Here is a 72,089-nt window from a genome sequence, read left to right on the forward strand (position 1 = left end):
ACCATTTGTTTGCTGAGGTCCCCTTGCTTGTTTTCTCCCTGCAGGACATTAATTATATTATATAAAAAAATTAGGCAAACAGACCCATGTGTGAAGACATAATGTTACAGCTGCTTTGTGAGTGGTAGAATGCATTAATGGAAATCCCGGTTCTGTCAGATTTTTGCCATGTGCTGATTCACCTATCACACTCTGTACCATTTCTCTGGCAGAAAACGTTTTAAGAAAAGGAACAATAAATAAAAAAAAACCCACACAACAGACATCCCATCTGTAAACTCGTGAGAGCTGAGCTCTAAAGAGAACTCCAAGTTCAGCTCTGTATATGCAAAACACATTTACTGAACATCTTCTAATGTGGGCGTCACTGGGAGTTTTGTTATATTTTTTGAAACAAGGATTTTGATTGTATTTCGTTGAATGGATCACAGCTGTGGAGAAAAGGATGTGGTGCTGAATGATCAATTTTCTATTACCATCATTTGTTAAACTGTTTCCAAATGTTATGGATCTCTAAAGTACTGTTCATTAGAAAGGTAAGTGCACGCTTATGTATCTAAAGATGGTGTGATTATCAATGTTTCTGTTAGCTTTGTATTTATATATTTTAGTATTTCACCCTGTCTTCATTCAAGATCACTGTTTAAGAATAAGCTGAACTGAATATAGCTAATGTTTGTAGAGTAATGGAAACTTCTATCTTCTTTTTTCACTTTTCACCACACTTACTCTTGTACTGCTAATGTACCTGCTCTGTGTTCCTTTTTAAAGCCATCCATTTCCATTTAAACAAATTAAGCCTTGCAGATAAAAACAACAGATGCTCTCACAAGATGAATCCAGGTTGATTCTCTCTCTCTCTCTCTTTCTCTCTGTCTCTCTCTCTCTTTCTCCGCATGAGAAATCATAGACATGGAGGAGAACGTGGGGGCGTGCTGTATGGTGGCACCCTAGGGAGCAAGGATAGTTCTCTCCACACCTCGACTCTGCTGCTTAAATAGCAGTCTCTCTCTTCAGTCACCATGTCAAGCACTGCAAAAAATGAAGGAAGCACAGAGTACAGTATACTCACACACATGAAATATACATGTTCAGAAGTAACTATATCAGGTCACAGACTAAGGAAGACTTCTATTTATTGATGGGAAACTTCTGGGCAGGTACCCATGTTTGAGATTTAAGGACATTCATGACTGAAAATGGCTTTGAGGCAGTTAAAGCACAGCAGTCCAAGACTGGAAATTTGATACCACAGAGTTGATTTCTTGGGTGCCCAGGAAGCACTCAAGTGTTTGCCCAGAACTCCAATCCTGGAGGGCTACAGTGACTACAGCATTCATTGTACAGTAATCCCTCCTCAATCGTGAGGGATGCTTTCCAGAACCCCCCGTGATAGGTGAAAATCCGCGAAGTAGAAATCATATGTTTGTATGGTTATTTTTATATATTTTAAGCCCTTATAAACTCTCCCACACTGTTTATAAATATTCCCCGCACAGTTATACAGCATGATCCCGTTGTATTCTCTTAGATATTAGGTGAGATTCATTGAAATTATGTATGTAAACACAGTTTATATACAGTAAAACCTAAATATTATTTTAAAGATATCAAGCGTCTCCGATATTACATATGTTATAGGCATTACGATAGACAGGCCACCAGCAATAAATACGTACAATGCAAGAAAAATTGTATACACTAAATGTGTGTGCAGTGACACTAAACATATGTACATGTACTAAGTACTATAAGTAGAAAATTAATTATGGTTACTCACCAACAATGACACGATGACTTGTCTGATAACGATGAGTTTAATTTTACTGCACAACAAAGAAGAGTGTTACAGCCCTTCTAAAGGAGCCTCTTCAGGCGACCGCCTTCTAACAGTAGTCTTCAAACCAAATCCCTAAAGCAGATTCCATTCGGACTACTGCTTTATTACGTCCACTTACAACTCGTTTTGCGCCCTAGTTAAAAGGACACTGCAGCTGTAGATCTTATACTATTTTCCTCATTTTTAAATAAAAAGAATCATGGACTCATTGATGCCGTAATGGCGTCCTACAGCAGTGTAGCTTTTCCCTTCCTTCAACATATCCAAAACGTTTACCTTTTCGACAATCGCTAGCATCTTCCATTGGCGCTTGGGCACGGCCCCTGAAGCAGTAGCAGTAGCAGATCCTTTTGGAGCCATAACGAAGGGCTTGACTATGCACAAAGATAAACACAAAAGAGCACAAAAGTTAACTCTTTACACAGCGAAACACGTTGATGCTGAATGAGCGAGACGAGACTTCCTGGTTAATGCCGCGGAATCGAATTCGGCGCTCCGTCACTGAGCCAGTCAGCACGCAGGAACTTAACTGCGTGCTCTGAGTGGTTAGCTTCTCAGCCATCCACCAATAGCGTCCCTTGTATGAAATCAACTGGGCAAACCAACTGAGGAAGCATATACCGGAAGTAAAAAGACCCATTGTCCGCAGAACCCGCGAAGCAGCGAAAAATCCAATTTATATATTTGGATATACTTATGTATAAAATCCGCGATAGAGTGAAGCCGCCAAAGTCGAAGTGCGATACAGCGAGGGATTACTGTAATCCTTTTCTTAATTAATGACCAGTTTTTGCTGCTATTTAACTTCCTTGGCTTTAATTTTAATTGACTTGCTATTTAAGACTCGGACCACTTACATTTTTTTTTTTTCATAATTATCAGCTAAACAATAATGAGATACAAAATAAGCCAACCTGTGTCCATCATACAATATCTGAAAATAAAGACAGGTGAAAGTCTCAGTAATATTGATCTGCTCAGGTCCCCAAAACATTGTTACAGTGCTCTTAGGAAAAATAGTTTTGGAAATGTCTGCTGTGGCAGAATGAGAGCAACAACAGGCCATGGAATGAAATAATGGGTTTAAATCGACTTCTAATAAGGAAACTGGTTGGAGTGAAATTGGTTGTAGTCTGAGGTCCCGCTTAGCTGGTCATCTGTTGGCTCAACTCACAACTCATTTCTGTTTAGGTGCCAGTTACAAGGCAAGTAAAATAAGGGAAATAGTCAAGTAACAGCAAAAAATGGTCACTAATTAAGAAAAGGGTTAGAATGCAAATCTGTATCCACAGTAGCACTCCAGGACTCGAGTTGGAGACCCCTGGTGTAGAGGGTACACCTGCATCTCACTCCCCAAACAAATCTACAACTTCAAAAAGTTGCCAAAAGGAAGCTCTAAAAATTGGTGAATTGTGTGATTTCTGTTTTATCAGCTTTCTTATCCAGAGTAGTGGGGCTTGATGAGACTGTTGCATATCTTATAATAATAATAATAATAATAATAATTCTTTATTTATTGTCACATACATAGTTATACAGGACAACACACAGTGAAATGCATCTTTTCGCATACCCCTTGGGGTCAGAGCACAGGGTCAGCCATTGTGCAGCTCCCCTGGAGCAATTGAAGGTTAAGGGCCTTACTCAAGGGTCCAACAGAGTAGCATCTCTTTCGGCAGATAAAAGATACAAACTTTGCCATCAAAACAGGGATCAGTTATTGTACTGACCCTTTTAGTCTTATATGTGCATGTTATTCTGCTTCTGACCTCTAAACTCCATTGAGGCATTGAGACTGAATACTAGTTTGATGGGGAGCTCTTCAGTGTACACTGAATTGCATTAAAGTTAAGCCAATAGTCATTGAATTCATGTCTGTGCAATTCTGCCTAACCTGTGTAATATTGTGATGTCATGATTTGGCTACCTATTTTTTGGTCTTTTATAGCTTTTTGAATATAATTGTCGTGTAGGTTGCTATGAAGTTACGACTCAAGACAATCAGAAGTATGTGCTGCATAAGATTTCGGACTCCTCTTATGAAAAACCTTTACTAATTTTAGTTACAGGTTTATATTGTGTTCCTTGACTTCATTTAACATATGCTCGTAACATCTGGTTACATGTCCGCGTTTTGGTTATGAAATCCCTCACTATATCCTGACATGTATCTTTGATTCACATTCTGAAGTTTATTTATTTATTTCACACCATCATGGTTTTAACCTTTGGCTGGTTATTTTTGATTTTGTGACTTTTCCTGATTGTTTTTCATTCAATATTGCTATTACCCAGGGCAGACACTACATGTGAGAATACTCTAAATCTCTTTGCGAAGGCCTCCAAATTGCTTAGGGCTCTCCCTCAATATCAGAAAAGCAAAGGTTCTCAAACAATTTGTCCCTGGCTTGGTAACTGGGTGTCCAGAAATCACCGTCTCAGAAGCACACTGAAGGTTGTCAGCCGTTATTGATATCTCAGAAGTCAATTATTCTAAAGGCAAGCTTTGGGGAGGAAGTTCAACACTACATTATCTGTACTATGGCCTTCTGCAGGAAATTGTGCCACTGTGACTAGAAACTGTCAGGATTTAATTAAAGAATACTTTGTTTCTTTTACAACTCTGAAACAGAAAAAGATGGGATTGCATAGAAAATACAAAAAAAAAAATTAAAAATGCAGTGCTTCTTAAATTAACTTTGACTTTAATTTCATAGCAGATAGTATGAACCCAAGATATGTTATGTTTTGTCTGGTCAACTTCATTTCATTTGTAATTATACATCCATTTGAACAGTAAAGCATTCACCATTTTGTTATTTCACCATTACTTCTCACAACACTTAAGAGACATTTTGGCACTGAGGATACGAAATGATGAAATGCTTCAGGTGTTATTTTGTCCCATTCTTATGGCAAACACATCTTAAAGTGTGCAACAGTACGGGGTCATCGTTTTCACATTTTTAATTTCAAAATGTTCCCCACATTCTCATTGGGGACAGGTGAGGACTGCAGTCAAGGCAAGTCCAGTACCTGTACCCTCTTCTTCCACAGCCATGCCATTGTAAAGTGTGCAGAATGTGATTTTGCATTGCATTGTTGAAAAATGCATTGACGTCCCTGGAAAAGATATCATCTTGAAGGCAGCATACGTTGGTCTAAAATCTCAATGTACTTTTCTGCATTAACGTGCCTTCACAGAAGTATATAATAAAATAACTTTGCCAAGTGCACTGACACAACCCCATACTATGACATACCAAGGCTTTTGGACAGTCTATATGGTCCTTTTCATCTTTGCACATGGCATCCATTTCTTCCAAAAAGATCTGGAATACTGATTTGTCTGATCACAATACACATTTACACTGTATTATGGTACAGGGAAGTTGACACTGCTTCTGGACATGTTTAACACAGGACTTCTTTTTTCACAGTAAAGTTGTAAGTGGCATTTGTGAATGTAGCTCCATATTGTGGTGTTTGAAAAAGGTTTGTCAAAGCAATCCCTTGCTCATGTGGTTACATCAGATATCGATCAGTGATGGTTCTTGATGCAGGGCTGTCTGAGGGATCGGAGATTCATTTTAAGATCAATTTAAATCCATTTTAATTTAACGATATTATGTACTGTAGAACCCGGCCACAGGGGAAGCACACACCAGTGTGTTTCTGCGTGCCTGTCCCAAGCCCTGATAAATGGGTAGGGTTACATCAGGAAGGGCATCCAGTGTAAAATTTTGCCAGATCAACATGCAGACAACAATAGAGATTTTAATTTTGGATTGGTCAAGTCCCGGATTAACAATGGCCACCACTAGATCTATTAGCCAACAGGGTACTGTCGGAAATTGGGCTACTGTTGGACCAAGAAGGAGAAGAAATAGGGAGAGACATGTCCAGAGGAAAGAGGAGAGGAAGAAGGTAAAGAGAGTGGAACTGTGGGTAGGAATTTTGAATGTTTGCAGTATGACTAGTAAGGGGACAGAGTTAGCCAATATGATGGAAGACTGATATACTGTATTCTGCATGCAAGGGACTAAATGGAAGGGGAGTAAGGTCAGGTGGATCGTAGGTGGATTCAAATTGTTCTATCATGGTGTAGATAAAAAATGATAAAAATGGAGGAAAAATGGGGTAGGGGTTATTCTGAAGAAACAGTATGTCAAGAGTGTTTTGGAAGTGAAAAGTGTGTCAGACAGAGCAAAGATTATGAAGCTGGAAATTGGAATTGTGATGTTGAATGTTGTTAGTGCATATAGTGCAAACTGGGAGTGCGAAAGATTTCTGGAGTGGGCTGGATGAAGACAGTGTACCCAAGGGACAGAAAGTGGTGATTGGAGCGGATTTCAATGGACATGTTGGTGAAGGGAACAGAAGAGATGAGGAGGTAATGGGTAGGTATGGTGTCAAGGATAGGAATGATGAAGGTCAGATGACAGTGGATTTTGTGAAAAGGAAGGGGATTGCTCTGGTGAATATATATTGTGGGAGGAACATAGGGTGATGTACAAGAGTGCTGGAAGATGCACACAGGTAAATTACAGTTGTGCTTGAAAGTTTGTGAACCCTTTAGAATTTTCTATATTTCGGCATAAATTTGACCTAAAACATCATCAGATTTTCACTCATGTCCTAAAAGTAGATAAAGAGAAACCAGTTAAACAAACGAGACACAAATATTATACTTGGTCATTTATTTATTGAGGAAAATGATTGAATATTACATATTTGTGAGTGGCAAAACTATGTGAACCTCTGGGATTAGCAGTTTGAAGGTGAAATTAGAGTCAGGTGTTTTCAATCAATGGGATGACAATCAGGTGTCAGTGGGCACCCTGTGTTATTTAAAGAACAAGGTTCTATCAAAGTCTGCTCTTCACAACACATGTTTGTGGAAGTGTATCATGGCACGACACAAAGGAAATTTCTGAGGACCTCAGAAAAAGAGTTGTTGATGCTCTTTAGGCAGGAAAAGGTTACAAAACCATCTCTAAAGAGTTTGGACTCCACCAATCCACAGTCAGACAGATTGTGTACAAATGGAGGAAATTCAAGACCATTGTTAGCCTCCCCAGGAGTGGTCAACCAACAAAGATCACTCCAAGAGCAAGGCGTGTAATAGTCAGTGAGGTCACAAAGGACCCCAGGATAACTTCTAAGCAACTGAAGGCCTCTCTCACATTGGCTAATGTTCATGTTCATGAGTCCACCATCAGGAGAACACTGAACAACAATGGTGTGCATGGCAAGGTTGCAAGGAGAAAGCCACTGCTCTCCAAAAAAACATTGCTGAAGGCTATTGGAAGAATGTTTTGTGGACAGATGGAAGGACCTGAAGCGAGCAGTTAATGTGAGGAAACCTACCAACATTCCAGAGTTGAAGCTGTTCTGTACGGAGGAATGGGCTAAAATTCCTCCAAACCGGTGTGCAGGAATGATTAAAAGTTTCTGGAAATGTTTAGTTGCAGTTATTGCTGCAAAGGGGGGATCACACAAGATTCTGAAAGCAAAGGTTCACATACTTTTGCCACTCACAAATATATAATATTCAATCATTTTCCTTAATAAATAAATGACCAAGTATAATATTTTTGTCTCATTTGTTTAACTGGTTTGTCTTTATCTACTTTAAGGACTTGAGTTAAATTTCATGATGTTTTAGGTCATATTTATGCAGAAATATAGAAAATTCTAAAGGGTTCACAAACTTTCAAGCACAACTGTATATCCTATATACACCTTCCCTTTTATCATCGCAGATCACTTTAAATATCCAGGGGTAAACATTACAAGTAAATTTAAAGCTCTTTATCAACTAAATTTTGCCAGCTGTACGGAAAAAATTAAGCAAGACTTGCTTAGATGTTCTACCCTTCATCTCACTTTAGCTGGAAGAATTAACATTGTTAAGAAGAAAATCCATCCTAAGCTTCTTCTTTTATTTCAGAACATTCCAATATACATCAATAAATCATTTTATAAGAAATTAGATTCAACCATAACCTCATTTATTTGGAATTCAAAACATCCATGTATCCAAAGGGTGACCCAACAAAGAACTAAGGCGGAAGGTGGCATTGCTTTACCTAACTTTCAATTTTATTACTGGTCAGCAAATTTACAAACTATAAAAACCTGAACATGGACACAAACAGATGAACATGCACAGGCTTGGTCCGCAATAGAAATAAAATCCTGCAGCACTTTTTTATATTCCTTGCTTTGTACCCCAATAAGTTATCGCCAATATACTAACAACCCAATTGTGCTTCACTCACTCAGAATATGGAACCAATGTAGGAAGCATGTTAAGATAGAGAAGCTTTTATCTGTGGCACATCTGCATGAGATCCACCTTTTTCCACCCTCTCAAACGTACACAGTTTTTAATGTCAGGAAAACATTAGGGATTAAATCACTTAGATATCTGTACATATACAACATCTTTGCATCCTATGAACAATTACATTCCAAATTTAACTTTCCAGCAACACATTTCTTTCACTACCTTCAAATTAGAAACTTTCCTCACCTCCCACCTATCCCTGTGCTGGAAAAATTTCCATTTTACAGTCTCTCCCTTTCAAAGATCCAAGAGGACAGTGGGATAAGGATCTTTCACTCAACATATCAGAAAAGGAGTGGAAGGCAGCAATGCACAAGAATTCAGTCGCGCTCCATATGCGCAAAGCATAGAATTATTCAGCTTAAAATTATATATCATTTAACATCATTCTGGACCAAAATCTTTAAATGCCTTTCAGACAGCCTCAGAGTCACAATCTGACTTAACTCATTAACAGCTGTGTTTTTGTTATACTCACAGATGGGCTTAAAGTGGAGAAGGACAAACAAACTGCAATTGCCTTTACCTCACTACTAGCATGTAGACTTATCCTGCTCAACTGAGAGAATCCTAAGTCTCCTATTTTAAGTCAGTAGATAACTGAAGTTATATACTATTTGAAAGCCTGAAAAGGTACTCTTGTTATATAAAACACTATTGAAATTGAAACTGTCTGTAGTTGAGTTGTGTTTGGTGTTGGGGTACTGAGGCACCCCCTGGTGGTCAGAATGGGAAAATGATATAAAGCAACTTGCACTAGGCCTAGGGTGTCTTTTGTTTTTGTTTCTGCAAATATATACGGTAGTTAATAATGATCTTAGTGGCAAATGGGCAACTTACAGAGACTCCATGAGATAGGCCAATGCTGGTTCAGTTTTGACCATAAACCAACTTGTGTGTTAGAATTACTGACCACCATTCACACTTAAAATGCTTTGGAAGTGAATTTTCAGATTCTCTGAGTTCAAATCCCAGTCCAGGACCCCTTGAATATGCATTAAAGATTATAATTGTCCTTCTGTGATTGTGTGTGTTTGAATGAGTGTGCTCTGTGATGGTGGTAGCTATGTTTCATTGATGCTTGGTAAACGCAAGTTCAGAAAATGTCCCAATGTCTCTTGGAGTGAAGATGTGTTCATGTGACTTTGTACACTTTACCATTTTCAGCTCACATTGCATTGGGTGATCCCTATGTATATACTGTATACACTTCATTGTTGGGTCCTCTGAATTAATACTTGAATTTTTGCATGCTTGGTATTATCCATTGTTTGTCTTCAGCATTCAAAAGTTTTGCATTCTGCTGTATGTTAATATTCTGCTTTGCTTTCTGCTATATTGATGGAAATCACTGTGAAAGGTCTTTTGAAGTATAATCATTGGATTAACTGATTAAAGAAGAAAACAAATCCCTCTGGAATTCCAAAACCATTTCAAGATTTTCTTCAGAATGTCACAATTGTTATTTAGGCCTTTAAGTGCACATAATGACTATTTACACCTTCCAGAGTCTTTAAACACAAAGAAATGACCCAGAATGAGATCTCTGATATGGTTTGCCATTTCAGCATCAACTCTTCTGAAGTGGGCTCTTGACTGACAGCATCAAATGCTGTCTAAAGAAATTAAGACATTGCCAAAAGTGTAGTCAGATTCTCATGTTGTCAGTGGCGGAGGAATCATTTCCACTGTTTTTGCGGTCTCCTATAAACAATTTAATTGCATAGCTGAGTGGTAGTATTTGTAAAAATAAATCATTTTATTTGTAAAATTAATTAAATAATCCTTAATACATGCTTTGAGAATTCTCACCGTCAATGGCCATTTTACCCAGGTTAGCTGGCTTCCCTCCAGACCTTTTTCCTCCACGTTCAATTGTTCTGGGCATCTTTTGGGGTGAGATGTATCCTTTTAATATTATCTGACATGAACCTCAATCATACCTTCTTCTTCAACCTCCTTGTGGACCTCATCGCCTCCACTTCTATTTCGGTGCACCTCTTCACTCAATCATCCACTGCCTCAAGCTCCACATACCAAAACACTTTAGACAGTTTCTCTACACACCACCTATCACCTTAACACCAAGCTTTTCTTTTAACTCAGGATTCATCTTCTTCTCAGTCTATGACACTCTACATATCCATCTGATCATTCTCTGTTCTTTCCAGCTTTGATTTACAGTTTGCCTTCATTGCCCATGTCTTACTACCACAGAACATACTACTACTTATAAAACTGTCATAAACTTTCCCTTCTATATTAGAGAAGCTTTATTAACCCAAAACATATGGGACCCAGAATTTCTTGACACAGCTGGTGTCTGTGTAATTGGCAATAGGTATGGTGAATTCAGCCTTAGTCTTAGCCCTTATTTTCTTTTTTTCCATTCTATTATGGTATGTAAAACAAGTAACATCAAACAGATTTGCGTTTTTTGCATTGTACCTCCTGTTTTTCAACTACTATATACACAGAACCCAAAACTAACACTTCAGACAGGTCAGTGGTGAACTGTTTGGGATGAGTTGCTGGGGATGTCATACAATACATGCAGTAACATGCCCAACTACCTGCAGATTACTAAGAGTATGTAAATGAAGTCTGAAACTGAAAATTGCTTAAAAAGTTGTGTAATGTGTCGTAGCGAAAAATTAATCATCAGAAAGCTTTTTACCTAAAAATAAAGGCTATTAGGACTCAGGATAGAGTTTTAAGGCTTTATTGCAATGAATCAACACAAAAAATAACAAGGACTCAACCCAATACGGCCAAATTGAGCTGAGCCGTGAACATTGCCATAATCGAAGTTTTATAACAATTTCTTATACTTCAATTTGACCTTGTTTAATTAGCTCATTCTGCACCTGGCTATACTGTCTATTGTTCAGTCCAGTTTCTGTTTATCTTATTCCTGATTGGTTCTTCAACTGGGCAGATGTCCTTTATTCCATATTTGGTCTTTCATGGTGTCACTTCCTCCTCTAGCCTGTCAAGCTATACTATAACAGTGGTCTAAAGCTAAACTTTTATTAAAAAGAAATATTGTATATGCTCTTCATTTAATCATTGCTTGGAATACTTGATTTGTCTTAATTTCTACACTAAAGCTAATTTCTAATATATTCTTCTAATATTTTTGCTAAGCCTGAATTTATTAAGATTTCCTTTTCATGCATTACAGTGTGACCTTGCTTATAGCAAAAGAGCCTTTTGTTGACTTTCTGCTGTTTCATCAACCCAGCTGGTTTCGCTACGTGCCTTCCAGAGCCATCTTCTCTGTGTTACTGCTTCCTAGCTCCCTAGCCTTGAACACAGGTGTTCTCAACCTCTTATCCTGTTCTAAGCTGGTTTCTGTGCATCAATTTTCTGTTCTTTTCTTACTCTGGAAATTTTACTGTAAGCTTAAAAAATAATGCAATATAACTGATTTTTAGTTAACTATTTGTTTGACCTATCTTATTTGCTTAACATTCTAATTTATGCTTAATCTAATGTTTTAGAAGCTTTTAATTACTTTTTATGGCTCTTTATGTTAATTTGCTATTCTTTATGCTAATATAAAAAACTTTCCTTCTACAAATGTAATATGGCCTTGAGTAGCAGATCTTCCAACTTTCTCCAAAGCAACTTTATTACTGAGATCTAAATTTACACTTACTACATTGGCTTACTGAACCCCCTCACACACTTCCTACAAATAAAGGTTGCACTTGTTGTCTGCAGTCTGCCATTCATACAACTACATCTTTCATACATATACCCACTTTGAGTAATTTATGCATTGGGATAATCTCTTCCATACCTCCTGCCCAGCCATGCATCTATTTCTTCCATTCCTCCTTCCTGACTTGCACCCATTTCTCCTCTCCCCTCTCACTTCTCCTTCAATTCTGCTTCATATTTTTCAATTAGTACAATATAGTTCAGATACAACAACTGCCATGGGAAATCCTTGGACATTTCCCAAGTCACCACCTCCATCTCCAACATGAAAAGCAGCAAACCCAGAACTCAGCACCACCTTTACCTTCAAACTATCACAATACCCTTCTGCTGCCCTGAAAACCATTCATGCTTCCTCACACATTGATGTTACTGCAGGCACTAACCATTGTACCACACATAATTTTCTCCATGCCATCTGCATAATGTCACCATGTCTCTTGCATTTTGTAAAAGATAACAAGAGGAGGTTTGGGGTTTTAAAGATTTCTGCTCCAGTACAGAGCCATTTGAATTCCATACTAAGCTTTATATGTGTGATACCCATAATACTGCAAAGGAGGCAAAATGTAAAAACTAGCAAAAACAATCAATGGAGGGAGTAAGAAAAGAGAATTCCCAATTATAACTAAACAAAGCATTGCTTGGCACTGATGCCTCATGGTCCCAGTGTCCAGAGCTCAAATCCTGCTCTCAGTGGATGCCTGTGTGCAGTGTCTGTTTTTTATGTCTGCCTTGTTTTTTTTTTTCTGATTACTTTGTTTTTTCCAAAGATGTGCCCTTTAGTTTAACTGCCATTTCTAACTTGACCATTCATGAGTGTGAGCTGGGCCCTACAATCCAAAGGTTTGTGTCTGCTGATGCTAGGCGGACTCTGGCTTCACATGCTGCTGAACTAGGATAAGTAAATTTAAAGATGTGTATATGTATTGTCACACATGTGCGCATGGGAAGCATCTGAAGGGCCTGAACAAGAGCCAGACCAGAGAGTGGCAGAGTGCGCTGACTCTTTTTCTCACATTCCTGCAGACGTTTCACGGGAAATTCCACCTGGCCCCCATGACGTCATTTTTGTTTCCAGCCCTTTTGATAACGTCACGTACGGGTCCTAGCCTATGGAGGAAGGACCCTTCCAGTTCTGCCCTAAATGACATCATTTCCTTTGTTGGCCTTTAAAACTGCTATCTTTCATCTATAGGATCAGTTCTGTTTTGAACTCTGATCTGTGCATATCTGTGCCATACTTCATAACCTTTTCCAGCTGGGGAACAAAATATGGGTGGCTGCCCCAAACCTCTTTATGACACTTTGGTCTTCTTTCTGTGACAGTATGTATAAACAGAATTGAGCTGCCTCTATGGACAAATGGGTTTTGAGGGAGCCAATTTCTTTGCCCTTGTCACCCATATAATGAACACCATGGTGAGAGCTCCCTAATCTAAAATCAATTAAACAAACAGAAAGTTTGTTAAAGAAGACCAGTATCAATGAACCTAATGAAAAATTGACCTCTTAGCAACCACAACAGCTTATCAAAAAAATATAAAATAAACTTTTGTGGAGACTGGCCCAGACACAGACAGGCAGACATGTTCATGTCACCCACAAACACGTTTATTTACAATATTTACAGTCTTAAAGTGCACCACAAAACCCCCAAAGTTCCCAATGTCCTGGCCACACAATGTCTTTCCCTTCAGACCGGCTCCTTCTCTCTTCTCCAGCTCAGTCCACTCCACTCCCGACTCTTGCCTCGAATGAAGGGAGGCGGCCCCTTTTATTATCACCCAGATGTGCTCCATTTGGGTTCCGGCAATCCATTTGGGTTCCCCTGTGTGGCGGAAGTGCCGGCTGCATCCCCAGAAGCACTCCGGTGTCCCTGCTCTTCTTCCCTCCAGCACTTCCTGGTGTGGCGGAAGTGCTGAGGTCCAGGGCTCCAAAGGCATGGGGGCGTCCCCTGGCGGTGACCCCCAAAGCAACCAGGGTGGCAGCCCCTACGTGATCCAAGGCGGGCGCACGCCCTCTTCCGGTCCTTCATGGCGTCCCAGCCGGTGCGTTACCCCTGGCACCTCTGACACTTCATTTTACATCATGTTCACAATGTTCATCATTACAAAGTGGTATACAGAGCAGACATATACTACAGTAAAGAAACATAAAATGACAAGGTAGGTAACAAAATCATTTAGCACCTATAAAAAAGTAAAGGGACATATTGAAATTCTGTGTGCACCCTACAAACATCCAGGTATCAAAGCAGAATGAAACGATAACTTGAATTAACATGCACAGATATGACAGGCAGCATGGTGAGAGTCAGTATCAAAACATCAAGTAAAAATCTGGAGTCGTCTCCCTTAGACTTTCTCATATTCTCAGATATTGGAATGGATATTTAAGGAGTAAACCCCATGACAATGATTATATTTTTATATGATGTATATTAAAGAACCATCAACAACAAATCAAATTAAATTAATAATATATTGAACAATTATTATAAAAGTAAAGTTGAATGAATCAGTCTCTGCAGCTGCATGAATAAAAGATAAAGAAGCACTTCTGGCTAATGGAAATAACTCAAATGTTGATAGAAATCTATGTTTTCTACCTAATAGTTGTATGCAAAATTTAGTTGACCTAAGTGAAAACGTACTCAGGTTATCGTATTTACATACACACACAGACAGACACACAGACATAATTCCAAAAATGGTATTTTCAGCCTCAGGGAGGTCTAAAATGTCGAGATTCATCAAAATCACAACATAGAATTTTTGGTCAATTACAATACTTTCCCTATACTTTGTAAATGAGAAAGTAAAAAGCAATCAGTTATAAAAAAGTGAAATGAAAAACAGCAGAGGAAAATTCCACCAGAGAGTTTTACATTGGACTATTACTAATACAAGAAGACAACTGACAGAAAATCTTAGGCATTCTGGGTAAACAGCATCAAGTAGGACATTGGGATGCAAAATTTGACAGTTTTTTAAGTCAGCTGCCTAATCATGATTTAATATTCCATGGGAAACCAGTGCATCTGAGACAGTTAAGGAGTGATGCCTGATCTCTCAGTTCTCTGGCAGCAGCATTTGAAACTGTCCTGATATGATAACACTTTAAAAAATATCACAGTGATATATCTAAGAGGTAATAATAGTGTGATATGTGAGGTGGAGGGATACAATTATATCATAGTAAGATTTCAAAGATAAAACACTGTATCATTAATTGTCACAGTACTAGCATAACAAAATGCACAGAATAGTACAATGATAAATCCCTGTTGCTCAATTGTGCTTTTAGGAACCTCTGCTCATCATTCTAGCCTTTAAGTCCCTCTTTCTTTGTGAGTCTTGTTGTCTTTGTTCATCAGACAATGTCATTTTTACTTCCCTGTTTCTTTGTACTTCAAGTTGCTATTGTTCATTGGACATTCTGTCCCTCTTGGGGACACTGGTCAACATTATGCTTGGACATGAATGCCAATACGCCATTTGTTGGAATGACAGAGACACAGCAACTGGATGAACATACAGATATACAGGCACCTGTCCTTTTATTAAGGTGAAAGATATGGCCAAATACTTGTAGAAACCTCACCATCACACCTATATATTCTTGTTAGACATTCCATTCCAAAAACAATGAGCATTAATGTAGAAATTAACTAACCCCTACACACAGCTTTGCATATATATCAGTCTTCACTCTTCTGGGAAGTCTTCCACAAGATTTTGGAGTGTGCTAATTAAGCCAAAACAGCATTTGTGAGGTTTGAAAGTGATTTTGGTCAAGCAGACCCGGCTCATAGCTGGTTGTCTAATTTACCCCAAAGATGTTCTATGGGGCTGAAGTCAGGGCTCTGTGCAGGTCACTTCAGTCAGTTCCACCATACCAAAGTCTTTGATGGACCTGGGTTTGTACACAGGGGCACAGTCACTCTGTATATGAAAGGAGCCTTTCTCAAACTGTTGTCTCAAAGTCAGAAGTGCACAATTGTATAAAATGTCATTGTATGTTGTAGCATTAACAGTACCCTTAATTGGAATCAAGTGGCCTAAACCAAACTCTGATAACCAGCCCCTGATCATTGTACTTCTTCAATCAAAGTTTGTATTCTGGAAGGTTCTTGGGGCATCCACTAAACCCAGACTAATTCATCAGACTGACAGATAGTGACTTGTGAGTCATCATTCCAAAAAGTACATTTTCACTGCTCATAGTCCAATGGCCATGTGCTTTAAGCCACTCCAGCCAAAGGTTAGCATTGTGCCTAGTGATCTTAGGCTTGTGTGCAACTGCTTGGTCATGGAAACCCATTTCATGATGCCTCCATTTCACAATAATAGTACTTACAGTTGATCTATTGCAGCATTTCCCCTGCTTGTGTCAAAGGCGGCATCCTATGATAGCGCCACATGTAGTTATAGTTGCTGAGTTCTTCAGTTTGACTCATTCGACTGCCAATGTTTGTCAATGGAGATTGTATAGCTATGTGCCTGATTGTATCCACTTGTAACAATGGGTGCAGCTGAAATACCTAAATTCAGTAGTTTGTAGGGGTATCCACATACCTTTCAACATACTGTGTATAACTTTGAAAATTCACAATGCTTTTGAGTAGGACTCTGGTGACCAAGGACGATGCACCAGTTGACAGGATTCACAATTCAATGAGAACAAATTCAGCTTGTCAAATAGAGCAGAAGGCCCCAGAAGAACTCATTGTTTTGCTTTCATCTTTAGGAGGTTTTCGTAACATTAATTTATGGAACGTTATCAGACGTACATGTACTGATGTCACTGAGTAAGGACATGAGCTTATGTTAATGCCAGTGAGCATTCATTCAGAGCGGAGTGTCATTAGAATGCCAATGTAAAATGAGGTCATGCTAATATTCTGTTTTTTCAGTGGCAGAATGCTGAATCTGAGAAGAAGATGGACAAATGGAAGACACTGAAGGATAACATCAGGAAAGAGGATGAAGGAAACTGACAGCAAGCAGGTGGAGAAGTAGAAGTCCTTCCAAGTGCATCAGCTTCCAGCATACTTTTTCAGGTACCTTTCAGAGGGTGTTATGATCAACCCAATAAGAGCATAGAGGGAGCTCCAGCTGGCCCCCCTATTGTGAGTATCTTCCAAGTGTAAGCAATGCATGTCAAATATTTTTGAAAAGGGCAAAAATGATATTGGAGGAGCAGATAACCAGAAAACTAAATATTATTGTTACGTGTGTGAATATCAGCTTCTGAGAATAGTCAAGAATATGAGGATCTTCAGCTTTTTTGGTTTGAACAAAGGATAAACAAATGGGCCTCCTAGTAAGAAAGATTAACAGGACACGTTTTAGATAATAAAATATAGAGAAGCTCCTGATCTTGATTGACCATTTGGGAAATTCATTTTAGCAGAGCTGTTCCTTCATTTATGAACTCTTTACAAGATGGAGAAATATTGACAGGATGTGAGAGGTAATGCAGCAATTGTAAAAGACCTCTAAAAATGCAAGAGCAGTTCCCGACTGATTAATGGCTTGTTTGTCAGAGGCAAAAGGACTGCGCTGGTCTTAAAACAAAATCCTGTGTGTGTCGTAGCTGAGGTAGGAAAGGAATGTTGGGGAAGGGGGGGTAGGTGATTCAAGTGGGGGGGGCTGGGCTGAGCAAGCTCTCTGGTTCATTAAACGTCTATCTCAACAAATAGGGTGACTCATGCTGTGTTTAAAGGCAAAGGGATGCTTTCCATTCCTTCTGGCTTGAAAAGCTGGCTTATATCTCGGCAGAATTTCATTTGATGAAAGGTCACCGGCCTCAAGTAATCATGAAAGTAAATGTCTTGCCGCATTAACAGCCACAAGTTTGGAGGTTGAATTCTTCCTGATTTGACAGGCTGACTCACAAACATGGATGTCTGTGTTCTTTGCATCATTTTTTTCCGTTTATTTCTATATTATCAGAAAGAGACTCTTATACTTTATCATTTGAATATATCTTCAGTCTTAACTCAACATTATGCTGACAGGGCCTCAATGCTTTAGGACTCATTACGAAAAGGCTCCTCTCATTCATTATCCGTGCCCTAAAGAAGAAAGCTTATGCAACAAGTCAGTGTGACTGTTTTTCTGACAGACACAAATGGAACCACTGGTTCAAATGTTAGAAGCCTCATTTGCTGCAGTTTCATCACGGGCAACACTCCTTCCAAGATGATATTGCCTGCTAAAAGAACAGCTCTTTCAAGAGGCAAGCATTATGCTCTGTGTGAACTGAAACACTGTCAATTTATATTTTTAAGTGTTTTGAGATAGTGCTCACTCTGAAAGAAAATTGATTTATTTACTTTAAATCAATCTTATATACTGAATTGCTTTTCTATGGCAGGATCACCTTGCCAGGGGCCAGCTTAGCTTGATTTGGTCTGAAATCCTTAAATAAGGAAAAACGCTTCAGAGAAGAAGCTGTGAAAAATATAAAAATGATAACTCCTATATTATTAGGCCCAGCACTGGGAAATTATTTGTTACTGTGTTTTGTATTTGCACATTTTCCTGTTTCTCTAGTTTTCAAAATTGGATGACTCATATATTTAAATAATAAACAGAACACTTTTGCATTAAGCTTCTCTGGCCGAATAATGTATCAGGTTTGTCTCATACCGATCATTTATGAAGTGGGTCCTGATTTGCTCGGCTAGAGACAGAAAACATAATGGCCTAGTCAGCACATTGTCATGCATGAGTATCAATTGATCACTTTCTAGGCTCATATGTAGTATGTACTTCCACCTCTGGTTGAATGGGGGCACTGGCACTAACTATGTCTTCTTTTATTCCATCTGCAGTACTGACAAGATTTCCAGTGTTGGCAATCTACCCTTTGGGTCCCCCACCTATAAATCCCACAGGGTTGGCACCCTAACATTTCTTGGTAGGACTTGCTATTCTTCCCTCAACCACAACACATACAGGAATAGATGCTATAGTTCAGAAAGCTGCAACCACGCTTTGTCATTGCAAGATGGTTATATCACTACACTGTCTAAAACATAAAGATCAACTCTCATCCCTGTGACAATCTTCTCTATTTAAATTCTCTTTGGTCAAATGTTTCTCACCACTAAAACCAATGTGAGAAATTTAAAACCAACATGTCTGCCACATGGCTACCCTTTCTTAGACTTGAGCCAAGACTGCACAGTGATAGAATGAATATGGGCCAGGATAAATTGTGTCTCATTTCTGGATTACAGACAAGTATTGGGTTACAAATAAGTTCAGACCCTGATTTCATATGTAAGTTTGAACTTGCAATGAAAAATGCATATTAATGGAAAATTGACAGAAATGCATAAATCTCTATTACTTATTTTGCAGAAAAACAATTTAAACTTACTAATAAAATGACAGTGAAACATGGTCTGCTAGCCCCCCTCCCCCATCCACTCGCTGCATCATTTGTTATAAAAATACATTTATATTTGTTTTTTGCAAGAAATGTAAAATATTAATATTTCCTGGAAAGCATTTCACTGATATATTGGTCAGATGATTGCTACAGAGATTCAGTTCCCATACTCTACTAACTCAACTCTTCTAATGGTGAGCTCACTGGTTTAACATTTTCCTTTCTACAAGTGGGTTTTAAGTTATCAACAGTATGCATCAGTCTTGGATCAGCTTTACTTTGTCAATGTTTTGATAGTTAAATATTAAACTGACAGTATATTAACAACATTTTTGGATATTAAGCTACAGAAGAAGAAGTGTTCATGTCTACATGTATTTTCTTAATGTTCATTTAGTTTTAGTTAATAATCTTCTGTGGCATTGAATAGTATTTAGTGCTTCATATTAGGTTTATGTATGCTTAGTGGGTTTCATATGTACCCTTAAGCATTGCAAGCTGAAAATACTGTGGGTTTTATTTGTTGTAAGCCCACCTTACCCCCCCAAATAATTTTCCCACCTACTGATATATTTGTTCTGGCTCAGACTCTGCAGTAAAAAATACTCTACTTTAAATCACAAAACATATACTGATGAAATGGTTATTTATTATAAACTGATGCATGAGAGTTACAAGTGAATGAAAGTAGAAATGTATTGAATACGGTGACTAAATATATACTGTGCTGTACTGATTATGGCTCAGTGTTAATGATAGCTGTTACTCTAGTTTGCTTTTTTGACAAGTAAAAAATGGAAGTCGTATTATTTATTTATTTATTTATTTATGTATTTATGTATGTATTTATTTATTTAGCAGTTGTCTTTTTCCAAGATGACTTACAAAACAAATTAAATGCATACAAGAACGGAGGTGCAAGCATCAAAAGCAACAGAGAGAAAGACAAAAAATGAGCACAAGGAAGTTAGAATAACTAAAGTACGTAACCATACCTGAAGCTAGAATGCTACAAAAATCAGTATCCCAAACTCTTTGTCATTTCACCAGCAGCTGCTTTACAAGAGAGAAACTAAGCAGTTCCAAAGTATTTAATAAAAAGATGTTTTTTCAAAAGACACCTAAACAAGAAATAAGAAACAAAAGTAAATTGTGTACCGTTAGAATAAATAAAGGAAGATCATTCCACTGTTTTGGAGCAAGAACTGAGAAATATTGACCAGTCATGGAGAGTCAGATCAATGACTTCTTGAAGGCACATAAAGAGAGACTAGGATTGGAGATATTGAGCATCATTCAAAACTATTCAGAGAACTGTGTAGCAGATGCCACATGTGCTATTATTCTGTGGGCAGTTTGCTGCCTCTTTGGGTGCATTGCAGGGAAAAAGGATACTGTAAATACACCTTTAAGGGGGAGATCATAACTCGGTCAGGGCGGTTGGTGTTGAAAACTTAAAAACAGTAAAACAAGGGGAGAAAGGGAGACATCTTGTGGTGGAGCAAAGAGAGGAGACAAGGTAGCGCCAAGTAAAGTATCTACTGGAACAAGTTCTTTTTTTGACGACTCAGCGACACAAGGGAGACGCATCTCTGAAGATGGACTCTTTTTCTTTGATTTCGCTGACGAATATCATGGACCGGTAGGATTAAACTTTGTTGTTATCGGCTGGATGGCCGGCGTATTCCAGTAGGGTTTCTCATTGCCCTGAACAATAAGGACAGTAAACCCATTTGGACAAACTGGTTTCTCTTACTGTATTTATGAACATCGCGTGTTTAAACCAGAAAGGGGGGTTTCGATTGCTATGTATTTATTTGTTTGTTTTTCTTTATATATGTAAAATAATAATATATGTGTTATTCTTTTGCTTCTTCTTTATTTGGTGATATGGCTTGTTGTTAATGCAAAGCTGGGACTGGTGGTGGGGGTCAATAAAAGGACGAGCGTTGGTCACGTTGACCGAAAGATTTTAGATATTGAACTGCTTCATACTAGCAGTTTTCTAATCGTGCTGTAACTCGGAGTTTAGTGTTCGCCCGGGGTTAGTGGTGGCCCGTACGGGGAACTGACTAGTATACATCCGCTATCTCCTTTCATGCATTTTCCACCACCATAGTTCAGATGTCTTCTGTGGGTTTGGCGCAGGAGGCTACCGGCCCGAGCGAGGAGCCGGAGATAGGGGTAGAGCTGGGCGAACATGTTACAATCAGGGTGCACGGAGAGGTCGATGAAGCAACCAGTCTGTTGGATTCGCTATACGTTTCTACTCCTAAGGTGCAAAGAGATGAAAACATACTGCCGTCGTTGTGGGGTGAGATGCAAGAACGGATAGAAGAGATCCCGAATTTCGCTTGGCCCTAAACTCTGCCTTTCATGAGGGTACCGGTGACTCTCCTGCGCAATTATCTCTTGGAAGACAAATTCTTGGGCAGTTAGAATGACATATCATTCCCCCCTGTCCTGATACTACTTCATACCAGCAATTACATTTGTTAGAACTTTTAAAGAAACCGGTTAGGGAACGGGTGGTGAAATCCTAGGCCAAACAGGCCAGATATTACAATAAACGGAGAAGAGTAGTTCTCTATTCTGTAGGTGACCAGGTTTGGTTGAAGGCGCATCCCCTTTCTAAGGCTTCAACTAAATTTGCTGCAAAGCTAGCTCTGAAGTGGTTCGGCCCAGCCACAGTACTTAGCAAATTAGGTCCTGTTAATTACCGTGTTCTAAGAGCAATTGAATCTGGGGAAAAAATAGATACAGTGCATGTGACCAACATGAAGCCCTATTTTGGCCCTTCTTTTGGTCTGGAATATGTAGCGGATGCCACATGTGCTATTATTCTGTGGGCTAAATCTTTATTTTGCCTAGGAAAAATGGTAATTAATGCTTGGCAAAAAGTTTGAGGTAGAATTGTCTCTAGCTTATGTAAATGTTGCTAATAAAAGGGGAGCTAGCTTAATTGAGCCATCAGGGCCTGCTGTTTTCCCACTCTGAAGTGAGTTTATAGCATTTAGTAATTCTGATATTGCCAGAGGTTTATCCAATTCCTCTGCACTGAGTGTATCTAGTTGTGGTATCTGTAATGCATCCAAAAACGCATTAGGTTGTGTCTTGTCATCTTTAAACTGAGTAGAATATAAGAACTTATAGTAGTCTCTAAATATGTGCATTGTATTTTTATGGTCATTGATTTTGTCTCTGTTCGTGTTGGTGATTGCTGGGATTACATTGCAAACTTCTGCTTGTGGATTATTTGATCTTATTAGCCTTCTCTCCATGTATATAGTATAGCGTTCTGTTCTTTATTGTAGAGTTCTGTTCTGCAATTTGTGTTCTGTGATTTACATCCCTCTCAGTTATTTATTCTGTTGTCCCTGTTATTTCTGATGGACTGTAAAAGAGTGGAAGGTAAAGGATTTTCCGGAGGGATGGGGGGTGGAGCCGAGGCTTAAGCGCTGTGAAAAAGGAGGAGGGGTGTGGGGTGAGGGAGGAGAGGAGGACGTTCTTGTCAGCCTAACTAAGAGAGTTTTTTTTTTGGATTGCTGTCTGTTCGGCGGGGTTGTGGCCAACAGCAACCATTTTTTTGTTTGTGACTAATAAAGAGGGAACTAACCAAGTGACCGTCTCGGATCGTCATTACGTCTGGAAGACACTACAATAGTAATGATGTTTTAAATATAAAAATTAGTTCTGTTTCCTTTGTTGTCAAGAGGTTGAGCTCTCAATGCAGAGCCTGTCTTTTTCTATGAAGTGCTTCATTTGGACACCAGGTATGATCTTGATCTATCCTGGTAATTTCACTTATTAGCTTTGATATCTACATGCTTTCCAATTTATTGTGGGAATATGAAACAATCTGTCCTCTTAAGAAAGCCTTCAGAGTTTCCCAGAGTATTCCCGCAGAGGCCTCTGAGGATGTATTTATCTCTAAAAAGAATTGATTTTCTTGGATATAAATTCTACACAGTTCTTGTCTGCTAATAAAAGTGGGTTAAGACGCCAGCTGCGAGATGAGTATGTGGGGCATAGTGATTTAAGCTCCATGATGAAAGGGGTATGATCAAAGATAACAATAGTGTCATACTTACACGATTTTAATCATGCAAAAGAAATTGTTATCAATAAAGAAAACATCAATTCTTGAGTAATAGTGATGCACTGGTTAGTAGAATGAATATGATCTTGAGTTTGGGTTTAGAAATCTCCAGGGGTCTGATAAGTTGCGATCAGTTAGATAGTTAGATTAAAACACAATTAAAGTCACCAGCCATTATAATTTTATGAGTGTTCACATTGGGAATGGATGCAAATACATTTAGGATGAACTAGGTATCATCCACATTGGGTGTCTATATATTTATCAAATCATTTTACAGTTAAATAAATTACCTCTGACAATCACATATCTTCCTTCAGAATCAGATACTACATCTGATATTACAAATGAGATTGTTCTATGTATAAGAATTCCCACACCTCTAGTTTTCTTTGTAAAGCTGGAATGGAATATTTGGCCAGTCCAGTCTCTGTGCAGCTGAAACTGATCCTTGCTTAATAAGTGGGTCTCCTGTAAAAATACTATTTTAGCGTTTAGACCTGTTAGGTGAAAGAATACTTTCTCTTTTAACTTTAACATTCTAGCCACAAAGTTAACTGTTTGGTCATGGAGACATTGCCTCTGAACTTTTGCTGACATTTTGTAGTCTTAAATTAAGATAGTACATTATTACTTAAGATAGCTTTGACCTTAATTTCCAATTTTTCCAGAAGTTATCGCCATAAAGCCTATTGTTACGTTGGCTTTTACAATTATAAGGATTAAAAGGATAGATTAGAAATAGCTTGCTCTCTTTCTCCCCCCCTAATCCCCCAGGCCCTCATTTTACCTCCCCATTTCATAGTCCTCTGACAACAACAACAACGTTTATTTATATAGCACATTTTCATACAAAAAATGTAGCTCAAAGTGCTTTACAAAATGAAGAATAGAAAAATAAAAGACACAGTAAGAAAATAAAATAAGTCAACATTAATTAACTTAGAATAAGAGTAAGGTCTAATGGCCAGGGAGGACAGAAAAAAAAAAAACTCCAGAAGGCTATAATCCATAAGCAGAATTTTAAAGTCGGTTCTGAATGACACAGGTAACCAGTGTAGTGACATCAAAACTGGAGAAATGTGTTTGGACTTTCTTTTCCTAGTTAGGATTCTAGCAGCTGCATTCTGCACTTGTTGCCAATGATTTATGTCTTTTTTGGGTAGTCCTGAGAGGAGTGCGTTACAGTAATCTAGACGACTGAAAACAAAAGTGTGAATTAATTTCTCAGCATCTTTCAATGATATAAGAGGTCTAACTTTTGCTATGTTTCTTAAGTGAAAAAATGCTGTCCTAGTGGTCAGATAAATATACGATTTAAAATTCAGGTTACAGTCAACAATTACCCCTAAGTTTTTTACTTCCGTCTTGACTTTTAACCCTAATGCATCAAGTTTATTTCTGATAACCTCATTGAATCCATTATTGCCAATCACTAAAATTTCAGTTTTCTCTTTATTTAGCTTGAGAAAATTACTATTCATCCATTCAGAAATACAAGTAAGACATTGTGTTAGTGAATCGAGAGAGTCGGTGTCATCAGGTGCTATTGATAAGTACAGCTGTGTGTCATCAGCATAGCGGTGTGCCCTGAAATAATCTGACCTAATGGAAGCATGTAGATTGAGAAAAGCAATGGGCCCAGGATAGAGCCTTGTGGAACACCATATAGAATATCATGCGTCCTTGAGTTATAATTACCACAACTAACAAAGAATTTTCTAACTGCCAGGTAGGATTCAAACCAATTAAGGACCCTGCCAGAGAGGCCCACCCATTGACTAAGGCGATTTCTAAGAATATTATGATCAATGGTGTCAAATGCGGCACTCAGATCTAGGAGGATGAGAACAGATAAATGGCCTCTGTCTACATTTACCCTCAAGTCATTTACTACTTTAACGAGTGCAGTTTCTGTGCTGTGATTTGTTCTAAAACCTGACTGAAATTTATCAAGAATAGCATGTTTATTGAGGTGGTCATTTAACTGCATAATGACTGCCTTCTCTAGAATTTTACTTAAGAAGGGCAGGTTAGAAATGAGTCTAAAATTTTTAAAAGCAGAGGGGTCAAGATTATTTTTCTTGAGTAGGGGTTTAACTGCAGCAGTCTTAAGACAGTCTGGAAAGACCCCCATATCTATTGAAGAGTTTACAATGTCAAGAATATTATCAATTAGCACGCCTGATACTTCCTTGAAAAAACTTGTTGGTATTGGGTCAAGGACGCAGGTGGAGGGTTTCAGTTGTGAGATTATTCTATGTAAATCAGGTAAATCTATCCTGGTGAAGGAATTTAATTTGTTTATAACGGACTACTGGGGCTTAGGAGGATCCGCAGTGTTGGGGAGATGTACTATGTTATTTCTAATATCATTCATTTTTTGATTGAAAAATACAGCAAGGGCCTCATAGTTTTCGCTGGAAGTATTTTGGAGGCATTCCTTTGTGTTACCTCAGTTTAGCAGATGATCAATCGTAGAAAATAAAACTCTGGGATTACTAGCATTGTTATTTATAATCTTAGAGAAATAGCAGCACCTCTCAAGACAGACTGTGTTATTGTATTCTGTTATTGTATTCTGACATACCTAGAGACAGAGCACGTCCAAAACAAGAAAAGCCCCCCAGCAGTGGTGTATAAGGAATAAAATAGAGATATTTATTGACAGCACAGTCCAAATACTATAAACATAAAATATAATCTTAAACAGTCCTGAGAGACTAAACCTAGAGAATGATGTTAAACAGTAGCCATAGCCCTGGATAATCAAATGTTTGGTAGTAAGCCCTACTACAATAAACCAAGGGTATGATGTTAAACAGTCCCCTATGAAAAAAATAAAATACACATACATACAAACACACATAATTGTATTTAAAATGTAAACAAAAAGTGGCAGAGAAAGAAATAGGATGTATAATTACGGTATCAGTATCATTGCGAGTGGATCAAACAGCAGGTAAGATCTTTTTTGCCATGCCAGGATCTGATGCAATTAACTATCATATTTCAAAAAGTGCCGGGATCAGTTTTCTTAGCTCTTTTTCTGCTTCCTCCATAGAAGTAAAAATGTAGAACTTGCCTTGAATTACCACTTTCAGTTTGGCAGTTTACAAGAGGCTTTATCTGATCTTTATTTGCTGCTTCGGCCACTCCAGGACAATTGCATTGGTCTTCCGGCTAACACTCTCTTTCATTCTTTCCTAGGGCACAAAGTGGAAGTAAAAAATGAACAATGGGGAGATGAACCACATTGTCGAAGAACTCCAGGATCTCGACATCCAGATCTAGAAACTCCTGTCCAGATGGATGCACCTGAGGGATTTGAAGGCTCGTCTACTGGAAAAATCCTCCCTGACATCAGAAATGGTCATAGCAAATCGCAGTTCGGTAACATCGACTCCACGCTGTGCTGCTCACTTTCAAGGCCAAGTGAGCTTCACCCCTGTGCCTTGTCGTCGAAGAAATCTGCCTGTTTCAGCTAGTGCAGGTGGGGACTTAAGTCTAGAAAACCTCCATTGGCACAGGCAAGGAACTCCACCCATAACCAGTTCGACCCTCTCCGCGTCCCCGGTTTGCCTTCAACCCTGGGTGATGTATTTTGTGATTGGTAATTCAATCGTATGAAACCTAAACATTGCATGCCCTAATCAGAAATCTTTTGGATTGTGTTTTTTGTTCGTGTCTGAGATGTTATGAGACGTGCGCCGACAGTCTTCGAGAGGCACAAGAACAGGACAGTGAGATCTATTGTGATACATGCCGCAGTTAACGATGTGAGACACCGAAAGTTGGAGATTGTCAAGGTGGACTTTGCAGAACTAATTAAAGCCATGAAGAAGAGGACCCCGGCTGCAAGAATTTTTATCTTGGGTCCCTTACCTCTTGTTAGAAGATCGAACGAGTATTACAGTTGTCTGCTGGTGTTAAACATCTGGCTGAAAGGCTTCATGCGACAGTCAAAACATCGGGTTCGCAGACAACTGGGACCTCTTCTGGGAGAGGCCATGTTTCTTCAAGCGGAATGGTCTGCATCCAAATAGTTTCGCCGCCCAGGTCCTCTCCGAATACATCGCTAAGGTAATTTGTCTCTCTTGGCTCTCTATTTTTACTTCTAACTCCTTCTGTAATGCTTGTGATAATTCAGTAAGAAAATCTTCCTCAAAAGTGCAGTGCATTAACACTCTAATAACTAACCTCAATGCATGTAAAAAATCTAGGCAGTGCGGCATAAATACAAATAATTTAATTACAATTACACCTCTAGATGAACAATGCATTAAAACTATAAAAACAGATTATAGATTAAATAAAAAATATGCACAGAGTGGCGCTAATAAAAATAACTTTAATTTCTATCTCAAATAACCATAACGCACATACAATTCAGTTCTGCTCTTCCGAAATATTAAATATGGCTCTATTAAATGTTAGGACATTAACCAACAAGACATTTTCAATCAACAATCTTATTAGTGACAGGAAAATTGATTTTATTGCACTAAGTGAAACGTGGCTTAGCTCCGATGGTGCGGCTGTTTTAATCGAATCTGCGCCTCCAAATTACAAGGTAATAAAGGCTGCGGTTTAGCAAACATTTACTTGAGCCGGTTAAAGTGTAAAGATGTCGGCTTTGGCAAATTCAAGTCCTTTGAGTATCTTGCTGTTTTCATTCATGGAGTTTCTCCGTTTCTAGTATTATCTGTGTATAGATCTCCTAAATGCAATGCGTCTTTCTTTGAGGACTTGGTGTCAATTGTAATTACGAACTATGACACACTCCTAATAGTCGGTGACTTTAACTTTCATATCAATAATCAGCGTGACCCGAAAGTAAAAGAATTCATGAACCTCCTGGACTCTTTTGATTTGAGACAGCACATTAGTCAGCCTACACATAAAACAGGTCATACGTTAGACTTAGTAATTACTAAAGGACTAAAAGTTGATGTGAAGCAGAGCATGGATATTGGTTTATCAGATCATTTTCTGTTACTATTTAATATAGAAATAATAATAGAAAATATTCACGAGAAGCATATTGTTAAAAAATGCTTCTTTGATTCATCAGCAGCTTCAAAATTTACAAACATTCTAAGCAACCAGTCCGTTTGTAATGCTTACTACAATAGTGAGAATAATGTAAATAGTAAGGTGGAAAATTTTAATATTAAGGTGAGAGCCGCCACTGACATAGTCGCATTTGAAAAGATAGTTAAAAAAATCCTCTAGTACTGTCACACCGTGGAAGACCCAAAGAGTGTCTGATCTTAAGAGACCATGCCAGGGAGCTGAGTGTAAAAGGATAAAAACTAAACTGATTGTCCATTATGAAATATTGAAGGTTAAAATGACAGAATACAACATAGTCCATCTTGAGAGGCGCTGTTATTTCTCTAGAATTATAAATAACAATGCTAGTAATCCCAGAGTCTTATTCTCTACGATTGATTTTCTGCTAAATCCAGGTCACTTAATGGAATGCCCCCAAAAAACTTCCAGTGAAACTTGTGAGGCTTTTGCTGTATTTTTTAATCAAAAAATTAATGATATTAGAAATAATATAGTGCTCCCCAATACTGAACCACTTAAACCCCGGTACTCCATTTTAAACAAAATTAATTCTAGGGGAATAGGGGAATAACGCAATAATATCGTTTTGGTTTACATCCAGGATGAGGTTATTAGATTCTCAGGACTTTTGAGCTACAGCCTTAGTCTGACTCCAGACCATTCTTTCAGTCTTTCTTTCACATCGCTAACAGCCACCACATTTTTCTGTTGCTATAAATAAATCTCAAGTCTGTTTGAATCTCCAACCAGCCAGTCAGCCAGCCATTCCCAAACAAATGAACAAGTATTTAAGGACATCACTAACAACAGTAGATAAGACTATTTGTGATGTGACCAGGATGAAAGCCACAATAAACATTTACACAAATGTCATAGCTCCTAATATAATGTTGCCATTGAAAATAGCAAAATAATCAACTTTCAGTGCTATTATTCTTAATTTTTGCTCTGTTTTTCAGCATTTACAATATAAGAAATCATGCAGTATCTATACTAATAAAAGGCATAGCCCTCTCTGACTGACTGACTCACACACTCACTGACTCATCACTAATTCTACAACTTCCAGTGTAGGTAGAAGGCTGAAATTTGGCAGCCTTCCTTTTCCTTACAGCTTACTTACAAGAGTTAAGCAGGTTTCATTTCAAACTTCTACACGTAATGGTCATAACGGTCGACAACGTCCGTTCTTGAACTTTCTTATTTATGGCCCCATCTTCACGAAATTTGGTAGGCGGCTTCCCTGTGCTTACCGAAACCGATGTACGTACTTATTTCGGTGGTATGACGCCACTGTCGGCCGCCATATTGAACTTTCCAACGTCACTAATTCTCCAACTTCCCGTGTAGGTAGAAGGCTGAAATTTGGCAGGCTCATTCCTTACAGCTTACTTACAAAAGTTAAGCAGGTTTCATTTCAAAATTTTACGCGTAACGGTCGACAACGTCCGCCATGTTAAACTTTCTTATTTATGGCCCCATCTTCACGAAATTTGGTAGGCGGCTTCCCTGCGCTAACCGAAACCGATGTACATACTTATTTCGGTGGTATGATGCCACTGTCAGCCGCCATATTGAACTTTCCAACGTCACTAATTCTCCAACTTCCCGTGTAAGTAAAAGGCTGAAATTTGGCAGGCGCAGTCCTTACCGCTTACTTACAAAAATTAAGCAGGTTTCATTTCGAAATTCTACGCGTAACGGTCATAGCAGTCGACAACATCCTCCATGTTGAACTTTCTTATTTATGGCCCCATCTTCAAGAAATTTGGTAGGCGGCTTCCCTGCGCTAACCGAAACCAATGTACGTACTTATTTCGGTGTTATGACACCACTGTCAGCCGCCATATTGAACTTTCCAATGATCTTTGTTACTTATGGGCCCATCTTCAAGAAATTTGGTATGCGAGTTCCCAACGCTAACTGAATTCTACTTACGTACATATATATGTCAATAGCCTGCAGCTCGGTCACCGTGTGAGGCGGTGTTTTACCTTGGTAGAGTGATATATGTATTGCTCTACTTTCCCCTATTGTATTATTAATATGCAGCCTTAGAATGCCAAATTTCACAGACTTACCACTGTTTATAAGATATTATTTTATATAACTTCTCCCCACCTTTCCTTCTATATCTATAACCTCAGGCAATTAGATGTAGTAAAAAGACAAGCAGGAGTTAAGTTACACATAAAATAATGTATTACTGATAATATTTATAAATAATAACACAATGCAAAGTACATTTGAATATTGGCAACCATACAACCTGATAAAATGTTGATGTGTAATTCAGGTGGCACACAGACTTGCAAATTTATAGGTTTTCTGTCCAACACCTCCAGCCAATCCAGACAGCCATATCTCAGACCAATGGGAGAAATAGTACATTTTAACACCTGCAACCCCCCAAGAAAATATGTTAAACATCCTGGCTTCCTTGCAGGGGGTTGAAAGGCTTTAGCACAGAAATACTCATCAAACTGACATCCTCCCAAATCCTGTCATAAAATTACAAAGAGACAGTCATAAAAGGGGGGGCAAACACGAATACCTTTCACCAAAGTAACACTAAATTACATTTGTTTGCCTAAATTATAAATAAAGACATACAAACCATTTATCAAGTTATATGCAAAATCTCACATCACAACAGGCGGCGTTGGGTCCCCCATCCCAACTCCTCCCACATTGCTGGCTGCCTGCCTATATAATGCCGTCCGTCACTCTGGTCTCTACATTCCCTTCCTTGCTTCGCCACGGGATTCACGTCTCCCTGCTGATAACTACAGCCTTTTTATTTAATCCATGGCTTCTCCGCTGTTTTATTGTTCGTTTATTACAATTATAGTTATTGTGTAGGTATTTTGGGCTTACTTTACATTGTTCAGGTACCCATTTCCTTTATCGTTCCAACCGTACCCCCTTTAACATGTCTATCGAGGTGATCACCATTGATCAAAGAACTGTCACTTACCGAGTGGTTTCCATGCCCGGAGATGGCACCTACCTTTTCCAATCTCTTTGTTACATATTGCACGGCCATATCAGGCTCACTCTTGATATCCGGAGGAACATTGTGTCTAATGTATTGAATGACTGGGACAGGTTCAAGGTGTGGACTGATGACGGCACAGGAGATAATTATACTACACAGGAGCACTATAAGAGTGAAATGCTTAAGCCCTTCACCTATGGTTCTGCATGTGAGTTGATGGCTGCTGCTGAATTGTTCGGTTGTCGCTTTCAAGTGTACCGAAATGGCCAAATATTTTACACCTTTTGAAAACCACCAATGCCTCTTAAACATCTTAGATTCACATGTGACAATTTCAGTATTGGACACTTTGATGTTTATGAATGTTTAAACTCTCAAAAGCTGGATGTGAAGTTATTGATGAAACCAGTTGTGTGCTTACAACGCTTGACAGATACCGAATGTCACTTCAACACAAGTCCTGCAAATACTGTCGTAATTGAAGCAAACCATGAAACGCAAACTGATTATGACAGCAGCAATCCAAGCTGTGAGATCTATGACAAGATTACTTTTCACATTGCCAACTGTATGTTGCATGCTCAGGAGTGAGCTCAGTGTACAGCTTTGTCATATTACAACCGCAGGGCTGAACTGACAATGTGGTATACAAAGAGATCCTTAACAAATAATTATTAGAATATTTTCCCTCAGTTTAAAAAGGTTTAATTTTCATGCATTTAATCACACTTTGCATTACAAGCAAAGGGGAGCTTTTGTCAATGCATGATTTCCTGGTACACCGATTACATTGATCAGTGCTTCCTGATTCATTTTAGCCTCGCACACCCTTGGTTTGAGAAGAAGTATGAAAAAATATGAGGTTAACACAGAAAAACAGATCGCCAATTGAAGCTTTATGAATAATCGATTCGCCATCAATAATTGTTTTGGTAAAGCCATACTCAGTGTAATCCTCCTTCCATTTTATAATTTTTCCACCACTAGCCATGATTAAATGAACGGTAAAAAAGTAAGAGCGAAGCGAGAGTGACTTATTCAGGCAGGCAGGCGACAGCTTAATAGCTCGAATTTGGATATAAGTGGGTTCTATTTAGTCGCCAGAAATATCTTTGTTAGGAATGGAAGTTGAATTTAGTCTTTAAATTTCTATGGTAAAGAAAAAGTTATGCAACGATGACTAAATTTAACTATATAAAGTCAAAACTTTTATATATAAAGTCATTCCCAAATATATAAAGTCAAAACTTGATTATATAAAGTCACTGTCGGAATAAATAAAGTCAAAACTTGAATATATATAGTCAGTGTTGGTATATTTCTGAATATATAAAGTAAGTGCTGGAATATATAAAGTCAAAACTTAAATATATAAAGTCAGCGTCAGAATATATAAAGTCAGCGCTGGAATATCCATCCATTTCCCATCCCGTTGAATCCGACCACAGGGTCACGGGGGTCTGCTGGAGCCAACCCCAGCCAACACTGGGCGCAAGGCAGGAACCAATCCTGGGCAGGGCACATGCATCATTTTCAAAACATTAACCAAACAGTGTTTTTTAAATGTATTTTTCTGAAGACGTTTTTGTTAACTTAGTTCAGTTCAGAGTCGTTTCAATCAATAGATTTTGACTTTCACTTTATATATTCAGGAGTGAGTTTATATACTCCGACGCTGACTTTATATATTCAGGTTTTGACTTTATATATTCGGGAATGACTTTATATATTCAAGTTTTCACTTTATATATTCCAGCGATGACTTTATATATTCAAGTTTTGACTTTATACAGTATATTCTGACAGTGACTTTATATATTCATAAAATCAATGTATTTGCTTGTTTGGCACCCCATAGTATATGTGTGTGTGTATATATGTACACATGTATTTATATATATAAAATATCAACATAAAAATCAATTTTCCTAACAAATAACACTGATAAATAAGTGTGGATACACTTTGTCTGCTGAGCGTCATGTGATCATAACTGAGCTGATGGTTCTTCTCTCTCGTGCGCGTCTCCCTCTCCTTATCTCTCTTGCTCGCTCGCGCGCCCCTCTCTCTCTCCTTATCTCCCTTGCTCGCTCGCCTCTCTCTCTCTCTTCTTGAGGGTAGAGAAAAGCCAAGCAAAATGACACCTTTTATTGGCTAACTAAAAAGATTACAATATGCAAGCTTTCGAGGCAACTCAGGCCCCTTCTTCAGGTAAGATGTAATCAAAGCTTGCATATTGTAATCTTTTTAGTTAGCCAATAAAAGGTGTCATTTTGCTTGGCTTTTCTCTACATTCATAATGGCTAATACGGTACAACACCCTAGTACTCCTCTTGATGGCAATCATCTCCTATTCTCCGTCTGCATGTCCGCAATATTTTTGGATACGCTTATACGGCGAACTGCTACAGCGAAACAATGAAATCACAAGCGCACAAACGCGTAGATCCTCACGCTACGGGAGAACAAGGAACACTGAGTGAACTGACGGGCTGTCAGCGTCACCTTGGGTGAATCTTCGAGGCGGATTGGGAAACGTGTCACGCATAACCACAGCCAGGCTCGTGGCTCGTTACTCAAGCCAATGCTCGTATTTAGATCCGAATTTTTCCCTCATACTTTCCTCTTATTTTGAATTTCTCGTATACAGAGGTGATCGTATCTAGAGGTTCCACTGTATATATATATATATATATATATATATATATATATATATATATATATATATATATATATATATATATATATATATATATATATATATATATATATATATATATATATATATATATATATATATATATATATATATATATATATATATATATATATATATATATATATATGCCAGCAACACTCATGACAATGACAAAACAATTACATTGTCAATCATGTTACGTTATTATTAAAATGTTTCCTTTTCTTTTTACTTCTCAGCTGCAAGCACGGTATTTTGCTATATATATATATATATATATATATATATATATATATATATATATATATATATATATATATATATATATATACTAGCAAAATACCAGCTTCACTAGACGGAGAAGTAGTGTGTTAAAGAAGCAATGAAAAGAAAAGGAAACATTTTGAAAATAACGTAACATGATTGTCAATGTAATTGTTTTGTCACTGTTGTGAGTGATGAGTGTTGTTGTCATATATATATATATATTTACACACACACACATAAACATATATATATATACATATCTATACATATACACATATATATATACATATATATATCTACATATATACACATACATATACACACACACATATATATATATACATACACACACACATATATAAACATATATATACATATACATACATATCTACATATATACACACACAGCTATTTCATTATCAGTGCAATACGCTGCTTGTTAAAACGGATAACTCCGCTCTTACGTGCAAGTCTGCGTGGATATTATGAACTATCGTATTTGTTCAAGTTCTATTTAAATTTTAAATAGAAGGAATTTTTATTTAGTCGACAGAAATATCTTTGGTAGGAATGGTAAAAACAGACAGGAATATTATTTGTGAATAAATCAACTCAAACCTTAAACAACTTATAATATTTTGCTCTCCATAAAAATTTATCCTGTCTAAATTATACAAGTTAGAAATAAAGTAAGCGTTAAAAGAACAAACATTCACATTTCTTTACTCTTATGTAATTTTATATAAAAATAAACTTAGATTTTAAATATCCCAAAAGATTTTGCTCTCCATAAAAATATATCCTGTCAAAATGATACAAATTCAAATATGAACATGCTGCATAACAAAACCTAGAAATATAAATAAATGTGTTCCTTTCAGCAATAACAAATCAAATCATTCAGTTTTCTTTGCTCATATGTCATTTTAGAGCTGGACGCCCGGCATCTTTTTTTGGCCACAGGTTCGTTTATGTTTGGTGTGAGGTTCTGTGTTGTGGAGATTCTCAGGATGGATTGCAGGTGCTCATCAGTGAGGCGACTCCTGTGTGCTGTTTTGTTAGTCTTTATCACTGAGAAGAGCTTCTCACACAGATATGTGCTACCAAACATGCACAAGGTTCGAGCCGCATGTAGACGGACTTTTTTTGTTCTTCAAAGTCACCAAAGCGCCGTGCAAACTCAGTGCGCTCAGTTTATCAGCAAAGTGCGTATTTGGGAACACCGTAGTGACGACTTGGTTTAACATTACTTGGCAACAGGGAAAGTGAGGCAAGGTGCACTGGTGCATTTGTGTCTCCCATAAAAGCAGCTTCACTTGAAATCACTTTGTGATTGTGCACGGGTTAAAACGTCCGCTGAAGTATCAGATTCTTATTTAATTATGCTGCTTTCTGTATCTTCTGCATTGCATTCAGGTTAACCTGATGTTTTGTCTCATAGTGCCGTCTTAGATTAAATTCTGTAATTACAGCCACATTAGCTCCACAAATGAGACACACGGGTTTAGTAAACATATACTCAGCCTCCCATCGGTTTTTAAAGGCTCTATTTTCAGAATCAACTTTTCTCTTCAGCATCGTGTGAGCTAGCTTCGCAATAACTTGATTAACTCGGTAAGTGTTGGAAGGCAGCTGAAGCGCTGCATTATGGGATCTGTAGTTTATTGTGTTACCAGCGCTTCATATACCGGGCTTTAATAACAATAATACAGTATATAAAATGATCTCGGGGCGGATATAATTACGCGGGCGGATGTGGCCCGGCCCTTGAGTTTGACACATATGGACTAAATAGAACTTGAAAAGATATATTTTTCAAATGTGATCGCAATTCAGATAGAGTTGACGCACTACAGCCTGCATGCCTCAATAAGTCATCCTCCACTCGCTCTTACTTTTTTACCGTTCATCTAATGAATACACTGAGTATGGCTTTACCAAAACAATCATTGATGGCGAATAAAGTATCCATTATTTGAGTATGTAGATCGGGTTATATATATATATATATATATATATATACCAGCGTATCGCAGCGAGAAGTAGTGTGTTAAAAAGCTATGAAAAGAAAAGGGAACATTTTAAAAATAACGTAACATGACTGTCAATATACAGTATTTGTTTTGTGAGTGTTGCTGTCATCAAGGATTTGATTATCATTATTTCTTTCAATCAGGTTCGTATTTGTAGGATGTGTTGTGTTCAAGTTACATTCCGTGTTTGTCAATCGTTGTAAAGATGACAGGTTTCATTCATCGATTCGTTTCTTACTGCATCAATAAACAGCTCGTCTTCTTCTTTATCTGAGACCTGACACACTGCATGCACGGTTTTTTACACTGTCTTCCTTTAGCGGGACATTGACTTTTCCAACGTGTGCTTTGTTTTGGATTTATGAATATGCTTGTATGTATCAAGCGCTTCATATTTTTGCTGCCTTTTCAATTGTGTAATTGGTTTTGTTCAGCTCTTTGGAACTGTTGCTTTTATCTGTGCACTCGTCAGTTCACGTGAGCGCTCGGTGTACATGCATGAAGTTTCCCAGCTGTGCTGGTGCCATCTCGTGCTATGTCCATGGCTGTATTTAATGTTACCTTAGTCCTGGCACTTAAAACTTTCTCTCGCAGTTTAGCTGAGTTTGTACCAAACACCACCCTGACCATCTCATCTTCCTCTGCATAAGCACAGTCCTTAACCCGTGAATATTTAGTGGAGTTTGCTATTGGATTGCCGCTGACGGACGGCCTTATATGGGCAGGCACTAAATTACAAACGCCAGCGGCAGCCTGTCTATGAACTTAATTTAAAGTGTAGGTTTACATCGTGCTTTGTTTCCGAAGTAGCAGAAGTCATGAATATGGTTGTATATGTCACTTTCGCTCGCTTATTGTTTAGCTGCCTTCTCAATTATATAATGCATGTTTTCTTCAGCGCTTTTTAGGTCTTCCTGGTTTTCTATGTACTGCGTGATTACGTGGGAGGCGTGATGATGTCACACGAAACTCTGCCCCCACGGCGTTGAAGCTCATCTCCATTACAGTAAATGGAGAAAACTGCTTCCAGTTATGACCATTACGCGTAGAATTTCAATATAAAACCTGCCCAACTTTTGTAAGGAAGCTGTAAGGAATGAACCTGCCAAATTTCAGCCTTCCACCCACACGGGAAATTGGAGAATTAGTGATGTGAGTGAGTGAGTGAGTGAATGAGTGAGTGAGTGAGGGCTTTGCCTTTTATTATATATATATATATATATATATATATATATATATATATATATATATATATATATATATATATATATATATATATATATATATATATATATATATATATATATATAGATATATAGATAGATATATATATATATATATATATAGATAGATAGATAGATAGATAGATAGATAGATAGATAGATAGATATAGATATGAGAACAACACTCATATCAATGACAAAACAATTACATTAACAATCATGTTACGTTATTTTTAAAAATTTTCCTTTTCTTTTTCATAACTTCTTTAACACACTACTTCTCCGCCGTGAAGCGCGGGTATTCTGCTAGGTATTAATAAAGTGGAATCCATTTTTCCTTTCATTAACTTTTGCTTTAAGTTGAGTTTCTTTATTTAAAGCCTGTTTCATTCACTAATTGTAATGATTTGTGATATATTCTATTTACATCTCATTAAATATTAAATACTGTTATTGTTTAAGTGTTGCATTGTCCTAGTTTTTTTACCATTTAATGGCAAGAGTCACAACAGGTCAGCAGTAATTCTTTAATTACCAGACATGTTTTCATTAACACAACAGATCATTATGTTTGAAGTGTCCACTCCAGGGGCAAAATGTAATTCTAGATTAATTTTGGGGTTTTAAAAAAATGTTAATCTTTCTTGTTCTTTAGAATTTACTTGTATTTATTATTTATGGCCTTTTGACAGTGTTGACAACATAATTGGGTTTGACTCATGCTTTGCATCTATGGACTTCTTCTTGTTATACTAGCTGCACAAAGTGGAAGCAGCTTTAAATGAAGATGGGACCAGGAGATGACAAAAAAAAAAAAAAAAAACAGCAAGTAGGGACCCAAAGCTAGATAGATGAACAATGAGGCAAACTAGCTCAGGTCATGAAATAAGACTCATAACCAGAAAATAGTGTTTGAGACTGAAAATCATAAAATTGAAAAAGAAACACAAACCTCTGACAAATAATTGAAAGCAGAGCAAGAATTTCAAAGCTAGGGATTAAGAAACAAAAATAAATGCAGATTAAAGCATATGGTTGAATCCAACTCTGAGAAGTATGGACTGTTCCATCCTGCAGCTCCCCTTTGAGGCCCCCATAGGACCTAGGAAGGGCATTCCCATTGAACTGCATCTCCAAGCATGCTCTGCAGCCATTAGAATAGACACATCAGCCCTGGAATACTGCCACCCAGCAAGTCAGGGGAGCATGCACTCTTGAGGTGCTGTCTCTCCATGTCCATCCATTATCCCAGCCTCCCTGCCTGGTAAGAGGGATGAAGCTCATCCCGGCCAGGTTGCTAGACTGTCATAGTTGCTTCTCACTATATATTTTATATGTACAATATCAGTTAAAAGTTTTAAAACATCTCAATTTTTTCAGTTTTCCTGCAAATTTAATCAGTTGAAATACAATAAATGACCTAAAATGATGAAAACTGTCCAAGGTTTATTTAATGTTTAGGTTTGCAAAAACTGAAAAACGTAAATTTCAGACTATTGCAAATGGGCCTTTTTCCCGAACGTATTAATAGGTTACAACCTTCAGATGTTCTGTAACAATTAAAGTAAATTAAGCCTTGCAAGTTGAAGCAACAATTTGCACAGGTGTCCCGACTTCTGTTGATTACTTAAAAACCCTCTGTCTGTCTTAAAGCAGAGTTGGAACTGTGACCGGGTTACTACACCCTCTGAAGTACTACTTGTACAATATTACAATGTAGAAAGTTGCAAGAAAACAGCAATTAACAAATGAAAGACAGAGAGATAATTATGAGACAGAGCATTATTACCCTTAGAAGTGTAGACCTTTCATTCAGAGGAATTGCAAAAAAAAAAACGTGTCTTTGAGTATGGAATTCTATACAATCCAAAAGCAATTGGAAACTGGAAGAAACTCAGATATGAAGATCCCTGTCAGATGCAAAGTCACAGCCCAATCAGAAGACAAGCTTTTGAGGGACACCATCTTGTGTGATAGGCACCTCACAGCATAGCTTAATAGTGGTCAGAAAAGCAAGTCTTAGTTTGTACTGTGAAGAGGAGACTTTGTGCTCCAGGTTTGACAGGGCGAGTTGCAGGAAGAAAGCCATTCCTTAAAGGACAAAATAGGGCCTTGAAATACCAGCTGTGGACTTATGAATCATAATTTGTAATCTTTGGCTCATTACTCTGGGAGTTTCTATGCCGTTGAGTTGGTGATAGAATAATTCCTCAATGTGTGACACCAGTTGTCAAACAAGGGGATCTTTTGCTGGAGGCAGAGTTGGTGACTGGTATTCTAAATCAAAAGGATTACCACAGTTTGGCTGTTATATTAGCAAAGCATGGCTACTTTGATGGATCAAGAAAGTTAATGCAATTTTTCACACTTAATAATTCCTTGACTTACAGTGGGAAAAATAAGTATTGAACATATCAACGTTTTTCACAGAAAATAAATTTCTAATGGGACTATTGACATGGAATTTTCACCAGATGTTGGTAACAACCCAAGTAATCCACACATACAGTAGTGTATAGTCATTAACACACAAGAAGTGTATTTATTTTCCAATAAAAATTCATTTACCAAAATCATTTAGACTTTCTATTCAGGCATTTTGATATTTAAGTGATAGAAAGGGGCCATCTTCTGTTTAGAATAACAGCAAAGAGGGTATAAATACAAAAAGGGAGCCTTTATCTACTATATAATAAAACACTAAGGTCTATGCGTCCAGTCTCTCTGAGCAATCTGATTGGTCAGTTTTTGTCTTTGGTGAGGTGATCAAAAATGCAAGTGTGAGTGTGAGACACACAAGGAGGAGTAAAGTCATACAAGGCACACTTAAAAGGCTCCACTTTCACCGACAGCAAGTATTAAACTAGACAGGAAGTGAGAAAGACGCCTCAAAAATAGTGACAGTATCTAAGAAGCAGGCTTTACGGGGATGCACTTGAGAGAATGAGTGTTGGTGAAAAGGCTTTCAGACACATGTGAAATCAGAGGAAAAATGCTTAAGATACACAAAGGGCAAGAGAAAGCAAATATTTTTAAATGATCCTATTACCTATCTTTGACAGGTACCAAGGCTAGTTAAAAATAAATCATAAGGGAAGGGAAGAACTCTGCGATAATACAAATTAAAACTCAACAGACATTACAATCCTGTCGGTGCGCTAGGCTCACCTGCACAGGTCTTGACCACTGTTTATTGGGTAGGATGGGTTGTCCACCTGCCCACAGATGTAGTACCAAGTACTCCCCTTCTTCCACCAAGTTTCTACCTGTCTCTTTCTCTGTTGCTGTTTCTTTGTTGACCATGTTTATTACTTTATTCTGTTTGCTGAGTGTTAGTTTCAAGCTCTCCTCATAAATGTAGTCTGAAACGACCTTACATTTAAGTGTGCTCTAAATCCTCTGCTGGTGTCACTTTTAAACTCTAGGGCTTTTATTATGAATAAGAAGCCTGGCCACAGCATCCCAAGATATTGGTCTCACTCCTTGCAGCCCTTGTGGCTTTCTTTCTCTTTCCTGGAAAAATCATGCAGGATTTATGGCAAAGCTGTGTCACCCTGCTGGTGCCCCTTCCTATGGCATCCTGCTACTAATCAGAAACCCATTCACACAGATTATTTATACAGGCATAACATTAATTTGCATTCTAATTATGTTCTCTCTGTGTTGACTACAATTTGTATTTATAAACAATATAAAGTCGGTACCAGAAAGGTTTCTGAGATGCAGCATAAGATGGATTTTGGGTGAAAAATCAGAAAAATACATTAAGTGGTATAGTAATAATTCTAACTAATGTGGAAATCTCTCCTATAATGCTGATACTGTTCTGATATTTTTCAGGTAAAAGAGACAGACATTTTGAGGTAAGGTTGTTCTTTCTATAAATCATACCACCAGAACAGAGACGTGTTGCAGGTTGACTAGAACACGCAAGTAAGAATTTCATTGTATTCTGCACGTGTGACAATAATGATTTTATTAACCTTGTCACATGTGTCTGCATAGGGGACAGCTTTAAGCTCTAGTGATGATAATCCACCTCTGCTCCAGGGGTTTGTGCTGTGTGGTAATACCTTCCCTCTGCAGACTGGAAGACTGACGGCTATACCACCACGGATGTCACTTGTAGTGTCCAGCCACCTGGGCTTGCCTTTTCCAGCTAGAAGGACTTAAATCTGGAAGATCTGGCATCTTGTGTCATTTCTGTTTCTGTAAGAGCTTGATTCTGTGAAGATGTCTCTACAGTTGTTGCATTCAATTGTATGGGGCTACCAGGATGATACCCCAAATTTTTATCTTTATGTTGTCTTCCTCTTACAACCTATAATGTGTTGCCTGTTATTCCAGATCACAAAACTGATTAAATGTTTTATCTTCAACATCTGTTTAGCTTTGTAAAGTGACTCATGTTAAGCAATCACACAAGCATAATATGACAACATTAGAAAAAGTCAGATGAGGACAAGCCATTCAGCTCAATAAAGCTGTCAAATCCTATCCACCTAATTTCTCCACAGTACAATCATATCAAGTTTTGAAGATCCGTAATGTTCTACCCTCTATTATATTATTTGATCATTTATTCTATGTGTCCATGGTTCTCTGCATGAATAAAACTTTCCAACATTTGTGTAAAATTTACCCTTAACAAGTTTCCAGCTATGTCCCATGTTGTAGTTTAACTTATTTTAAAGTAACAGCCTATATCCAATGTACTAATTTCTTACATTATTTAAAAATTCTAATTGTGTCACCTCTTACCCTCTCTTCACTTATACTGAAAAGCTTCTGTTTTTGCATTTAACTCATATCTCAGAATCAGCCTAGTTCCTCTTCTCTGGACCTTTTTTAGAGCTGCTATGTCCTTTTTGTAACCTGGAGACCTAAACTGCACACAGTACTCCAAATAAGGCCTCACCATTGCATTATAAAGGTTGTGCATAAACTCATTGAACTTGCACACTATATAATCTAATATTCTGTTAATCCTCTTAATGCACTGTGACTATTAGATTAACTACTGTGCCACCATACCTCCCACATCTAATATAAAAAACACTTTTGGGTCAGAAGCAGGCTAAGGAATCCTGTCAGTAAAGATTCAAAAGTAAATTAAAATCTCCTACTGCTTGATTTTTTTTCTTCTTAGTCTTTCCTATCTGTATTATTCATATTTTTCACGTAGTCCTCTAAACTTTAGAGTGGAGTATGCATGTTTATGGGATTTTCAGTTGTATACACATTTATGCAAATGCAGGAATACTTTTTAAGAGAATGTTCTAACAAAACTATTAGCTTTTAAAAGACTGGCAATGTGGGAACAAACCTTTGCATATCTTCTTGTACTTTAAAGGGGTAGCAAATTGGAGCTGTACCCAGCATTACTGTCCATTCAACCATCTGTGTTGATTGGGTTTTCGTCCAATCCTTTCCATTTCCCAAATACATGCATATTAGTATAAATGATGATGCTTTGATAAACTAACTTCCCATTCAGACTTGATGCCTGCCTTGTACCCAATGGTGCCAGGTAAGTTCTGGTTCCTCACCAACCTGTAATACAAGAAGCAGGGCCAGAAGATGAGTTAATACAGTAGATGTTACCTTTACTAAACTAAAAATGACAACAATTTTTTTTTCATGCTATTTGAGTTAGGAATAAAACAATAATCTCAGAAAAAGTGGAAAATTAAATTTGTGCATACACAAGGAAGAGGTACAACCTTTATTCACACAAAGCAGCCATGCACTCCCTATACCCCAACAGAATGCAAGAGAAAGACATTCAGGAATCTATGATGAGCAGAAATATTGACGCAGTTTGGCTGAGTGGGTGACATTTGTCGTCTCTGCCGTTCTGCATGTCAACGGCTTAAAGGCAGAATGAAGGCCGTAATTCTTTCAATCCAAGGTCATTTAGGCAGTAAGCAGTGAAGCAGGCTGTAAGCAGGGTACTTGGCCGCTCCGCTCCATTCAGCTGCACATCCAGCCCACTCTCTTTTCCTTTTGTTTGCTTCAGTGGTGTCACTGAGTTCTTGCCAGCTATGGCTAGCTGTCACTTTTGAATCTTAATGGCAGAGGGCCACCGAAAAATAAAGGACAATGTTAATCCGCTCTGCTAACTTTCTGACAGCCCTATGTGACAAAAAATTGGGGGCTGGCTTGCTGATGCATTACTCTTTTCACTGTCTTTCACGGTAGCTTTTGAAGGCTTGGGTGACCTGCAAAACGAGGTGCACAGTGTAAGGTGGCTGCTCAGGTACAGTGTCCTTGTCATTTTATCCAAGAGCATCAATGTACAGTATCTCAAAGGATATTTCTTAAATTTATACTGCAATCAATGGGATGTGTTAGGTCTTTTTGTTATTGGTAGGTGGTAGTAACATTTGTTTTTGTATTAACTATTTAAGCAATTTTGGAACTTACTCAGCCATAGAGTCCATCACTTTTTTGCATTTTTTGCTTGTGGATTATTGTTTGATTCATAGTTTTAACTGCAGTATTTAAATGAACCTGACCAAGTCTTCTTCAATACCTCAGTTACTGCTTTTATCTGACTAGTTCCTATGGTTTAACCTAGGGGTAGGCAAAGTTGTTCCTGGGGGGGCCGCAGTGGCTGCAGGTTTTTGTTCCAACCCAATCGCTTAATACGAAGCACTTATTGCTCAAGTAACACTTGTGCTTCACTTTAGTGGTCTCGCTCATTAATATTTTGAACCCTTATTGCTTATTTTAGTCTTGAACAGCTGTATTCTTGGTTTTTAATTGCAATAAGATGCGTATGACAAGGAACCAGCAGCTCTTTATTTAGCTTGTTACCATGTCCACCTGTGTGTATTTATCGTTCACTATTGGGTTTAATAAAATACCTGGAAGGAAAGTGAAGGACTGAGAATTACTTATCCATTTTAGCCTTCAAATCATTTGGAAGATAGTCTTAGAAAGGAAAATGACTTGACATAACAGAGTTAAAGCAAAGCCATGAAATTAAAGTATTGGCAACAATTGTTTTTTAATTAAGCAATTGGCTTGGAACAAAAACCTGCAATTACTGCAGCCCTCCGGGATTTACTTCACCACCCCTGGTTTAACCTATTTGTTGATAAAATGTACCCTCAGTTGTCAGTCTCAAACTGTTGAAATCAAATTTAAACAAGAGAAACAGACTGAGAGGACTTGAAAATGTTAGGTTAAAGTAATAAATTATCCCAGCTGCATTCAGAGGTAGATAAATAACATCATAAACTGACTCTGTTTCACAAGAATGTTTTAAGTCTCTGCTAATATTCTTAAGGAACATATAATGCGGACACCAAATGAATCAAAGACATGCTGCATATCCACCTATGCTTTCTGATATAATACACATATGATAAGTAAGACAGCAATGTTGAGTTCTCCTAAGCTTTTCTATATGGGTTTCCAAAACCTGATGGTCCCATTTCAAATTTTAATTGGCAAAGCATAATAAAAGATGTGAAAGAAATTTGTTTTTATTCTTCAATGTACATTAAACAGATAGGCACATCTGTTGCATAGGGCCTACAATTTAATGTACAATTCTTATATCAGTTTCGAATAGTGAAAATCGAAGTAAGGTGTATTTCAGTTGTGTGCACACTTTTTAAACACATTATGCTTATTCTACATGGACAACTTGTGACCTTGCTCACAATCATCTTATTACTTTCATTATTATTATACACTTTTTCAGTGTAAATGAATGAGCCCCGTGAAGAAGTGGCATGTCTTGTGCCTAAACTGCTATATAGGCTCTAGCTCTCAGAGGCCCTGATCTGGAAGAGTTGGGCTCTCAATGTAACTGAATGAATAAGTGTTCACAAATGCTAGGTTACATCATTTTTGTGACACTACCCACTCATGTGGAATATTGACACCTATGTCTTTGGACAATACTATGAAACACAATAAACAACACAGCTTTCTTTGCCTAGGCAGCAACCACAAGACTGTTAGAGAAGAAAGACAATTTCCCTGTTACTGCCTGCCCCAAAACGTAAGCATAGATGCAAAACATGGCTATAATTGCATCAAATTGAATAATCTCTTGCCATTATATTCCTTGTTGTCTGGAATGTACATTGTTTTCATAAATGGTACAATAAAGATCTATGTGGCCACTTTTTAGTGACAAGTTTGAAATCCATACACTTTCTAATCTTCTTATCCAATTAAGGGTTATGTGCAGCCATTGGCACAAAGGGATAACCAACCAAGGATGGGGTGCCCATCTATTGTAAAGCCTACTCAAAAACACATCTGGTCAATTTACAGTTATCAATTAATCTGACAAAAATGCTTTTGGGGCACAGATGAAGGAAAGCCAAATCAGACACAAGCTGAATGTCCAAGTCTCACACAAGCAGTGCATTTATTTGAACCCATGACTCTAAAGCAGTGACAAAACTGTGCTGACTAATGCTGTTCAATATAATTAAGCAAATATATAAAATTATGTCTGATTAATTAATAAAACTGAATAAGATACTCTGAATATAAAGGTAGTCAAGATTTCACATACATATATTTAAACAAACAGACAAGAACATTTTAGGAATTCATCACAACATCCACATTAACAGATATGTTACTGTTTTTTCGGGTCCTCTTACTACTTAAAAAAAATATAAATACAAAAAGACATAAAATGCCTTCCTTGATTTACCCCTCTGTTCCTCAGTTTAAAATTACAAATCAAACAATTCAGATGTGATTAAAGTACATATTGCAGACTTTAATTTAAGGGTATTTGCGTATATTTTTGTCACAGAATGTAGAAATGACAACACCTTTTCTACATGGACCCCCCCCCATTTCAAGGCACATCTAAGAATACTGACTGTACCCCTTCCCTTTATGTTTTCCAGAATATAATATTGACTAATACAGTTTAATAGTCCTCAATTAGTTTCTTCTTGTTTTGCATTATATAGTTATTGTTGTAGAATATCCATATTTTCCTGATTCTGTAAGATATTGTTACCTATTCTTTTCCTGGTCTATTACACTATGCTTTGCTACAAGGCAATCAGTTTCAAAGTTGAACTTGATGGCAAAATTGTCCAACACACAAGTGAAATCTTTGAATGACTTATTAGGGTCTCCGCTGATGATTCTGTGGTTTGTTAGGTAGGAGCAACCTGACATGTGTTCCCAACATGTAACTTTTTCAGCTACAAGGAATTCTGCACTCCCTCAAACTCTGTGTCTGTAGATCATTATTTAAGCATGAGATCCAATATATTAAGTGTGCTACATGCTTGGCACAAACTACAGGAAGCATAATTCAAATTAACACTTAACTCTATAGCTTATGGCTTGTAGTGATATTAATAGAATGAAAATGGGTCAGACTAAGTGTGTGCAGTAACTGAGATAAATTATCTGCATTATGAAGCATTAGGCAGGATTAGATACAGGTTATCAGTTTTATTAGATTCGCATATCTACCAATACCTATTTCCTGGATTATGGTATATGATTCTGAAAAGAAGAAATGCTTGTGTTGCTCAGTACTCAGGATTTTTGTTTTCTCATTTTCTTAGTTTAAAAACCTTCATGATGCTGAACCAGGCTGATAAAGGGTGGACTGTCATTCCACAAACTGGCCAATAGCTAATATAGCATGAAATACATTATTTAGTATTGAGTGACAAAAGGGATTTGATTATGAAAAAAAGGGATTTATTAAATATGCAGTAGCAATAGAAGTAAGGACAAAAGAAGAATATAAAGAAAGAAACAGGGAAGATAAACAAAACAGTATAGTTTCCCTTGGGTTGCCTTCCATAAATGTTTTGTCTTTAAAATGAGGTGGCATCCTTTTTTCCCAACCTTCCAAATACAGTCTCTAATTCCAAATCTCTTGCTACCATTCTCTGTACCCTCTCTCCTTCCATGCTAGATTTTACTTCTGCTGTATCTCTCTATTATAAAAGAAAATCCTGAGACAAGACGAGATAAGACTGTTTCTAAGAGATTTTATCAAGTCCTGCAAGGTGAGACTTTTGCCATGAGATTTTTTCAAGTCCTGCCCTCCTCTCAACCATATTCAACCACACACACAGTCCTCTCACCTCTTATTCGCATGAATGCTTTTGTCAGACACAGTTCCTGCTCTCTCAGCTCTTATAAATTTTTATGTTTTCCTCACCTTATGATCCCAAATAAAGAAGATAGATAGATAGATAGATAGATAGATAGATAGATAGATAGATAGATAGACAGACAGACAGACAGAGGGAAATGTATATACTCCAGCAGCAGCATACTGATAAAAAAAATATTAAATTAAAGAGTGATAAAAATGCAGGTAAAACAGAAAATAACTTTGTATAATGTTAACATTTACCACCCCCCCACAACCCGGGAGTGGAATTGAAGAGTCGCATAGTGTGGGGGAGGAACGAACAATCTCCTCAGTCTGTCTGGAGATGATACTGTTCAGTGGATGCAGTGCTCAGCACCCGTGCTCTACCATGGATGTCAAACTATCCAGCTCCATGCATATTATAAAGACTGCCTTCCTCACCAGTTTGTCCAGGTGTGAGGTGTCCTTCTTCTTTATGCTGCCTCCCAGCACACCACTGCATAGAAGAGGGCACTTGCCACAACCTTCTGATAGAACATCTGCAGTATCTTATTGCAGATGTTGAAGGATGCCAGCCTTCTAAGGAAGTATAGTCGGCTCTGATCTTTCTTACATAGAGCATCAGTATTGGCAGTCCAGTCCAATTTATCATCCAGCTGCACTCCCATGTATTTATAGGTCTGTACTCTCTGCACACAGTCACCTCTGATAATCATGGGGTCCAGGAGGGGCCTGGGCCTCCTAAAATCCATCACCAGCTCCTTAGTTTTACTGGTGTTCAGGGGTAAGTGGTTTGAGTCGCCCCATTTAATAAAGTCCTTGATTAGGTTCCTATACTCCTCCTCCTGCAGCCCACGATAGCAGTGTCGTCAGCGAACCTTTGCACGTGGCAGGACTCCAAGTTGTATTGGAAGTCCGATGTATATAGGCTGAACAGGACTGGAGAAAGAACAGTCCCCTGCGGTGCTCCTGTGCTGCTGACCACAATGTCAGACCTGCAGTTCCCGAGACGCACATACTGAGGTCTGTCTGTAAGATAGTTCACGATCCATGCCACCAGGTGTGAGTCTACTCCCATCTCAATCAGCTTGTTCCTAAGGAGCAGAGGTTGGATGGTGTTGAAGGCGCTAGAGAAGTACAGAAACATAATTCTTACTGCACCACTGCCTCTGTCCAAGTGGGAGAGGGATCATAATACAGAAGACTTATTATGTCCAAATCTTATTGAAGAATTTCATCCTGAAGGGTTATCAACCAAAGAAATGAGTACACGGGTAATCCTAGCACAGAGAAATGATGAAGTCAAATGAATTAACTCGAAAACTGTCGATTGGTTACATGGCAAACTGGTTAAATGAGTATCAATAGACTATGCTGAAACAGTTGGTGGTGATCGTGCAGAAGATGAAACCATCAACTTACAATATCCCGAAGAATATCTACAACTGTTAACACCGTCCAGTCTTCCATTGCACAAATTACTGTAGAAAGAAGGATGTATCCAATAAAGGTAATGTAGTACATCTTCCACAGATAACATTAGACACCAAAGGAGATCTTGATATGCCATTCGTATTAAAACATTAACAGTTTCCCATTGGAATATATTTTGCAAAGAAAATTAACAAATCACAGAGACAAACATTCGAAAACGTTGGTTTATTTATTAGAGAGGTAAAAAAGAAATTCACTCACGGTCAGTTATACGTTGCGTTGTCATGATGTAAGTCCAAACATAGATTCAAAATTCAATGCGATATTGACTAAAATTTAATTCAAAAATTTTTTTACTGAAGTTTTACAGTAAAAGTGTAAATTTAAAAAGAATCTGCATATTAATTTCAAAGCCAAACAAAACAAAATCGTATTACGCAACAAATATCTCTAATCCAACATGAAACATAATTTACCTTAATTTAATGGCACCCTGCCCAGTATTGGTTCCTGCCTTGTGCCCTGTGTTGGCTGGGATTGGCTCCAGCAGACCTCCATGACCCTGTGTTCGGATTCAGGGGTTGGAAAATGGATGGATGGATGGATTATTACGTTTTACTATTTTTTAATATGGTTAATTACTCGCTGTAATGTAAAATAATTAGTTCTATTATGCATATTTAACAATTCCCATGAAAATAACAATTTGGCTAAATTGTACATCCGTATCCCCATACGTGAGCGGCAGAAACGCAAAGTGGCTAGCACGTAGCACCGGCCTGGGGTTTGGCAAGCGAAGCAAGCAGGGGGCAAAGCCCCTAGTCTTTCAAATAGAGAATAAATGGAACTCTAATTACACCCCACCCTAGGGTCACATGCAAGCCATCCTTGATGTTATTTCTACTCTCAGAGAAGACCGTATGGAATTCCAGATCAGAGAATCTATTACTCACCTTCATTACAGCTGTACACGACTCTCTGGTTGAGAGCAATTTCTTGCTATCTTCTCTTTGTAGTGCCTTGCGTGTAAAACCACCTAAACACATTTTGTTGAAAAAATTAATAAAGAAATAAAATCATCTTGTACATATGCACAATCAGTATGAGTATATCTTTGTTTTTTACTGCATTCTGTTCTGTAATTGTTGTACAATGTTTGTAATCCAAGAGGGATTCTTCTGGATTTTCTGAAAGTTTGCATTACTTATCCACCCTGTTTTTGGGATTTGTTCTCCATTTACTAATATGGGATGGTCTGTCAATAGAAATTTCACATCCCAAACCTACAAATTTTAGAGAGTGTAGGGAAGTTATTTAATCTGAAATCCACACACACACCATCAGACACTTGTACTTCATACTGGGCCAATTTAAACCTATCACCTATTTAAGCAAACATGTAGGAAAATGCATGAGAGTATACACACACAGATATGGGATAATATATTATATTACAATAGATAAACTTTATATAAAAATATAATGTCATTACAAGTAACGAACTACTAAAAGGTACTTAGTGACTTGGAAATTATAAAAGGAGAATGACTGCTTTGATTAAATAGGCTGAAATCTAACAGTCCCAGAAAATATGTGCTTAAGGAGGTTAGTGAGTACATATATAAACCCTTGTCACGCATTTTAGAGAATCTCTGCACAAATGGCATATTTCTAAAAGGCAGGCTAGCAAATATTATCCCATTGCATAAAATGGGTGATTGGGCTAATTTAAGTAATTAAAGGCCAGTAAGCTTAATGTGCATCTCTGGTAAATTAATGGAAGTAATTATTAAGAAAAGGATCCAGCAGTACATGTTTAAAAAACAAGTATTAGCAAATAGTCAACATGGGTCAGACAGGGTAGAACGTGTTTCACAAATATCCTGGAATTCTAAGAAGAACCAACAAAAGCACAAGATAAGAGAATTGCATATATTATTTATGTTGATTTTCAGAAGACTTTTGATAAGGTATCATACTCTTAAAAATAAAGGTGTCAAAGTGGTTATTTAAAGTGATGCCATAGGGGAACCATCCATATGAAGGTTCCATAAAGAAAATGTATTTATTTAAATCCATTACAGGCTCCATGACTAGCCTTAGGTAGATGATAAGAGGCTTGTGAAATACTGATTGGTTCCTGACTTTGAAAGGACTCTTGCTATATAAAGTAATACAGGCTCAATGTAGGTTTTCTTGATCTTTTATGTCCTGTTAGGTAGCTAACTACCTGTTTTTTTCACTTGTTATGACTTTTATAAAGTCCAAAACAAACTATTTTAAAAGCAAAGAACCCTTCCCAAAATATAGTGGTTCTTTGTCAAACAACAATTATATAAAGAATCACACAACTCAGCAAAGTAACATTTTCTAACCATTATTTTTAAGAGTGCACATGAAAGATTAGTGATCAAATTAAAAGAAAAGTGAATTCAGGATGTAGTGTGTATTTAAGGAAAACTTTTTCAGAACTAGTTGATGTTAAAACTGGTGTCCCTCAGAGACAATGGTGTATAATGTAGAATCAGATAAATTGTTACAGAGGCTGGGGCAAATTTGTGACAGATGAAATTTGATGAAAGTAAATGTAGAGTACTACACATAGGAAGCAGAAATGTTAGATTTGATTATGGTAAGTCTGTAACATACACCTTATGAGAAGGACCAAAGAGCCACAGTTGACTCATCACTATCTACATCCAGACATTGAACAGAGGCCTTTAAGAAGACTAATAGGATGTTAGGCCTGAAAAATGTTGTGACTTTATCAGGTCTCTGACCCAGATGTCTGTATTTCTTAGTTACATCAATTAATTTTTCACCTTTTGTTTAATATCTTGGTTATTTTTCTATATTAACTTCTTCTTTTCCTTCCTTCAGCTACTTCCATTAGGGGTTGCCACAGCAGATCATCTTGTTCCATATCTTCTTGTCCTCTACATCTTATTCTGTCACACCCATCACTTACATGTCCTCTCACCACATCCATAAACCTTCTCTTAGGCCTTTCTCTTTTCCTCTTGCCTGGCAGCCATATCTTTAACATCCTTTCCCCAATATACCCATCATCTCATCTCTGGACATGTCCAAACCAACGCAATCTTGTCTCTCAACCGTCCAACCTGAGTTGGCCCTCTGATGTACTCATTTCTAATCCTGTCCATTCTCATCACATCCAATGCAAATCTAAGCATCTTAAACTCTGCCACCTCCAGCTCTGTCTCCTGCTTTCTAGTCAGTACAACCGTCTCCAATGTATATAACAAAGTTGTTCTCACTACCATCCTGTAGATCTTCCCTTTCACTCTTGCTGATAAAGTCACAAATTACTCCTGACACTATTCTCCACCCATTCCACCCTTTCTGCACTTTTTTTCAGCTCTCTTCCTTAATCCCCGTTACTCTGTACTGTTGATCCTGAGTATTTAAACTCATCCAGCTTTGCCAAATCTACTCCCCTGCATCCTTACCATTCCACTGACCTTCCTCTCATTCGCACACATGTATTCTGTCTTGTTCCTATTGACCTTCATTCCTCTCCTCTCTAGAGCATATCTCCACCTCTCCAGGGTCTCCTCAACCTGGTCACTACTCTTGCTGCAGATCACACTGTCATCAGCAAACATCATAGCCCACGGGACTCCTGTCTAATTTGGTCTGTCAAACTGTCCATCACCATTACAAATAAGAAAGGGCCCAGAGCTGATCCCTGATGTAATCCAACCTCCACGTTGAATTTATCTGTCACTCCTACTGCAGACCTCACCACCGTCACATTTTCCTAGTACATATCCTGTACAACTCTTACATCTATGCCACTCCCAACTACCTCATACAATACCACAACTCCTCTCAGGACACTATGCCATACTGTATGCTTTCTCCGGCTCTACAATGATACAATGCAACTCATTCTTTCCTTCTTTACACTTCTCCATCAACACCCTCAGAGCAAACAGTGCTCTTTCTTGGAATGAAACCATACTGCTGCTCACTAATCATCACCTATCTTCTTAATCTAGCTTCCACTACTCTTTCCCATAACTTCATGCTGTGGCTCATCAATTTATCCCCCTTTAGTTACTACAGCTCTGCACATCCTCCTTATTCTTAAAATCGGTTCCAGTACACTTCTTCTCCACTCCTCAGGCATCCTCTCACTTTCCGAATTTTCCATTGAACATTCTGGTTAAAAACTCCACTGCCATCTCTACTAAACATCTCCATGCTTCCACAGGTATATCATCTGGACCAATGGCCTTTCCATTTTTATCCTCTTCATAGCTGTCCTTACTTCCTTCTTAATATTGCAATTCCTGATTCACTATCGCCACATCATCAATCCTTCTCTCTATCTCTCATTCTCTTCATTCATCAGCCTCTCAAAGTACTTTTTCCATCTTCTCAACACATCCTCCTCGCTCGTTAGTATGTCTGTGTTGTGACGGATGGTCAGGGCCCATGCTTGGCCAGGACACCCCTACACCATATATACCAGGGTGACAACTTGGGAAATCCAGCATCTCCTCCTGGATGCTAGATGGCAGTCTCCCTGGGGTGCAGCGGTGCCTCAGACTCCCCCAGGGCTTCATGAGGGTTGGAGTTCTGTGTATCCCTGTTGGGTTCTGCAGGTGCCGCCAAGGGGTGCTGCAGTAGGAACTGCTGGCCCCTTTTGGGCACCGGTTTCACCTCACCCGGAATCAGGAGGAAGAGGATGAAGTTGCCAAGGAGGAATGGTGGTGGAAGAAAAGTGAGTTTATTTGTGGGTTTTGGATTGCTGTGCTTTGGGACTGTGTTGTGGCTGGGAATTACGGGAAAGAAGTGCCCTCCAGTTCAAGAAATATAAACAGTTTATTTTATTTTACCCGTGCCTCCCGTGTGAATCTGTGTCGGTTCGGTGCTATATAGCTCTCATCTTACAGCATCTTTGTCCTTTATGACACTAGCTTGCTGCATATCTTTCCCAGCTCAGTCCTTCTGTCTAGCCAATCAGTACAGGTCCTTTTCTCCCTCCTTAGTGTCCAACCTGTCATACAACTCATCATATGTCTTTTCTTTAGCCTTTGCACACCTCTCTTTACCCTTCACCTTATCTCCTTGTACTCTTGCCTACTTTCTGCATCTCTCTGGCTATCCCATTTCTTCTTCGCCATCCTTTTTCTCTTTATACAGTGATCCCACGCTATATCACGCTTCGACTTTCACGGCTTCACTCTATCGCGATTTTTTTCTCATACACGCTTACGTCCTATTTACGCATGCGCTTTCTGAGAATTTTATCTAAGACCTATGATGGCTCCTAAGCGTGCTGCTTTTTGAAGCCTTCTGAGAATAAAACTAAGCGCCGGAGGAAGATGCTTACTATCCAGAAGAAGGTGAAACTCTTGTATATGATTAAAGATGGCAATACCCTACAAAAGCCTCCTCACGCATGTGAAAAGACAGCGCCAGCAACTGCCTATCAAGATGTTCTTCAGCCGCGCACCCAGACACCCACTGCCTACTCCTAGTACTTCTTTAGCGGAAGAAGACCACAACGCATCTGCTGAAGATACTGCACCACCTCTGAAGACTCTCCTACTGAGATCGTGCTTCATAGGTTAGTGGTTGTGTGCAAATAAATGTACAGTACAATAATCTACTATAGAAAAACGTTCGGGATTGTCCTTCTGTCCCATGAGTGCAAAGCGTAGTGGTATTCCGGCTTATTACAGACTTACTACTTGCGACTTGAGGTGCGAATGCGGCGATGTGAGCAGAGTTCTGGTGCTATCATCGTTCCCTTGCTTTTGTGCGCGATGCGCTGGAAAAATAGAAAAAATGATGTCTCTGGAAATAATTAATGTTGATGGAGTACAAATGCCTCACCGCGTAGTAAATATCAGGGGAGATGGTGCTTGCTTATTCTCATCTATAGCTTATTTAGTGCATGAATCTCCGTCTTTAGTGGTACAGATTCGGGCTGACATTGTGCGACTTTGGACAGGCACTTGAGGGGATAAAAAAGATGTTATGAATGGACACTTTGATGTTCTCATTCTCTACACTTACATGCCTGATGTACACATGGGCGCACAATAATTGAAGATAAAAGTCGATTGCCTTAAAAGGCGAGTGCGCCTAGTAATATGATATTTGTAACGTCTAATATGTCTTATTTTCTCTTATTTTGTCTAATATATTGAGTAATACGAGTGTAATGGTGACAAAAGGGTGTTGTTTAATGTCTAGAGGGCTCTAATAATGTTAAAAAACGTATTTAGAAGGTCGTAAACAGGTTTTCTATACTCTAACTGCGAAAATATTTAATTTATAAATAAAGAATCCTACTTCGCGAAAATTCATTTATCACGGTAGAGTCTGGAACGGATTAACCGCGATAAATGAGGGTTCACTGTACTCTCCTGTACTTCCCCATTCCACCACCAGGTTACCTTTTATTCCTTCCTCTGTCCAGATGTCATTCCAGGTGCCCTTCTTGTTGTTACCCTCACTACTTGTGCTGTAGTTGTCCATCTGTCTGGTAACTCTTCCCTGCAACCCAGTGCCTGTCTCACCATCTCCCTAAACTCAACCTTGAAGTCTTTCTTTTTCAACTTCCACCATTTGACCCTTGGCTCTGCTCTCACTCTCCTACTTTTCTTGATATCCAATATCATCCTACAGGCCACCATCCTGCGCTGCCTAACTACACTTTCCCCTGCAACCACTTTGCAGTGTTTAATCTCCTTCAGATTGACCCTCCTGCATAAGATATATATATATATATATATATATATATATATATATATATATATACAGTATATATATATATAGTGATAGTTTATGGCTCTCTCGCTTCCTTGAACCCTCAGACCACACGTCAGACACAAGGTAAAAGTACAAAAATGAATATTTATTATAAAAATAAAGTGCACAAAGCACCCTCCTCTCCACAATACTCCAATAACAATAATCAAATAAACAATAACCAATCCTCCACTCTCCCAAACGCTTAGCCACCCTGCCTCCCAACTCAGCTCATCTGTCTGGGATCTCCCACAGTCCTTTATAGTCATCGACCCGGAAGTGTTTGTCCCTCAGTCCATGTGACTTTCTATCACTTCCGGGTTAGGTAAGAACTTCTTTCTTCATCCCGGAAGCACATCATTTCTTCAGTCCATGTGACTGGGACGTACTTCCGGAGTGTAGGGAAAATAGTCCCTGGGCCTCCCTGCAGCGACTCCTGGCGGGCCCCATGGTATCCAGCAGGGCTGTGCATTAAATGTCCAATGTCCATAATTCCCTGCTGGCATTGGGGCATCTACATGCTGCAAGGAGGGCTCCATCTGGCGGCCTGGGGTGTTGGGTGTTGAATGAATAGCCGATCATATCTCACAGTAATCAAAGCGAAGAATCATGATTCGGAGTGGCCAGCCCTGAGGGATGTCTTTCTCCAGGAGGAGTTGTTGGTCGGGCCCTGGCGAAGTCCAGAAAATTTCCGGAAAATCTTGGAGGAATATTATATTAAAAAGATTTGTATTCCACTCCTCCCAGGACAACTTCGCCATCCATGGCCCTGTCGGCACTCATAGCACAGCCGCCGGTCTCCTACTGGTCTCTCTCTGCGTGACTGGAAACAGCATGGAAAGTTCTGCTCCGCCACTTTGTCTGCTGAGGAGGGTTCCACCGCTGCAGTTGAGCTCTCGGCTCCTTTCTCTACTGTGTTAGGAGACTCCCATTTCTCATTTGGGATCTCATTTTAATCTAGGGCTTGCCTACAGTTTGGGTCACTCTATTAATTGAAAAGAGCCCTTTTACTGTTTGAACCCCTTTTAATTTAACAACGACCAGTGGTGGGATCTTTAGATTCGCCGCTCCTAAAAACAGCACTGTTCCAGTATGATCGGGTCTTCCCCACCCATTTGGTCATTGTTTGTGACTTTCGTGTAGGGCTCACAGAGGATTGGCACCGCTACTGATCAATCACGGGCCTGGTTCACTCTGCGTCCCTCTATTATATACGATCTGGTCTTGCTTACCTGTACCACCACATTAATTAACACAGGCGGCTCCTGAGAAGATCGCCACAGGTAGTCATCAAGTCTTTTTTATAGGAGATTCAGCTGCTGCTCCCAAGTCCGGCGATCTTCTGGATTGTCTGCACAACCTGCAAGAAACTGTGCATGGGCTGGACGCAATTCTCCAGCTCGCGGATGTCCAAAAGTTTTTAATTCAGGCGGAGGCAGGCTCGAGCCATCACTAGCCAAACCTCTCCCTGGGAGCCAATGAGCACGCCCGCTCCTGGCACGTGCTCAGTAAGGTTGCGCACAGGCTTCTGGGAATTGGAGTTCTCTACAGACGAGGACCGGGCTGCCATCTTTGGCTGAGTGCAATCGGCCTGTATTAATTTGTTGGCAGATCGACCAACCATTTCCCAGCCCTACTTACCTTCTCTTGGGTTGAGCGGTGCTTCGGCTCACCTCCCCTTCCCTTCAGAAAGTCTAAGTCCATCTTCTTTTGAAGTCGAAAGTAGCAGGACACGGACCTCCTCCTTTCCCCAATCCTTGGGTGGGTCAAGTGTTCTCGCCAGCACCTGACGGCGGAAGTCTGTTGTGTTGTCCGTCTGCCTGCACAAAAGCACCACACCGTCTTCGGAGATTCTCCTGCATCCTGTAGAACCTCCAGATGATCTTTTCCGATGTATGTGCACGGCACAAAATGAGTAATTTTAAATAGGTTATCTATTACAGTATATCCCCGCACATACCTCGTTGTAGTTTTCTTTGTCAGGAGGCCTCTCCCGATCCATGTAGCCACCCTGTAACTCATCCTGAGTGTCGGCCATGACAAACATGGAACCTCCGCTGGCGTTGTTGCCCTGCTTTGCCTTCTTCTTCCCCATTACGGATTTGAAAATAGGGTTAGTGGAGATTTTTCTGCGTGTCTTAACGATGCCTTCTTGGGATATTCTGTCCACAGTAAATTTTTAAATTCAGGTCCTCTGCCAAACTGATGGCCAGAGAATCCTGCCGAGACTACGCCAATTGTGACAGATTAGGGACGCTCTCACTCCCTTGAACCCTCAAACCACACGTAAGACACCAGGTAAAAGTCCAAAGATTAATATTTATTATAATAATAAAGTGCACAAAGCACCCTCCTCTCCACAATACTCCAATAACAATAATCAAATAAACAATAATCAATCCTCTACTCTCCCAGATGCTTAGCCACCCTGCCTCCCAACTCAGCTCATCTGTCTGGGATCTCCTACAAGCCGGCCATGTCTCACTATATATATATATATAGCCGGGACGTCTTGGAGGACCGGAAGTGGGCATGCGCCCATCTGGGATCACGTAGAGGCCGCCTTCCTGGTTGCTTTGGGGGCCACGGGTGCAGGTCATGGAAGCCCCACCCTGTAGGGACCCGTGGTCACCGCCAGGAGGTGCCCCAATGCCTTGGGAACCCTGGACCCCAGTACTTTCGCCACACCAGGAAGTGCTGGGGGGAAGAGAAGCAGGGACACCCAGAGAGCTTCCGGGAGAACAGCCGGCACTTCCGCCACACTGGGGCGTGTCAGCGGAAGATTGTCGGGGAGCACCTGGAGCTCATCCGGGTGCGGATAAAAGGGACCGCCTCCCTCCAGTCGACAGCAAGAGTCGGGTGGAAGAGGCCAGAGTCGGGTGGAGGAAGACAAGGTTGCGAGGGAGGAGTGGTGGTGCCAGAGAGAGAGTTTGTGTTTGTGCTTTACTGGTGTTTGGAACTGTGTTGTGGCTGGGGAGTTACGGGAAGACGTGCCCTCCAGCTGAAGAAGAATAAAAAGCCTTTTATTTTATACGTGCCTCCCATGTCCAATCTTTGTCGGGTCAGGCGCTATATAGCGCTTATAATATATACTGTATATATATATATATATATATATATATATATATATATATATATATATATATATATATTTTACATGCCTCTCTTGTCTTCTCTTTTACAGTGGCACAGTCAGCAGGACCTGCTGAAATGTTGGAACAGCAGGATCTATACCAAGTGTTGACAGAAGTCGTGACAGACCTTCAGCATCTGAAGACCCAAATGGGAGAGTATAGGATCAGCTTGCTGAGGTAGAAGGCCAGGAAGAGGCCTGTGTGGCTATCCACCAGGATATGAAGCGTTTCAGGTATTGGTCCATTTTTTGGAAACAGGTAACACTGAAACTAACTTCCTTGTTTTTGAGCGGACAGCCACTCATCATTACTGGGAGTGTGTGGAATGTGCTGAGATCCTGGCACCATACCTGAAGGGGGAAACACAACAGGCCTATTACGACCTCCTGGAGCAAGATGCCACTGATTATGACAAGCTAAAGGTTGAAGTTCTTAAAAGGTATGGTATATCCGGGGACCAGCAGGCAAGGCTGTGGTGTGACTGGAAGTTCGATCCTGAATGGCCAACCGTACCCAAGCGTTCTACATATGAGGGAAGACAGGGTGCTGGCTACAGCCAGACATAAATGATGCCCACAAGGTGATCGAACAACTGGCCTGCGATGTCCTAGTCAATGCTCTCCATTACTTCCTCACTCAGCCGGTCCACAGGCAGCTGTACAAGAATATGGAAGCCCTTATCGATACCATCATGCAGCACAGACTGGCGTCCTAATCCGAAAGGGCAGAAAAGACCACTCACCAAGTCCGAAAGTCTTGCAGCGCTCTGACGCAACATGGAGTCGTAATCTGACCGAAGGAACAGCACACAGCTCCCCCTCACTGTTTCAAGTGATGGAAGGCACACCATTACAGCACTGCCCATTACTCAGCAAGACCATGGACTGCACCTGGGCCCAAGGAGAAAGGCATTGTGCCCTTGTTAACCTGTTGTCGCTTCCTTTTACAGGGGTGGTGCTGATAAACAGGTATCGGGTCACAGTTCTTCTGTGTACTGTGTAATCAGCTCAGGGGATGTCCTGCGAGTGCTTACCATAGCTGTCCTCCGTAATCCCCCCTGTCCTGTGATCCTTGGGACTGGACTGATAATAAGAATGGTACCATACAAACCACTCCTGTAACCAAGTTGGGCCTTGTAATGGATGGGGAAGCTCTCTTTCAGGCTGCCTCCATGCTGTATTTACAACTGGCTACTAAAGAACAAGACACTCAGTGTGACATGATGGACAATTCAATGTGTCAGGGATGCCAGGGGCCATGACCCGGCCGGGACGCCATGAGGGACCGGATGTGGGTGTGCGCCCACCCTGGATCACGTGGGGGTCGCCTTCCTGGTTGTTTTGGGGGCCACGGGTACAGGGCATGAAAGCTCCACCCTGTAGGGGCCCGTGGTCACCGCCAGGAGGCGCCCCAATGCGCCTGGTGTAGCAGAAGTGCTGGGGGGAAGAATTAGGACGACGCCCGGAGAGCTGCCGGGAGGACAGCCGGCACTTCCGCCACGCTGGGAATGCCGGGAACACCTGGGGCTCATCCGGGTCATATATAAAATGGGCAGGCATTTGTGGGTTCACAAACGTCATAGGCCAAATTGTCATCAACCAGCGACGCAATACCACATGCCGAAGTCACGCCCCTTGAGGTTGATCCTGATCTTCCTTTTACCTTATACTTTCATTTTTGTCAAACCCCAGCCTCCTTTAAACAGGAACAGTTAAATGATGATGTACTGAAGTTTGCCAAAAATGCAGTTGTCCTAGTTAACAGCCAGGACACACATCATCTCATGCCGCAAGGGCCACACTTTGTGATTAATAATGATGTTCTGTATCAGGTCGCAGAACACAAGGAAGAGATGTGTGTCTCTGTTGCTTGCCCCGCAGTCCTACCGGCAGCACATCTGCGAACCTGCACACACCCATCTCCTCAGAGCCCACCTGGGGACCAAAAAGACACTAGAGCACATTAAGCTCCAATTTTACTGGCCAGGGATAAATGAGGAGGTTGCTTTTGTAGCTTCTGTCCAGAGTGTCAACTGTGACAGATTCCAAAGAAGGACCACGCTCCTCTTTTCCCTCTTCCCTTGATCGATATTTGATTGATATTTCCTTTTAGAGAATTGGGGTACCCGATATCCAAAAGCTGTTCCTCTCCACACAGTTAATTCTAAGGCTATAGCAAAGGAACTTGTAGGGGTCTTTGCACAACTCAACATCCTCAAAGAAGTCTTAACTGACCAAGGGACACCTTTTACTTTGGAGACATTCAAGGAGGTTGCTAAGCTACCCAGAATAAAGTATTTAATTTTTAACCGTATGAGGTTAAAGAGAGGAAAGGGCTTGTCGACTATTTGGTAAAACAACCTAATCGTCGGCTGAGCAAACAGCAAGACGGCTGAAACCATGGAAGGAAAGGGACCTGCTCCAGTCACCTCCATTCATACTTTCCTCAGAAAAACAACCTCAACTTCAGTCCCAATTTGAACCCCCACCAACAATGGGAGCTCGAAGCAGCCATTCTGTCCATGCCAGGTCCCAGGTGGATGAAAAAGTCAGAAAAGACCCCTCTGGCTGCAAATGATATTGTGATGGAGCCGAGCATGACTGTCAGGGAACGCCCCTATCAGCTCCCTAAGGCAAAAAGAGCTGAGGTGGAACTGGAGATCAAGTGGATGTTGGAACTAGGAGTAATTGAATAGAGTCATAGTCTCTGGTCTAGCCACATTGTATTGCTCCCTAAGCCTGATGGGAGCTTGAGGTTATGCAACAATTTCTACTTGCTTAACACTAGAATTACCAGAGCCTACGAAAAAACTCGTAGATCCGTCCCATCTTAAATCGCTACTCACCTCTCCATCAGCGTCTTTTGTCCTTCAAATGTGTTGATAAGCAGCAAGCAGTTTGCTATCACATCCCGCACCGTCGCAGTTTTTTCTGCTCAAGTCTGTTTACCTACTGTTTTCATATAAAGACGCGCTATAGCTCTGCACTCTGTAGGAAGAAAGTAAATAAATAAAGGTAAATAAGTAAATAACATTTGATCTGGCTCTTATATACAAAGTATAGCAACGTCAGCTTCCACCTGCAACTATAGACTCTTCAGTTCGCAAGCGACTCTCCACGCTAGTGTTTACATCTGGACAGTGTATGTGCCCTAAAAAGAAGTCTGACTGCATTCTTGTACCAATGCTTGCGAACTGAAGTGTCTGTTTGCACTTTTCGTGGCATTACACGTGTATTTTTTGAGCATGCCCGTGTCACTGAAACACAGGAAGCTCTGCAGTGTACTTAATGACTTTCTTTTTTCTTCGGTTATAGTCTTGAATAAAAGTGCACTTGTTTTGTTAAACTTGTACATCAACATTTATATGTTACTTACATAAAAGCCAGATCGAATGTTATTTATTTGGATTTATTTACTTAATTCCTACAGAGTACAGAGCTATAGCGCGTCTTTATGTGAAAACAGCAGTGTCAGATGGGGGGGTGTAGGGTAGGATCATGAACGCGACTGAGAGAATGAAACTGAATAATAAAAAAAAAACAAAGCTAACCTTTACAAGTATCATACATGTTACAGACAGAAATCAAATGTATGTTTTTATTCTAAAATAGTAAAGATAAAAGCAGCTCATTTCTCAAAACGGACTCATCGGGAATAAACCCATGAAGTTTTGATTACCAGTCAACAGTTGATACCATTGTGCCACCGAATCAGTCATAGTAAATGTGTGTCAATGTCACACCCGATCGCGTGTTATTTTTCTGTAGTTATATTTTTGAATAAAAGTGCACTTGTTCTGTTATATTTGTACCTTTTTTGAAAGTGTTTCTTTGATACTTGGACTTCAGGCTTCACACACTTCATGTCTACATTTTGTCAATTATTACTAAAACATGAAAAATGTTTCTTTTTTAACAATGTGTTTACATAGATCGTTGTAGGCACGGAACACACATGAAATGCATGTGTTCCAAATAACGATATAATATTTATAAAAGGTGTGATTTTGCTTGACTTCTCACTCTATACAACTCCAAGCAACTGACACGCAGGTAAACAGACTTGAGCTGAGAAAACTGTGCGCCAGTGGGGGCTCTGATAGCAAACTGCTTGCTGCTTGCCAGCTTATCAACACATTTAAAGGACAAAAGACGCTGGCAGAGAGGTGGGATGGATCTACGAGTTTTTTTCGTAGGCTCTGGTAATTCTAGTGTTAACCAGGTTTCCCAGTTTGACTCTTACCCAATGCCCAGAGTCAATAATCTCCTCAGAAGGCTGGATAAAGCTCAGTATTTGATCACACTGTACATAACAAAAGTGCACTGGCAAATTGCTTTACCAGACTCTGCAAAAGCAAAGACCACATTTAGCACTCCTAGTGGACGTTGGCCCTGTCTGAGGACCAAGTGGCAAGTCCAATTCTTTCTGAGTTTAATGAGTTACTATCGCTTCGCTTCTCAAAGAGGGTAGCACCTTTGTCTGATCTCATAAAGAACCAGGCCCCTAGCAGTGTGGAATGAGATCAAAAAGCGGATGCTGAATATGTGACCTAAAGCAGGCCCAAATTTCAGCACCTGTATTAATAACTCCTGACTTTGATTTACCTTTTATTCTCCAGCTTCAGACACAGGACTTGGAGTCATGCTGAGCAAAAGCATCAATGAGCCGGAAACTGCTGGACAGGGAGACCAGATATGCGGCGGTGAAACGAGTGTGTCTGGCAATTAAATGGCAGTAACACAACTGAGGTATTACCTCCTAGGCCATGAGTTCACCTTGGTTACAGACCATGCTGCCTTGCAGTGTATGGCTGTTCACAAGGACTTCAACCCATGAGTCACAAAGTGGTTCTTGGACTTTCTGCCTTATTGGCTCACTGTCATTATCCTAAAAGCCAATGCCCTTTCCCGGGTTCACAACCTCTCAATTTGGACCATGAAAGGCAGTCAAAGGGCTTAACTGAATGTTGTATGCTGAGACAGGGGTTAACTGGATACACTAATACTCTTTCTCCTTCCCCTACTGATACTCAGAAGGGAAATCCCTCTAACCCTTGTCTGGTTCCTCCTCAGACTCCACTTCCTCCTCTGACATCACTTCCAGTAACCTCCAAAGACAAGCTTCTTCCTCCCTCCACCGTATAAATGCCCAGCAGATCCCTCTCCCTGACAGTCCTGTACTGGACACTGTCCTGAAATACTACTCTTTGTCTTTGTTAATAATTTTTCTTTCTACCAAGCATAATTTCAAGTATATGTATATACATTGTGGACACTATGGGTCGCTGTTGCCCCATTGAACCCACCAAACAGACGTCACAGACACACTTGTAAAACACCAAGAAGACTCTTTAATAATTATTCTTCAAATAAAGTGCACAATGCATCACACAATCTACAATTCTCCAAATCAATAATAACAACAATAATCAATAATTACACATAATCCTCCCTTCCAGCAGCTCCGTCCTCTATCACCCAACTCCGGCTCAATCTGCTGGGATTTCCCACAATCCTTTATAGTCAATGACCCAGAAGTATTCCGTCTCCGGGTCAAACGCCTTCTTCAGGTGTCCTGGAAGTACTGCAGGTTTCAGTACTCGTGACTCCTAAGTACTTCGGGGTTAACGTCACCGTAATAGTCCCTGGGCTCTTGGTGAGCTCCCACTGGTGGCACCCAACAGGGCTGAAGAACCAGACTCCATGTCCCATGCTGCCCTGTGGAAATCCAGGGAACCATTTCTGTTCTGGGAAGCTGCCATCTAGCATCCCGGGGGTTGTAGTGCCCTAAAAAGACTCTTTCTCTTAGTTGAGGGATGGCCGCCATTTCATCACAACATATATATACATACATACTTTCACCACATGAGGCAGAACATTGTCGCACACCAGAAGAAACCCAGGACCCACTGCACCCACATCTGTCAGGGTCTGAAAATGGGTCCACGGATTTCATCCTGATATCTAATGGCAGTCAAGGTGCTGTTATCTAGCCTGTAAAGGTCCGTGTGTCCCTCCATGGATATGCCTCCTCAGACCACCACCAAACATGCTGAATGATGTTACAGGCAGCATAATGTTCTTCACAGCTCCTCCAGACCCTTTTATGTATGTCACATGTGCTTAGGGTGAACCTGCTCTCATCTCTGAAAAGCACAAGGTGCCAGTGGTGGACCTGCTAATTCTGGTATTTTATGGCAAATTCTAATCGAGCTCCACGGTGCCTGGCAATGAGCACAGGGCTCACTAGAGGACAATGAGCCCTAAGGCCACTCTCATGAAGTCCGTGTCTGAATGTTTTGTCAGAGACATTCACACTAGTGGCCTGCTGGAGGTCATTTTGTAGGGCTCCGGCAGTGCTAATCCTGTTCCTCCTTGGCCAAAGGAGCAGATACCAGTCCTGCTGAAGGGTTAAGGACCTTCTATGGCCCTGTACAGCTCTCCTAGAGTAACTGCTAGTTTCCTAGAATCTCCTCCATGCCCTTGAGACTGTGCTGGGAGACACAGCAAACCTTCTGCCAATGGCATGTATTGATGAGCCATCCTGGAGAAGCTGGACTACCTGTGCAACCTCTCTAGGGTCCAGATATCGCCTCATGGTACCAGTAGTGACACTGACTGTAGCCAAATGCAAAACTAGTGAAAAAACAGATGAGGAGAGAAAAATGTCAGTTGCCTCCACCTGTGAAACCATTCCTGCTTTGGGGGTTGTCTCATTGTTGCCCCTCCAGTGCACCTGTTAATTTTATTAACACCAAAGCAGCTTAAACTGATTAACAACCCCCTCTGCTACTTAAATGACTAGATCAATAACCCAGAAGTTTCATTGATTAAAAAGTGTTTCTTTTACTTTTTGAGCAGTATACCATACCATACCATACCATATTTATTTGTTGAGCGCTTAAAAACACAGCATTACAACTGACCGAAGCGCTGTACAACAAGCAGGACTAAAAGCAAAATATTAAAAACAAACATTAAGAGAGAATTAAAACAGAGATACTAAAAACAGGTCAGAGGACCAAATAAAATAGAGAAAATAGCAAAAGGCAAGTGGAAAATGAAACAGGTTAAGAATTAAAAGCCAATGTGAAGAAGTGCGTTTTTAGGCGAGATTTGAATGTGGCGACTGAAGCGGCTTGCCTAACCACTAAGGGCAGTGAGTTCCAGAGCCTGGGTGCACAGACGGAGAAAGCCCTTTCACCACGAGCTTTAAAAGCGCGCCCTTGGGAACGGTTAGGAGCAGCTGATCTTGGATCTAAGAACACGAGGGGGATTGTGACAATGGAGCAAGACACTCAAATAGGCGGGGGCTAGACCGTTTAATGCCTTATAGGTTAGGTGGAGAATCTTAAAATCGATTCTGAATCTAACTGGCAGCCAGTGTAGGGTTTTTAAAATCAGTGAAATGTGTTGGATTCTGCTACTTCCAGTTAGAAGCCTTGCAGCCGCATTTTGAGCCAGTTGGAGTCTAGAAAGAGTGGCTTTACTGATACCAAAAAGGCAGGAATTAGAGTAGTCAAGCCGGGACGTAATGAATGCATGGATTACTGATTCCAGGAGGTGGTTAGAAAGAATAGGCTTGAGTTTGGCGATTCACCTTAGATGGAAAAAGCAGGATTTTACTGTGCTGTTGACTTGAGCATCCATTTTCAGGAACGTATCCATTTTGATTCCAAGATTGGAGACAGACGAAGTTACTGGAATGGGAAGAGAAGCGAGGCCAAGGGGTGGAGCCTGTTTGCAGTCGGGACTAAAAACAATGACCTCGGTTTTTGAATCGTTCAGGTGAAGAAAGTTTACAGCCAGCCAGTCCTTAATGTCAGATAGGCAGTCGAGGAGAGGTTTGGTGGAGTCAGCTTGAGAGGAGAAATAAATTTGGCAGTCGTCAGCATATAGGTGATATGAAATTGCATGTTTTCTAAAATTGCACCTAAAGGCAGGATGTAGATTGAAAAAAGTAGTGGCCCTAAAATGGAACCCTGGGGACATACATGGGAGTGGGACTGATTCAGATGAAAAATCGTCTAGCATGACTCTGAGAGTCCTGTTGCAGAAATATGACCTGAACCAGTCGAGGGCTAAGCCAGATACACCAGCCCAGGATTGAGTCGGAGATCATGATCGTCGTGGTCGATTGTGTTGAAAGCAGCAGATAAGTAGAGAAGAACCATAACCACGTGGAGTCCTGAATCCAATGCCAAAAGGACATCATTTAGGACACGTAAATGCACAGTTTCTGTGCTGTGTTGGGGCCTAAAGCCTGACTGAAAAAGATCCATTACCTGATGGTCCTGTAGGTGATGAGTTAATTGCTCATAAACTACTTTTTCTAGTATTTTTGACAAGAAAGGTAGTTTGGAGATTGGACGAAGATTGGAAAGAGCGGCAGGGTCAAGATCAGGTTTTTCACAATTTGATGTACAACTGCGTGTTTGAAAGCATGAGGAACTATAGCCGAGGATAGACTACTAGTTATGATCTTTAGGACATCATATCGAATCACAGGAAACACATCTTTCAGCAGTCTGGATGGCACCACATCGTCCGGAGAGCCCGAAGGCTTCATTGAGGCGACGATTTTTTCCAGATGGGGGAGCGAAATGGGTTCAAAGCTGGTGAGGGAACCGTGCAGGAGCGGCTAAATCAACAGAGCCAGAAGAAGAAATGGAGATCTGGGATCTAATGTTCGTGACCTTATCCAGAAAAAACGTGAGGATCTGATTACAAAGAGCAGTGGAGGCAGAAGAGAAAAAGACAGTTACGGCTGGAGAGAGGACAGCATATTAGTGTTTTGTACAAGACACGCTGATTGCCAGAGTTTTTGAGATGATGTCAGCAAAAAGCCGTTCCTTGCACCTCTGACTGCTCTCTCTGGTATTGGGACCACGCATCTCTCATGCAGTCGAAGGTAACAGTGAGACCATCTTTCCTCCATTTACGTTCTAGCCGCCTACAGATTTGCCTGATGGAGCAAGTTTGTTCATTTAGCCATGGGTCATGCTTGACTTTGGATTGTCTCCGTTTGAGTGGGGCTACGACATCCATCACAGAACAGCAGGAAGTGTGGAAAGTTTGCAATAAAACATCAGCATCCATGGATTCACATGATGTGGAGATTGGTGAAAAAGCAGCTGCAAAATCTTCAGCAGCAGAGGGAAATGACACGGAGGGACGGGTGGTGGTGGATTTACCATGCTCAACAGAGACCAAATCCAGATTAAACAGAACAGGCAGTGATCAGAAAAGCTGGGAGGCAGAATGTCCAAGTCACTGATTCTGAGACCGAGAAAGAACCAGGTCCAGTGTGTGAACCTGTCCATGTGTTGTCCATTCACTAGTTGAGAGAGAACAAAGGGTCAATAATGTCCAGAAAGTCTTTTGCTAGAGGATTACAGGACAGCAGACATGGATATTTTAAAAACACCCAAACAAAGAGCGATCATATCTGCAGGTAATATCAGCCAGGAAAGCTGCAAATTCATCTAAAAGTTCTTATTGTATTTTGGAGGCGATAAATAATGTCACAGCAGCGGTGGTGAGCAGACTAGTTCAAACATACTGAGCTCAAAAGTTGAAGGGGAAAATGAAAGGGGAAAGGGGTTTCAAATAAAATCAGATTTAAATAAGGTCAATAAGCCCCCAGGGCGGTCTCGGGGTGTTGATAAAGGATCCGGGGGGAAAACTTCAGTGAGTGGGGGGTCTCGCCCGTAAATCCAGCCATTAGAAAAAAAAAAAGTTTTTTCAGGATGAAAGTTTTGTTCTGACCGATCTGGCATTTTATCAGCAAACTGAACCAGCTGAGGGCGTTAACAGAGCGTACCAGCCGTGGCGCTGATATTGTCATATCGGCGTAGGTTGTTAAAGTTCACCCCGGCGGCGGTGATGGGCGAGGCAGGGAGGTACGGAGGCGTCCGAGGAAAAAAAGGCATTCGGCAACATTACCTCATGTTGGGAGCCAGGAGAGTTGTTCCTAGAGAGGATCCGGGAAACTCGGATATATACATTTTCCGCAGCCGAGTAGGGAGACGCGGGCGGTTTTAACACCCCGGGAAAACCATTGCGGCAGGGAATGGCGGGTAACTTTCTCCCTGTGCTTTCTTATAGAAAAAGGGCCCCCGCTGCCCAAAGTCGGCTTTCCCCTACATTCATCGCCCTTCCGCCATCTTGTCCTGGCGTCTTTGGGCCCAGCATCCCTCAGGTTCTTCCCAGCATTCCTCCACTTCGGGTCCTCCCTCATAAAATGGCGGCATGACGCCGGCGTCTCGCATTGAACTGTTTGGGTTTATGTTTGACCTGCTTTTCTTTTATGCAATATTGTGGATCGTCTACAATATAAGGGGCCGGAAAACCCCAAACCTTTGTGCTGTCTCCTTTTGGAATTATTACAATATATATATATATATATATATATATATATATATATATATATATATATATATATATATATATATATAAATACAGAGCCAAAAGTTTGGACACACCTCCTCATTCAATGTGTTTTCTTTATTTTCATGACCATTTACAGCACTCCATCACTCTCCTTCTTGGTCAAATAGCCCTTACACAGCCTGGAGGTGTGTTTAGGGTCATTGTCCTGTTGAAAAATAAATGATAGTCCAACTAACCTGACTTCTGCACAACACAACTGCTGGTCTCTCCTGTACTTCCCCATTCCACCACAGGCCCTGCTTCCTGACAGCCCCCCAGCCTTGAACCAATAAGAAGACCAGAAAAAACTTCCAAAAAAAACCCTTGTAGGGAAAAAATCAAAGAAACCTTGGGAAAAGGCAGTTCAAAGAGACTCCTTTCAGGTAAAGTTGGGCGTGCAGTGGGTGTCAAAAAGAAGGGGGTCAATACAATACAATACAGTACACTACATAGAACAGAATAAATCCTCAATACAGCATGGAAATAAAAATTCTAGAAGTACGAAGTAGAATTTCACATTAGATGATATCACATAATATGATTTGGATTTGTTTAGAATCCTGGAGACCTCATTCATCAAACTGCCTCTCCCATTTGGCCATTCCACAACTGAAATTGCGCTAATCTGATGAAAGGACCCCTCTTTCCCACGATTCCTGCGCTTCTCCATCAGGAATGATTTTACCTTAGGCAGGCAATATACAATTTAAAGAGACTGTTATTTTCTTGGTAATTGTTGCATATGCATTATTTTCAATTTTATTTTAAAAATTTTGTAAAACAATACTTGTCCTTTATTTTCAGCCCGTAGTAGGTTCATCTCTTCCTGCGTATAACGCTGCTCACGTTGTGAAGGGGAGGGTCGGCTGAATGCACGCTAAGGATATGACATCGTATCATCTGCTGTCTTCCTGCTGCTGGTGAGCTGCATGTTTTGCTTGTCTCTTGTCGTTGTTTTAAGAGCTGGGAGCACATGATGCTTGTCTGACAGATCAAATCCAACAACTGCTAGGGTTAGGTGTCTGTGGACTTGTTTTAAAAACTGGCTCCCTGTCTGGTCTCGCGTGACGTTCTAAAAACAATACTTGTTCCTTTATTTACGGCCCCGGGCGTGATTATATTCTTTCTTGCAGGCGATAACGCTTGGTGCGTGAGTGGGAAGGGGAGCTGTTGTCGCGCTGCCCTTCAATCTTTTTAAAGCCTTTACAGCTGCTGTCCTTTTTCCTACTTTGTGTCTCTGCTGCTCGCGTTGTGATTGCTTCTCCGTCATCGTAAATATACACCTGACCGAATTGTGTTCTCTTTGAAATTAAACTTGTCGTTTCTTTAACTGTTGCGGGTCCACAGATTTTCATAGTGTATGTTCCATTATTGTGTAAATCTACGTTTTGTGCATTGAATGATGTACACTGAGACACCTGCATCTGTGTGTGCTGCTTCCCTTTAAACTACTGGGTTTTTTTTTTGCCCATTCTCTTTCGTCTTGCATTTCTTTTATTTGTCTTTCGTGATCTTAATATTGTCACACACGGGGGAAGCAGCTAAAGGGGGCTTAGAAACACTGTTTAAATCTGCCCAGGGGGGGGGGGCACTGACGCCTTCTGAGTTCTGGGGGCCCTTCCGGGAAACCCACCAGGAGCGCTATTTCCAGGAAGGACACTCCCGCCGCCCCAAAAAAGGGGCATTTCCCGTTCCGCCCCAAGGATGATGTCACTTTTCGCCCAGGGACCATCTTTTCCCCTTGATAAAGCCACCCCCTTTTTGCAGGGGCATTTCTTTTTTTGGACCTTTTTTAAACAACTGTTTGAAAATGCCTCAACATTGCACCCGGGGCCGCAAAATGGGCGCCCCAAACCTTTTTCGCCTCTGGTCCCCCTTTCTCGGGGCGGGGTCGGGGTGGTGTCCCGGGGAAACCCCGGGGCAAACTTTCGGGAACCAGGTGGGTGAGTACCGGGCCGAGCGGGGGCGGGGGAGGCCGGGGGGTGGAAAGGGACGCAAGGCTCTGCCCATGAGAACCCCGGGCCCCCCCATCTCGTGGAGAAGGTAGGGGGGCCCCACAGGTGTGGGCTGGTTTCTGGGAACACACAGGAGGGGTTTAGATGTTTCCTGGCGGGAAAAGGAAGGCCCATCGACCAAGGTCCCGTTAACGGCGGGTTGCCCCCAGGCTGGGGTGAAGGAAATAATAACCGGGATTTTAAACCCCAAAAAAAAGGGCTGCGAGAGGCTATGGTTTGGGAAAAGGTGGGTGAGGGCACGCCTTTCAAAAGGCCCCCCAAAGAAGGCAGCAAGGGGCCTTTTTTTTCGCAAAAGCCCCCCCGGCTCAGCCGGCCGGGGGCTAATTCCATTCTATCACCAACCCCCTTGAAAACCCAGAAGCCGGGGGAAATGGGAAGGGAAAACAGCCTGTGGACTACCCGGAGCAATGTCCTAAAGCGCCCCTTCCACGCAACCAGAGCCTTTTCCCCAAGCGGG

At 40.0% G+C, this 72,089-nt stretch overlaps 1 long non-coding RNA gene across 1 annotated transcript; it reads left to right on the forward strand.

The window, feature by feature from the left end:
• The first annotated feature begins 376 nt into the window (after positions 1–376).
• On the forward strand, positions 377–44,367 carry LOC120515089. Its single transcript, XR_005630583.1, has 4 exons — positions 377–536; positions 16,837–16,983; positions 26,635–27,507; positions 41,560–44,367. It is a non-coding gene; the product is annotated as an uncharacterized LOC120515089 (long non-coding RNA).
• Positions 44,368–72,089: the final 27,722 nt, after the last annotated feature.

The sequence above is a fragment of the Polypterus senegalus genome, chromosome 14, assembly GCF_016835505.1.
Source record: "Polypterus senegalus isolate Bchr_013 chromosome 14, ASM1683550v1, whole genome shotgun sequence".
In the NCBI taxonomy this organism is placed as follows: Eukaryota; Metazoa; Chordata; class Cladistia; order Polypteriformes; family Polypteridae; genus Polypterus; species Polypterus senegalus.